This window comes from Nipponia nippon, unplaced genomic scaffold, assembly GCF_047370975.1.
Source record: "Nipponia nippon isolate SJK-2023a ecotype South Korea unplaced genomic scaffold, ASM4737097v1 scaffold_4, whole genome shotgun sequence".
NCBI classification, from domain to species: domain Eukaryota; kingdom Metazoa; phylum Chordata; class Aves; order Pelecaniformes; family Threskiornithidae; genus Nipponia; species Nipponia nippon.
In genome coordinates, this window is record NW_028262358.1 from 19694256 (window position 1) to 19764261 (window position 70006).

Below are 70006 nucleotides of genomic sequence, written 5' to 3' on the forward strand. Positions count from 1 at the left end.
CTGCGAGGAGGATCGCTTGTGCTGGGAATAAACCCCCTTAGCCATGCGTGGAAGCGACTCTCTCCCCTTGCATAGCACATAATAGTATGATTGTGAACAGTGTTTCATGGTCACAAGGGAGTGAGCTAATTGCAGATATAGCTCTTGGAGAAGTAATTGCCTTGTACTTTTTTTTTCTCTCTCTGGCTCATTTCTTTCCTTTCCTGTGTGAGGCCTGAAGCGTGTTTCCCGCGAGAGGAGTAGGGGAGGTCAGCGGCAGACTCCACGCTGCCTTCCAGCTGAAGCAAGAGGCTTTCAATCTGTGACATAAAGCTGTTGAAAAATCATTATTCCCTTCTATGAAGCAACCAAAAAGCACATATTCAGCGGCAGTTCCCGCAAACACTAACGTGCCCTGGGATTTGAGGGCTGCCGCGGAGGAGGGCCTGCCAGCTGCGGCAGGCAGCCCGAACGTTTCTGGAGGGAGAAAGCAGTGCTGCTGCCTCAGGGCAGCTCCCCCGGCCCTGCCAGCGCTGCCCTGGCCGCCCGCCCGGCCGAGGCTGCCCCACCTCCCGCCCGGGGGAAGGGGGCGAGTTTATTTTCAGGAGTAGGCTGCCACAGGCGGGTGTAACCCGTGCCCGGGGAGCCGAGGCCGAGGCCCCGGGAGCACGGCAAGGCGGGAAGCGGGAGCTGCGAGGCACCTCACGGGCTCCAGCGGCCACCGCCGTCAGGCGAGTAGGCCACGGCGGGCGCGGCCTCCCGCTCCCAGCCGCCCGGCTGGGTCAGGGGGGCCCCGTCCTCCTGCCCGCCGGGGACAGGGCCGCCCTCGGGGCCGCCGCCGGCCTGAAGCGACCCCCGGGCCGCAGCGACCCCCGCCACCAGCCGTTGGCGATGGGGCGGGGCCGCGGGGGCGGCCGTTGGAGAGGGACGTGGGCGGGGCAAGCGGGCGGGACCGGAAGTTCCGGGTCGGAGGGAACAGGAAGTCGGGACGTGGCCGCCGCAGCGGAGCAGGAGGGCGGGCGGGAGGGAGGTGGCGGAGGAGGAGGATGGCGGCGGTGCTGAGCTCGGACCGGCTGGAGGTCTCGGTGGACGGGCTGACGCTGAGCCCCAACGCTGAGGTGCCGGGGCAGGGGGAGCCCGCTGCGGGGCGGAGCCGAGCGGGCCCCGGCTCCCCGGGCGAGGCGGAGGCCGGCGGCGAGGCAGTGGCGGCGGCGGAGGAGGCGGTGCTGAGCCCGGAGCGGCGCTGGGGCTTCGCGCTGGAGGAGCTGTACGGCCTGGCGCTGCGCTTCTTCAAAGGTGAGGCCGCCCGGCGACGCGGCCCGCACACCCCCGCCGGCACCGGGGCGGCGAGGTGGGGGCCGCCGCGTCCCGGGAGGTGCCGGGCGGCGGCATCGCCCGTCTCTCCGCCGAGCCGGCTCCGGGGCGCAGGCGGAGCCCTGGATCCCCCGAGAGCCGCGGGGGGCGGCGCCGTAGCGGGGCGGGCGGCAGCGGCGGCGCCGCCCGCGTCCCCCGGGGGTCGGTGTGCCGGGCGCGGCGGCGGGCATCGTGTCACGGTCGTCGGTGGCGGCTTGTGGGGATGCCCTTCTTCTGCTGGGAGAGGCGAGCCGGGGTGGGGGACCGGGAGGAGAGGCGGGAGGCTGCCCCGGGCTGCGGTGTGCCCGCTCCGCAGGGCCGGGAAGGCTTTCCGAGGGCTTGCACCACCCGACCTAAAAACGGAGGCGGGGGGGGGGGGGGGGGAAATCCTTGCTTGTGGCATGCAAAGAAAAACCTTGTAAACGAGGCGAAGAGCTCTGTCTTTGAGTGTTGTCGAGGCTGCTGACAGCCCGGGTACTGGCGTGAGATGTGCCGTCTCCCCAGGATGCTAACTTCAAGTCTGGCTTTGCCGCTTCGTGAGCCGTCGTGACTCCAGCTGGCAGCTGTGCGAGGGAGCCATGAAATACCCAGGGTGCAGACCTGGAGCGCTTGTCTTGGGATCCCCTGTAGCCAGGTTTGCTTCTGCAGGAAGCCGCAGGTACCTTGCCACGCTTGCTTTCCTCAAGAGGAGGAAATCAACTGTGTGGTTTTTGAGAAAGAGCTGCGTTTACTGTAGTGTTACAGACTTTGAGCACATTGCAGCGATGTGTTGCTCTGCTGGTTTTCAGGCGGCTGCTGCTTCACGTGGGGCACAGAGCAGGGAGTCTAGCAACGTGCCTGCCCTGGGGAGGATACAACTCTGTACTTGGAAAGGTCAGTCTTGTGGTGGTCAGTTGTTAGATGACCCCTCAGGAAAGCTGCCTTTTCTGAGGGCAAGCATGCTGGAAGGTGAAAACTGTGCTAGAAGAACAAAGTTGTCTGTTTTCTTTACTTTGGCTGACTTGCACCCTGATAGTTGTTAGGAGCATGTAGCGGTCTGAGCAGTTTTCTTGAGCCCTGGTTCTTTGACCCTGTTCTGATGCCCTTCCACGAAGCAATTTTTTTGTTAGCATGCTCACATACAGAGATTTTTTTTTAGCTGTAAGAACCATAAGGGATCATAAGGGTCTTGATTTTTTTTTTTTTTCTCTCTTTTTCCTGCATCAGAAACTGCTGCAACTGGGTGTCAGGTTGGAAGCATTGTGATTTCTGTCTCTGCCCTTTCTGTAAAACAAGCTGTTTGAAAGAGTTCTAGTTTGGTTTAATGAGTGTTTGTTCTTAAAACATGATGCAGAAAGAAATGTCTCTGCAGTAGCAAATTCCTTGTCTCGGTCAACCGTGGTCTCATTTTGTCTTGGGTTTAATATTCTACTGGAACCTGTATTTACAGTGTAAAAAAATTACACACTATGAGCTTATCTACATTATTGATAACCTACCTCTATGTCTCATGTTTCAATGAAGTTTATAATCTACACTTGGATGGTGAAAAGTCAGTGGAGTGTTACTTGTGTCTAGATTCCAGTTTCTTGTGTTGTGTTGTCTCAACAGTGGGTTTGTTGTTGCCTTCCTTTTATTGAAAGCTTAATTTCAATACGTTTCAACTTACTGCTGCTCTTTTTTTTAACCTTCTGCAATTTCTTGTAACTCATGGTTTTGCTCATAAGAGGAAATTTTTCCACATTGTATGGAGTTGTCAGACTTTCCAAATGAAGAATGACTTTCCTCTGTCCTTATGGCTGGGGTAAGTCACATGAAGTCATTGCCTGTATTTTCATCTGTAGTTTTTTGCTGAAAGTGACATAACACGAGGATTTTTATTTATAGATGTGATGGTGAGTTACAGGAGCTTAGAATACTTGGAATACTGATTCTGCCTGCTTGTTCTATATCTGTGTGGCTCCGAAAATAATTGGTCTTGTTTCCAAATGATTTTCGTGCATCCACTGTCAAAACAACTGTGGGAGTGGGCATGCTTGTTCAGCAGCCTTGTAGATGCCAAGGAACAAATACGGATTCCTTCTTTACTTCAAGAAGCAACATATGAGGGATCTGAAGGTTGGCCCATGTTAATAGGTCAAAGTTGAGATCTTGTTTCTGATCATTCTTCTAAAACCCACTGATTTGGAAAAGGGGGGGTATCTTTGAAAAACTTCCTTTCTTAAAGCTAGTTGATAGCCATGCCTCGGTGTACGATATTACCTACTCACACAGCTACCGTGGAACAAACAGGTGACCCAGGGCAGCACTTGTTTGGGAGGACGATGGTATCTGGATTAACTGTGGTTATTGGGATGGAAGGAGCTCGGGTCAGGATGCTAGAGGAGTCCCCGGGTGAGGTCGAAGGGTAAGCACTGATCGCGAGTTAAGCAGCTTCCTTTCAGCTTCAGTGTGCAGGCTGAGTTGTCTGGTTGTAACTCATCATGTACTTTCTTCCTAGAAAAGTTGAATCTGATCAAAATAGTTCAGATTTGCTGATTTCAATAGCTGCTAACACTTGTCTGTGGTGGCGTATTGCATGTAACAGAATTGCTCGAAGACAAGACAGGGTGGGAGTACGTATAAACAATGTGAAAAACATAACTGAAACTAGGCTAGGATATTAAAGAGACTCAAAAGCTACTTTATTCTGTCTCTGATAAAGACAGAAGCAGATCTAAAATGCTTGACCCTGGGTCACTTCAACTGTCAGGCCTTAGGCTGCGCAGGAGATGTGCGCTAGCTTTTTTTAGCATCCATAATGGCTTGTGAAGGAAGCTTTTCAGAATAATAGAGGCATAGAAAATAGATGGTTAATAGTGTTCCAGTCCATTTTTCTGTGAGAAACAAGAGCCTTCCTTACAATATGCGCTCTTTCCCTTACTGCTCTGTCGCGCCTGGTTCAGGTCGACTAGCATTTTGGCTGTCATTAAGAAGCTGCTCCGCTGTGCTGGATCCAGTGTACAGGGGAGAACAGAGTCATGTTACTGAAATGGGTGTGTTTCTTTGTCTCTTGGACTGTCTGTAATTGTGTGCCCGGGGCAGCTGGCAGAGTAGAAGTGTCTCTGATGGCTTATTTTGCTCGTTGAGATGGTACGAGCTATGCCAGCGAAGGCAACTTGTTTAAGGTGTCAGCTGTGTCCTGCAGTGGAGGGGGGTAGCTTGCACAGCTCTGCCAGCGAGTCTTTTCCAGTATCAACCTGGTTTTGTGGCTTTCCGTATCCTGTCATTGAAATGCCATTGCACCCAACCTTCAATATGTGACAGTCCCTGAAGTGTTCGTGCACTGTCTAAAGTGATTTGCAGTGCAGCACATCTGAGTAGACAGTATGCAAACCATATCATTTTGGTATGTAAAAACTCTCCTGGTATGTTAAGTACTCTAATTTTGTTTGGCTGCTCCAAGTTATTTCCTCTTATCCTAAAAAGAATGCATCTTCAACCTCAGCCATACATCATTCCAAATTAATTGTTTGACCTCATCTCTTTTTTTTTTTTTGAGGGCTAATTTGATGGCATGATTGTAGTTCATAAGTTAAGTAGGCTCTTGTTTTCAAGAATATGAAAACCCCTATAACGTGTCTATGTTTGCTGTGAAGTTGAGCTTTGATCATGTTTAATTGGAAGGGTCAGTTGGTAACTCTTCTGTTGATGCAGAACATCTTCAGGAGAGGAGAATTACGAGCCTAAGAGTGTGTACTGGGATCTGCAGGCAGCAATTCAGTTCTTGTGCTTTTCAGTTTTGGTCTTGCTCATTAAAACTTTGCAAATGAATAGCATTAACATATGTGACTTCTGCTTTTAAAAGCTACGAGGTGAAAAATCGCAGTTGACAAACTGTTTTCTAGCTTCTAGATGACTCAACTGAATGCTATCCCACAGCAATTAGGCATTTAGAGTGAGTGCAGTAGGTGAAGTTGAAGTGGAAGCTGCAGCATGTTGTGCCATATTTCTTGCAGGAAAAAACCAATCTGAAGTTACATGGGAGTAAGTGTCTTGCATGATGCAGTCTCCTCTTAAGCATATTTCTTAAACTCCCTTGAGTCTGAATTGGCAGTTTTATACCAATTCATGTCAATGGTAGAGTAATATGTAGTGACATAAGCCTCCGTTACCTGCTTTTCATTGCCACTTAGAGCTTCATCTTTCCGTTGTGTTTGGATGCCAACACAAACAGAGGTCTTCAAACATACAGTTAATTACCTGTAGCGCAAAGAGCGTCATTAGTGTTTTAAGTACTGGTTTTCTGGAGTATTCAGCTGAGTTGCCCTCAATGGATCTCAGTTTTGCGGGCATCTAAACAAAGTAGCCACTGTCCAGGAGAGCGGTAGCATGAAGAGCTGATATTAAGTGTGCAGGGATTTCCTTTCCAGGGGTGACAACGCAGTAACGCAGTGTTATGGTTTCATGGCACACATCAACGAGGCCTGAGCTTGCAGTAAGTGGGAGCCAGTCTTTCTCTGTGTTCTGGGTGAGCTACTTCATGTCGTTAGCAAAGTATGTGTGTATATCTATGTGTGTGTACGCGCATATATGGGCCCTTACTGCAGAATGCCTAAAGCCTCGTAGGTGCATAGCCTGCCTTGTTCATGTAACCATCCCCATAATCACTACTTGAGTTTGACCTGTTAGTGGCTGCTGCTTAAGTGTAGCGTTTAGTTGACTTGGGAAACTGCCATTTCAGGCGAATGATGGTTTGAAGTATTGTCAGGAGAGAAGTTTCCTAATCTTCTGTAAGAAAGCTGAGCCTTTCTCTGGCCCTTTAGGGTCAGGCATACCAGTGGGATAGGGAGGGTTGTATAGTTGCTGTATTACTGCCGTGTGCATCCTTTGGATTTCTCAGTGTGTTCCCTAGAGCTCTTTGATGTTCTTCAGCTTCTTGACCACTGTATTAGATGTGTGAGTAATACCTACTTAAACGGTACATTCATGGATGCTTGAATAAATTTGGCACTTCTACTTGTCCAGACTCACTAATGCTCTTTTTTTGGCATATTCGACTCTGCAGATGGCTTCAGGTCCTCTGGTTCAGTTTAACGGCAACAATTCCAAATCTTTGGCATAATTATACAGTGTGGTTCATGCTGAAGAATTCAACTGAAAAATAGCTAGTACACAGCTTCGCTCTTTTGACTGGCTCCAAATACTTTGCTGAGAGTTTGCTTCTAATCTGCATTATCTACAAGTCACTGAATGCCTGTCTCATATTTTTCTCATCTGTCTGTTTTCTTCTCTTATTTAGCTTGTTTGTTCTTCTTCCCTTGGGTCACCATTCCTTGTAAATGCAGATTTTGGATTCTTTTGATAGTTAAGGCTTAAGGTCTGACTTTTCTGTTCTGTGATAATGCAGGTGTGCTGTGTATAGCATGGGAAATGAGGGGTTTTTTTCCCCTTTTAGCCCTCTTCAGAAGTGAGTTCAAATACCGATGATGTTAGCTGGCTTAGATAGCAGTCTAGTACAGCAAATAGCTATGTTTTTTGGCAGACAACTGTAGGTGTACAGGTTGTGCAAGGTAAACTATGCCATAGGGATCCCATTGAGAAGTGTACTACGCTTAGAAGCCTGGCAAAATTTCAGTGGAGTGCCCTTATCAATTGACTGGCTTTTAAGCACGCTGCCCTGGGATATTTAAGTATGATTTCAAAGTGCCTGCTGTTTATTGAGGCTAATGGAAGTGCTTGCTACTTAGTAAGCAAACTCTGAGTTAAATGAGAAGTGTGAAGAATTGAGGAAAAGCCAAACGACTCTTTGGGTGACCTGAGAGCAGGAGACCTGAGACCCAGGGAGGGAGCTTCCCAGGATGCGGCGATATGCATCTCTTAAGGGTGACAGACTTGTTGAGGTGGGAAGGGACCTCTGGGGATTGTCAAGTTCAGCCCTTGCTGTTCAGAGCAGGCTTCTTGGGACTGTGTCTGTTTGGGTTTTGAGTATCTCCAAGGGTGAAGACTTCAAAACCTCTTTGGGCAACCTGTTCCAGTGCTTGATCATTCTCACAGTAAAAAAAAAAAAAGCCACTTTGTATGCTTAAGTGGAATTTCCTATATTTCAGTTTACATCGGCTGCCTCTTGTCCTTTCGCTGGGTAGACTCTGGTTCAGTTTTTACATCCCCACCTTTTCCACCTCACCAGCTATTTTTGGAAATAGATATTTTTGTGGGCAAAGCCTTCTGTTTTTTGAAGCTGGAAGAGGTATTTGCTGTAAGGTTGTGTGACACTGGGAGAAGAGAAAATACTTGAGATTCTGGAAGGTCCAGTGGGCCCCTAGAAATGGATAATAAGTGATTAAATATTTTTCTGGCTTCAAAATTAATAGCATGTGTGTAATGGTTCCTTGTGATGTCTTAACTAAGTCCAGTAATGTACTGAACTTACTCCATCAAAAACATAGCTTCTTGCTGTGACCTGCAAACACTTTCCCTCTGGGGTTGTTTCCAATTTTCAGAAGTATTTGCTCTGCATTTCTCAATAAGCCATAGTAGAGGTATTTCCCCTCCTGTCTTGTTCCAAGATTTGCTTCTTTTCCTGTTAGTAACTCCGTTTACAAGTGTCAGCTGAGCAATCTTGCAATATGCAAATGTCTGCCCTAAAATTTGGGTGTGAATTGGACTGTTCAGTTTGGGGCTGTGAACAACTTGCTCCAAAGTGACCTTTCCTGTAAAAGGAGAGCTGGAAACTAGTGGCAGCTCTGCCTGTAGTTCCTGACTACGTGGAGAGCAGTTATTAGTACACTCATGTGCAATGTCTGTTGTTTACATCCGATAATCCGATAATGGCTTCCTCATTTCAGCCTTTCCAGAAGGAGATGATGCTTATTTATTTGTTTTCCTGTTCAGGAAAAAGGTCTTTTCTTAATGGGCAGTGTAATTACATATAGCGGGGCCTGTTTCTTTGATCTGTTTTGACAGTTTAAATGTGCTGAGGTAAGTCCTAGCTGACTAATTCATATATCATTTTAAATCGATGCAAGTCTCTTCTTACCCCTAAGCGTGTGGCGGGGTCTAATCGGGACCACTTCGGAAGGTGTTGGTGTGGAGCCATTGGAGTTCTGATTATGTTCAGGCTTACGTTGCCTGCGTCTTACAGCCAGAGCTCTCTGTACACATTGGTGCTGATGGAGTCATCTCTAAGACTTTTCATTGTGAGGGGTTATTCCAGCTGCCTTGGCAAAGTGCAGCAATCAAATTGCCTCAAGGAAAATTTTCCCTTAATTCTAATTTTTCCTCTCTGTGGTTTTCCTTACCTTAAACCTTGCTTGTTCTGCCTTCATCGATATGAAGAGCATGAAAGGAGAGCAATCTATGAAGTTAACAGCACATCTTTCTTTGTGGAAAATCCTTCCTATCCACTCTACAATAGACTTGGCAGACACGTTTGAATTCAAGTTAAGGTTTTAAATATTTCAGAGATATAGATCCATATGGTATGATGTTCAACTAATTAACATAAATATTTATGTGATAACTTACTAGCTAAGATTCACTCTACATGGTACGATGAAAAACACTTCATAATTAAGTCTTAGCAGCTGAAGTTAGATGTGTTTCTTCTGAACAGATCTATATTTTATTTGAATAGAACTGAGTTAATTTGTCTAACCTTTCGTGACTTATCTTTCTTGTTCCTTTTTTACAGAGAAATCGTAATAGTGGTTATACAAAATGCTCTTTGCTGTCCTGTGCTTAATCAATTAATCACAACAGTGAAATTTTCTTTTCTTCTACAGAAAAAGATGGCAAAGCCTTTCATCCAACATATGAAGAAAAACTCAAACTTGTGGCGCTGCACAAGCAGGTTCTGCTGGGACCTTACAACCCTGACACTTGCCCTGAAGTTGGATTCTTTGATGTGCTGGGGAATGATAGAAGGTAAAAGGGCTGGTGCTCTTGTTGATCTTAACTCTGCTTTCCCTGTCTGAAGAAAACATCGTGCAATTTCTGCAATAAGACAACAAGTATGTGGGTTGCGTCATTGTGTGTGTATGGTAGTGGATAGTGAGAGTGGCCTCTTCAAATACATCTTAGAAATCCGAGTTACAGTTCAGTAAAGGAGCTAACAGAAGATTATTGGGTTTTTTCAACGACATTAGGAAAAGCTGCTGTGCCAACAGCCCAATTTCTCATAGCAGTTTAAGACTTGGTTAGCTGTGCATTAAGGTGCAGGCCCATGTTTCATCCTAACTCCACACCAGGGCTACAGCATGCCAAGCCTTTTGCCAATGGTAGCAGCGTTCATCATCGCTTTTGTTAATATCAAAGCTAACTTTTGAAATCAGACACCTGATGCATTCGAACTCTAAGTAAATTCTTGTGAGATCTGGGCAGTCTCAGGCCTGTCGCTTGTAGTGCTTGCAGTTCAGGCTGCATTTCTGCTGTTCATTGTTGCTATTTCTAGTGTGAAGGCCATGTGCCACACAGCACTGGCTTCTTGGAGCTCGACCTAGGGCACTGCTTTTGCCCAGACAGAGGTAGCCTTCCTTTAGGAAGAACCAGGCTGTTGCATTCAACTAACTCAAGCGCTGTAATCGATGGTTGTTACTATGTTTGTTCATCTGAGAAAACATATGCTTTTTTTTTCACAAATGAGAGTGCAAGAGGGGTAAAAAATATTTAATGTTCACTTGCATCTAGGAAGTTTTTGAATGTAGTTCAGAATTCAAAGTAAGGTTGATGGTATATATGAGATTTCATATAAGCACTGTTATGTCTGTCTGAAAGGGTTCTTCTGGTGCAGGCAGAAGAGAGCACTGAAACCTGCAGGTTTAAGATCTGTCTTTGAATGGGAGAAAATTGTTGGTTCTCTGAAACTGCATATGATAAAGTTTGGTCCCTGATCTCCCAACTTTTTTTTTTTTCTTTGCTGGGTTCTGAGAGTTCACTACTGACTGGAAAAGAGTTCAGTCTTCTGTTATTTCAGCTGATTTCTCTCTCTGTCAGGAAGGAATGGGCTGCCCTTGGAAACATGTCAAAGCAGAAAGCTATGACAGAATTTGTTAAGCTCCTGAATAGGTGCTGCCACTTGTTTTCAACCTATGTCACTTCCCACAAGATAGAGAAGGAAGAACAAGAAAAGAAAAGGTAATGTTTGAGTCCTTTGGTGTTGGAGTATTTTGAGTGTATAACTCTTGACCTGTGGACAGTGTCACAGCTAGCTTAGGTTGAAGTCGTCTTGGCAAGAGAAATGCTTGAAGTTTTAGGTGGTTGTGGTACCATTTGATCTCTTTAAGCCTTTTTACTTTGCCAGTAATGAACAATTGTTTCTGAGGTGAAGACACCTAGAATATAAGGAGTTTTTTAAATTTTGCTGATACTGTCATCTGTTTAAGAAATGCACACTTCACAAAATGTCTGCCCTGATATGTCTGTGGACTAAATGTATACAGAACATGAAACTGTCAGGTGCTTTAAACTCCCTCTTCTAGTATGGGTTAGCAACTTGACAAAGGCTATCGTCTACTATCGTTTACATATCATGTGATTATTAAACTGTAGTATCCATGTAATCATTGAACATATGTTAAAGCTTGGAAGATGTGTTTAAGGTTTCCAGACAATTTTTCCTATTGCTCTCTGCTAAGGATAGTATAGTAATAGGTTAGAATGAATATCAAATTACAATACAGAATTTATACTTACGATGCTGCACAGTGCAGTAAAACTAAACATTAATATGTTTTCTTCTTGTGTCCAATAAGACACTTCTGCAAATTGAAGTGGGAGGAGATGATACCAAACAAAAAGCCTTATTGGGCAGGCAAAAGGCAGGTTACAGCATGTTGAAAATAACTCATCCTAGGATTGTAGAAAGGCTGAAATATCTTATTGAGTGGATGTTGCAGAAGAGAAGAGGAAGAACGAAGGCGGCGTGAAGAGGAGGAGCGTGAGCGTTTACAAAAAGAAGAAGAAAAACGTAGGCGAGAAGAAGAGGAAAGGCTGAGAAGAGAAGAAGAGGAGAGGAGGAGAATAGAGGAGGAACGACTTCGGATGGAACAACAGAAGTGAGTAGTTGAAACAAACAATACTTCAAAGGAAACAACTGCCTTACACTTGAGACAATTGTATCTGTCTGTTTAAATAGCTATGCTAGAATTGAGTACCTGAAGTTCAGAGCACTCGAGTCTGGCAGTGACATTTGCATCCTTAGTTAAGAGGGACACAGTTTTTAGAGAATAATTATCCTAACGTGTTGTTGTACGCAGCCTTCTCAGATGAATGTGCCAAGAAGCTTTGTTTAAAGAGAAGCTCTGGAAGTTTTTGGGTTTGAGGGCTGCACCTCATGAAAACTTGTGGCTCTGCTGCTTAAATGATTAATGTTGCACTCAGCTGAGCAGAGTTAAGTGTCCAACTGGAAGCATTGGTTGAACTGTGACTTGGAAGTTTATATCCTTTCACAGGAAGTGGAGCCTTGAAAAAGGGTAACTGCAGTTCATCGGTGTCTTCTGAATGCATGGCTGAAATTTTCTTTGTAGTCTAAGACTACCTACTTAAAGATGCTCCCTTTCTAGGAACTGTGAAGTGTCTGCAAATCTCATTTCTACGCTGGCAATCATTGGATCTTAGCACCTTTCTAAAAGGAGTTCACGTTCAAATGCAGTTAACCTCCGTTTGTAGCCCGAATTAAGTTGTTTACTTAGAGTATACAGCTCTAGTTACATTTCGTTGTTCCCATCACATCCATGTGCTGAAAACATGGATCCAGCATTGCACACATAATATGTAAGAGAATAGTAGATCATCAAAGCTGTTCCACATCAGTCAGCAATCATTTTCCTTAACAAAAATATCTTTGCAGGAGGTGTCTCTGAAGTAGATCCTGTGCTTGCTATGTAGTGGTTTTGAGAAGGGAGCAAATAATTAATCCACAAGTTTTACTGTTTGTTTAGCACTGTGGGAGCCAGAGAAGTGTAAAATGCAGACATAAATGAACAGAGAATACAACAGAAAAATGTTGCACAGTGCTAAGTAACAAGAAGTGTGGTATGCCTTGCAGTTAAGAGATTATTTTACATGAATGGCAGTTGCGTATTAAGTGGTTGTAACAGGCTACAGAGATAAAGAATTTAGACAGAAAAGGAATATGGATACATGTATACAGGCCAAGTGTGTCTAAAGTGGTCACAGTTCTGCTGAAATAGTAAATCTTACCTTTTAGGATACAAATGAGCCTAATACTGGAGCTTTTAGAGGATGATTTTGGGGGAAGGAAGAAGGGCAGGAAGCAAAGAATTATTCCTGCATTTGTGTGATACTTCTTTCTTCCCCTGAATCATCGATAGCTGGTCACTGATAGACGTAATGTGAGACAAAACAAACTTTGTATCTCGTTAGTTTTTTACTATATAGCTTCAGTTAGCCTTCTGGAGAGAGGAGGAAAACTGAACCTGTGCTTAAGTAACTCCTGTGTTCCTCCTCAAGTTTCAGCAGTTGAGTTTATTGGAGACACAGATGCCCTATTTGGCAGCATTTTTGCTGTTCCTGAATTAGGCCACAGTCAGTCGTGCTTTTCATATCTGTTTGCATACTGTCCTGGGAAATTAAGATAGTAATGTGGTGTGGTTTTTTTAGATTTACCAAAAAGCATTGGCGTGCTGTACCACAGCGGGTTTGTTCCTATCAATATTTGTAGAAGGGCTGCTAGAAGGATGGTTTCTGCAGGTTTTCTGGAGGAACCAAATGTGGGTTTTTTCCCTTGTTTGTTTGAGAAATGTAGTCATGCAATTTTTCTAGCACTACCTCTCTATCAGACTACAGATTGAGAATTATATAAGAGGTCTTGTTTTGTTTTGTTTTTTTTTTTAACATTAGATGTTTTCAAACATTGGGTAGAAATTGTTGCTCCCTTCTTTATATTGTGAGCATATTTTTAGGCAGAATTCACATTTCCATTACCTCTGGGCTCTGCTCTATTATGCAGATTTGTTTTAATTGGTTTTTGCAGGAATTGAATTAACTGTCTTTGAGGCCACTTAGATCACTTAAGTACAGGGATTTCCCCAGTACCCTGAGCTGCTTGTAATCTTCCCACTCTCCTCCCACCAATCTAGGCAACAGATAATGGCAGCACTGAACTCCCAGACTGCAATTCAGTTCCAGCAGTATGCAGCCCAGCAGTATCCGGGCAACTACGAACAGCAGCAGATCCTAATTCGGCAGCTCCAGGAACAGCATTATCAACAATACATGCAGCAGTTGTATCAAGTCCAGCTTGCACAGCAGCAGGTATGGCTGACCAGATGAGACACTTAGATTTTGCATCCCAGGCTGTCTTTGGGAGATGTTAACTTGTCTACCCTTACCCCCTTGAAAAGCTAATTGCTACAAGGAGAGATAGTGTTTAGCGACTAATGCTGCTTCAGATTCAAAGCCCCTTTATTTAATCTTTTTGAGTAGCTTTCTGAAGCAGCTGTTAGTTAAGAAAATTCTAAGCAGTCTTTAATTACTTTGTTCCATACAATTCTTGGATACCAAATGTGAAGCGCTCTGCTGCAGCATCTATTGTGTGTCTAATTTAATGGGGGTACATACCAGTGCATCTGAGCACAAACCAACCTATTCAAGTGACTCTCCATGTAGGTATTGCTCCTGAAGACCTGTGCAGAGCAGCAGGCTTTGGTCAGCCATGTGTTTCCAGCTGAACGTGCATGTAGCACTGTCACATCACTACTGGGTTTGAGATTGTTCCTCCCTGTCAACTTGAGCACTGCTGACTTCTCTCTCCTTTTGCACCTATTGTCTGACATCAGTATCTAATTCATTTGCTTGCCTGCAATAGACTGCTTGTGGTTTGGGTGGGAAGACAGACTTTCATATTTCTGGTAGCAATGGGTGGCAGTAGTACCTTACTTCTTTGCAAGGGTTTTGTGCCTGGGCTTGAAAAGCTACTTCTCTGTTTAGGGAAATCTTGAATCTCTGGCAAATGTGCTATATTCACATATCAAGCTATTTTAAAGGTCAAAGATGTCCACCTGTAACAGATGTAAGCCAGACTTCAGGTTCTAGTGTGTCTGATCTCTCTGGGTAGGACCTGACTCTTAAATGGCCTAAAACTGCTAGCCTGAGGTCTATTGTTCTTGAGCTAGAGACCTAAAATACAGTAACTAATTTCCTGTGAAGTCATCTGTATTTGGACAAGACTGATGCCCTCAGCAAAAAACTGTCCAAGGAAGGAACCCACATGGCCCACGTGAACCTCATAAGTTCAGTAAGGCCAAGTGCAAGGTCCCGCACCTGGGTAGGGACAACCACCCAGTATCAATATAGACTGTGGGATGAATGGATTGAGAGCAGCCCTACAGAGCTGGACTTGGGGATAGTGGTGGATGAAAAACTGGATATGAGCTGGCAATGTGCAGTTGCAGCCCAGAAAATCAATCATATCCTGGGCTGCGTAAAAAGTGTGGCCAGAAGGCTGAGGGAGGTAACTCTCCCCTTCTACTCAGCTCTCATGAGACCCCACCTGGAGTCCTGTATCCAGCTCTGGGGTCCCCAGTACGAGACAGACATGGACCTGTTGGAGCAGGTCCAGAGGAGGGCCACAAAAATGATCAGAGGGCTGGAACCCCTCTCCTATGAGGAAAGACTGAGAGCTGGGGTGGAGAAGCTGGAGCCTGGAGAAGAGAAGGCTCCAGGGAGACCTTATTGCAGCCTTTCAATACTTAAAAGGGGCTTATAAGCAAGACGGAGGAAGACTTTTGACCAGGGCTTGTAGTGACAGGACAAAGGGCAATGGCTTTAAACTGAAAGAGGGTAGGTGTAGACTGGACATAAGGAAGTTTTGTACAGTGAGGGTGGTGAGACACTGGACCAGGTTGCCCAGAGAAGTTATGGATGCCCCATCATTGGAAGTGTTCAAGGTCAGGTTGGACAGAGCTTTGAGCAACCTGACCCAGTAAAAGATGTCTTTGCCCATGGCAGGGGTGTTGGACCAAATGATCTTTAAAGGTCCCTTCCAACCCAAAGCATGATTCGGTGGAGTTGAAGTGGTAAAGGAAAGTCAGAGGCTTCCTGCCTTGTAATAGCAACTCTTGAAGCTTAATGCTACCTTGATACCAATGCTTTGGTGTCATAGTGGTAAGCAAAAGCTATAGCCTCATTAGTCTTGTCATAGAATGATAGACTCGTTAAGGTTGGAAAAGACTTTTAAGGTCATCAAGTCCAACCGTAAGCCTAGCACTGCCAAGTCCACCACTAAACCATGTCCCTAAGCACCACATCTACCCGTCTTTTAAATACCTCCAGGGATGGTGACTCAACCGCTTCCCTGGGCAGCCTGTGCCAGTGCTTGTTAACCCTTTCAGTGAATAAATTTTTCCTCATATCCAACCTAAACCTCTCCTGGTGCAACTTGAGGCTGTTTCCTCTCATTCTTGATGCCTTCTGTAATTGATATTACTCCCTGGAGACTGAGGTGTCTGAGATGCTGCTGCCAATTTTCTTCAATGCTATCAGCACTGGTCCTTTCAATCACGGCTGTTTGCTTTTGACATACAGAAGGCTAGTGCCCTCCAAGACCCAGGGCAAAACAGCCTTTTCTTTCTAGTGGCTTGCAAAATACTAAGCCTGCCAGGCAATGAAGCTTATCTTTCAAATCTCTACTTGGACAACTTTTGTAGAGAAGAAGCGTATAACAGAGCTAAAATTATCTAATTCTACTTTGGACTTCTTATTAAATACACCTGAAAAGACTCATGTAGCCTCCACAACACTTCTGAGGAATACTTTCATTTTGGGTGCCTGTAACTCAGCTGCCTTGGGATCTGTTAGTACAGTTAAAAAGTGCTGATCTGTTGTGGTTGCTTACAGATCAGCTTCTGATACAATTAATTTTGGAAAGGCTATATGCAATAGTTTTCTAGAAGAGTTCTCACCACTCTGCATTGAATCACTGCATAGAACTTCTTTAGTAGAAGGTGGATCTGGGCAGCATCTGTACAATTGCTCAAATTTGAAATCTAACTAATATTTGAATATATTGTCTTCGTACTCCTTCAGGGTACCTGATGAACTATATTCCATTCGTTCATCAAAATCGTGTGCTTATTAGGTTATTCTTCAAAGAATCGTACTGTCAGTTATACCTTTGCCCTGCCCCAACAAAAAAGTGTATGTAATTGCTCTGTACTGATAACTAGGGGCAGGGGAATAAGCTGTGAAGCTGAAGGAATAATGCATCCTGCTTAAATCCAAAAGGATGGCTGTTACTTTATATAATCTCTTTTCAGGTGTATTTAATCCTTTGCACAGGGACAGCATGATAAATTCTATCTAAAGAGTTTCAAAGTACATAAGTCATGTTCTAAAAGCAGCGCCTCTGAGACTTAATAACGCTTCTCCCAGACTACTCACAGTCCTTGTGGCTCTTACGCTTCCTGCTTTCATATTAAATAACTGTCTTTGTTGGGTATCATGAATTTGATAGAGAACCCTGTTGAGCAAGTTAACTCACAAATTGGCAAAGTACTTAATAGACCTTAAATAATTCCAGTTCTTTAGACCTGGATGAGCTCAGGCTAGAACCCTTTCAGCCCACCGGTAAAAACAGGAAACAAGTTGTCACTTTCAATTTTGAAAGAAATGTTATAGCAGTTACTGGAATGCAGAACTTCCATGGTTAAGTGCAAGAGTTTATTGTGCATGCCCTAATTAACTTGAAAGTCAAGTCTCTTTCTTCAGGTTGTATCCACCGGCCTAGAACAAAGTGACTTCACTTCTCCTGCTACTAAGTACATGTAACTCTCGCTGGTTAACGTGTGCTGCTTCTGGTCTTTGTGTCAAGCCTCCTCGTGGGGTGCAGGGGGAGATTTTTTCTTCAAAGTGTCTTTATACCTTCTGCTGGAAGAGGGAGACATCTTGGGACGTTTTGGTTTTACTTGACTTAATTTCTGTCATTTTTAGGCAGCCTTACAAAAACAGCAGGAGGCGGTTGTGGCAGCGACAGGGACGCCGCTGGCTACTGCATCGAAGGTGAATGCACCTGCCCCAGGGGACACCCCATCTGTTAATGGGCAGGCCAGTGCACATGCAGACAGCCTTGAAAAAGAGCTGGATCCAGAGGCTTTGGAAGAAGCACTGGAGAATGGACCAAAAGGTAGGACTAGCTAGATTCCTTAATTAAAAATAAATAGTGAAAGCCTTTCTTAGGATTGAGATGTCTTAAGTATGGTTACTATGGCTCTTTGCTTGGCTTCATTGGGCTATGCAAGAGCTAGGTTTGATTCCTGGGTCCAGTTTCTCTCAAGGGAGAACAATATTGCACAGGCAAAACTCAGCTTTGGCACGTGGGAAAGAGGAAGCAACAAAAGCATTCAAGCAAAGTAGATGGGATCCAGAACCTCCTTTCACTCTTGACTTGAAGGAAAGGAGCATGAAAGTTCTAGCAGAAAGCTGTTCTGTGCAGAAACTTGTTCAAACTTACTTGAACTCGGGTCAAAACTGAGTGTTGATTTAGCCTTGCAGATTAAAATAAAGCCAAATCCTTCTTACTCTCTCTGAATGCTGTGGCTTAGCCCTGTCCTATGTGCAGTCCGGACTGCTGTCCCCTCACATTTCCCACCTTCTTCAAACAGCTTCTAGGAAGCTGTGGAAGTGGAGCAGGAAAAGTAGCCTCCCAGCAGCTCTCTCCTCACTGGTATTTTTGGGCGTTACCTCTGTACTTTCATCCACAGTCAGTAGTCTTCAAAAGACTTGCTTGGATCCCAGTATGGAGCCAGCACTAGCATGGTCCCTGTCTGCATAGTGAGGTGTTCAGTAATTTTAGTCAATATTTGACAACTTCTAGACAAATCACAACCTCTGGGTCTGTCACATTAAAGATCTTTACAATAAAGGGTCTGTGCAATGTAACCCCGTCACCCATAGCAATGCGTCTGTCTTCTGAGTCTTCTCTGCATAAGCACTGTCAGTTTAAATGTGGCAGATGGGCATACTGGTAGCATTTGTGTGCATGCTTATACCTAAACTTGCACTGCGTTTCGTGCAACTTTTAATCTGAGAAAAGATGTTTCTTCAGGAAAAAAACCCAAGTAAATTATTTAGAAGCAACTCTGATGCTAGTGGTCCTCAAGTGCCCCTAAAGCACACTTAAGCATGCAACATAAATAACTGAAACAAAAGTTTAACTGGGGTATTTTCCCTCTCTTCAGATTCTGTTCCAGTAATAGCTGCCCCATCGATGTGGACACGACCCCAGATAAAAGACTTCAAGGAAAAAATCCGGCAGGATGCAGACTCTGTGATCACAGTGGGCCGAGGAGAAGTGGTTACAGTTAGAGTACCAACTCATGAAGAGGGGTCTTACCTCTTTTGGGAGTTTGCTACAGACAATTATGACATTGGGTTTGGGGTGTATTTTGAATGGACAGACTCCCCTAATACTGCGGTCAGCGTGCATGTCAGTGAATCCAGTGATGATGAGGATGAAGAAGAAGGTAAGCATGCTTATTTATATAAACTGCCAGTCCTACAGAGCTTGCCATGGGGAAAAGCCCAATGATTGTCTTGTGTAATCTCTTAGTTCCCCCAGTTTCCATGTAGCTGGAATCTTGTCTTCAATTTTGAATAGGAAGTGCAATTCTGAAAGTAACTTCAGTCACCTCATTTGGTCACGATAGGTTAAAGCAGTCAAGGGTGGGGAAATCCTTTTCCTAAGTTTTACTTACTCCTTGGTGTGCCCTCTTGTCCAATTCAGCCATTCAGTAAGCTAGATTGAAACCCGTACCATAATGGAGCATAGTGGATCTGCACACTGAAAGCCTTAAGAAAAATCCTGCCCTGCTGTTCATGAACTTTTTCTAGGGAGGAAATTTCCTTGAGGCTTCAACAAAATGGCTTAAAAGAGCAATTCCTGATAGTGGCCAGGATGCAGATCACAGCCTTTACCTACAGGGGAGTTTAGCTTACCATCAGAAAAAAATGTTTTTAAATGAGCGTGTGATCTGCTTAGAAGGAACTGCTCTGACATAGGAAGCTGTGGCCTTCTGGATATTACTACTAAGTAATCGGTAGTAGTAAATATGTCAGATCAGTAGCAGTCAATGTGGGGTAATGTCTTAAAGAAAACTAGAGCTTGGCATCTCTACAAACTGACCCAGCTGTGCTGGGGAGATGGGTATGGTGGGTTTTAATATAGAATTGTGAAATTCATGATAAAGTGAGCATGCTTACTGTTCCTCCTGCTTTTGAATGCCTTAGCCATACTCTTGGTATGAACCCCTTCAACCCAACTGATTTTTTAACTAACAAAGAGTGCCTTGTCTAGTACAGCTCAGTCTAACTTTCTCTTGTAAAGCATCCACCCATGTTAACTGACCCTTTTTTTCCTTGCAGAAAATACTAGCAGTGAAGAAAAAGCCAAAAAGAATGCCAACAAGCCTCAGCTAGATGAAATAGTGCCTGTGTACAGACGAGACTGTCATGAAGAAGTTTATGCTGGCAGCCACCAGTACCCAGGGAGAGGAGTTTATCTCCTTAAATTTGACAACTCCTACTCTCTATGGAGGTCAAAAACAGTTTACTACAGAGTTTATTATACTAGATAAAGGTGTGGCTGTGTCTGAGGCTGGGCTGTGCAGAAGATGTCATTTTATTTGGAATATTCTTCAAGCATAATGGATCCTTTTGAGTCTGTGTTTTATCCTGTCTGTATCTGTATGATTTGTGTGAACTTTAGCAAGTAGACACTGGGATCTTCCTGCTCCATGACACTAATGCATATTGCATTGGGCTTAACACAGGATCTCCCTAGCCCTTTTGGGTATTGGAGTTAACCAATGGAAGTCATTGGCTCCAGTGCTAAGGTCACATCAGTTGCATTTGTTAAAGCCTCATGAAAAAGGGGGAGGGAGTTGCTGGCTCACTGGCTGGGTGATCTGATGTTTTCAGGTCTGGATGCTTTGAATAACTTGTTAATGGTTAATTTAAAGGTCCCATAAATAACTGGTAGATTTGGATGCAGTTTGCTGTGTAGCAAGTTTCTCTTAACTGTAATTGAATGTCAGATTTTTACACCATTAAAACTTGAAACTTTAAGTTGATGCAGTTTAGAAACAAGTTGTCTCGCTTCTGTCCTCATCAAAGAAGAAACATTCAGTTCCTTAAACCAGTGTAGTGGCTAAGACAAGGATGAACAGCATCCTGACAGTATAGAAAATAACCTCTTCTGAAGATGTAAACTGAAAGACAATTAGAAGTATATGTAACAAGAAGAACCTTAATCTCTCTGCCCCGCTGCTAACCCTAGAATAAAAAAAGTCATTTTTGGGGCAATTGACTTTGAACCAGGGCACAAGCTATTTCTAAGTTTGGTGGGTTTTTAATGGGGTAGACTTTAAAAAAAAATATATATATATCTAGAAACCTGAAACCAGTTTCCTGCACACCGTTCTGGTTTGTCTGTTTTTGTAAAACCTGAATAAGCATGTTGTGCCTCTGAAGAACAGTAAGTCACTTTGATAAAGTATAGGAGTTAATGTTGCACTAATTATGGAAATCACTGCCAGTCCATTTTAATTTGAACTGGTGATACTTGGGTGCAGACTTTCTGCTTTAATCTGTAACTGTCCGCAGAAAGGCAGAGCGCACATACAGATACTTAATAACGTAGCTTTAATCTCAATTTCATATGGTTTGGTTGGGGCATTTCATATTTTGTATTGTGGAAAAACGCAGGTGGCTACTTGACTTGAGGCTGCAGTAGGAATCCGCTCTTCTTTGAGCCCTGCACCCCAGGGGTGATGTGTTGCAGTGGCGACTTACGTAAGTGCTCTCTGTGTGGGTAATGCACTTTGTTACTGAAAGAAAATGGTTACTTTGAGTCTCTCGGATCAGTTCTTGCAGTAAGACTTCCATTGATTAGCTGCAGCATGTACAGTTCCACGGCAAATGATGTTGAGTTTGCGGGATTTGTTTGAATAATCAGTTTGTACATACATGATACTTTACTTTTCTCGTATACCAACCATGGAGATACTTCTCCTAGAGTGCTTAACTTGTCATCTTGCGTTTGGTTCAGCAACACCGTACCAGCTTATAGCTAGTTAGTGCTGCTTTATCCAAAAACACTGTACAATGTTCTGCTCTTCTGTACATACAGTATATAAACCATGAATTTAGAAAGTACCTTGCTTTTAAAGAAAACTGTATTTAATGTAAAAAAAAAAAAAACTTTTAAAAAGGCAGGCACTAATATATTTCTTCCGGTCTTCAATTTAAATTTTTTTTTGTCCATACAAAAATGTTATGACTTTTTCCTCTAAGAATATCTGTTCTTGGGAGCGGTGTTTGTCGCTTTAAATGGCAGCACTTACTGTCATGTGGTGGATGTTAGAACTTTTACGTTTTCAGACTTTTTTTATTGCCTCTGGCTGTTGATTAGTACAGTACAAGTGCGATTTCAAGATACCTTGAGATAGTATTTAATCCTAATTAAAATACATTTATCTGTAATGCTGTTGGCTTTTTATTAATTTGGAAACGTTGGCATTGCTCTGTATGGCTCTTCAACTAAGATGAGCTTGTCATCTTCCCTCTTATTTTTAAAGATTCAGTACTGTGCTAACGCTGTGGTTTTAGCAGCCGAATCACTTGGGCCAAAGGCTCCGCACAAGAAGTGTTACTAGCTCGCTGGATGAGGCCATCTGTCAATACTAGAAGAGCCCAGCTTGAACAGCATCGCCGCTTTGGTTTTTGAAAGTGATCTTCTGTAGCAGAAATGGTTGGATGTGGGCAGCCAAAAGTTAGGAGCCATTTTCTGCCTAGGAGAAAGGTGCCTGCCTTTGCTCCTGAGGCTTAATGAACCCAGCCCCAAGGGGCAGGAGGGGCTGGATGTGTTGTCCTGAAAAGCCCTTGGCCCAAAGGGCAAGAGACAGGCAGGACCATGTGCGGTTTAGGCTGAACAAGAAGAAAAGCATGAACCTAGAGGCAAAGAGGCTAGTTATGCTAAGGTTTCTGTTGGCCAAAATCACCCTTTGCTGCTTACCTGCTACTAGGCAGTAGCTTATCCTGGAGCTGAGGCTTTGAACCTCCTGAAGCGGGCTTTGCACTAGTTTGATCTGTGGTCCAGGTCTCGTTGGCCCCGTCTGCCCCCATAGACAGCGGCCTCTCAAGCTGCTGCTTCCAGATCTCGCCTGGGGAGCAGAAGTCTCCTCAGTGAGAACAACGCAAGTGCTGTGCTGCTAGAACCAAGATGCCGAGAAGTTCAATGTACCATATAGTCTAGGTATGCTACAAACTAGTTTCACATGAAATGTGCAAGTGCATTGAAAACCAAAGTAATTACAGCAGCAAGCCTACCCCAACTGGACCTATTTTCCCTGTCTCATGCATGTATAAATTCCCCTTTCTCCAATTAAAAGTGAAGCACTGTACTCCTCGCAGCTCACTTAAGGCAGCCCTCTTCCACAAGAGACTTATTGTAAACACTTTCTGAAATGAACTGAGTCACTGGCAGTAAATCCAGGTGATGCAACATAAACAGGTTGAAAAAGCTCAGTTCCAAATATACTGGTCCTTTGAGAACTGCTAAATAATCTGAGGGACAAACCGTTGTTGGAAATGATGACGTTTTCGGAAGCACCGTTGATGCGGATGTTGCTTGTGCAGCCTCTTCTTCGAGGCAGTTGCGTGGGAGATACGAAGGCAAGGTCTTCCTCGACTCCGCTGTCCCAGAAGGATAAGCAGTGCAATTGAAACAACTTGCTAATTAAGCCACTGGGCTGCTGTATGAAATGATCCTTGCCTGTCCTCTTTGCTGTCCTTCTCCACCCCTTGGCTTTTAGCACTTTCTGCCTTGTACTTGGCTTTTTAAGTCACAGATGAAATGCTGTGTGATTTAGAGCAGCTGGATGCAACCTTTGAGGTAACTGTAATGAGCAGGGTCATAAAATCAGTTGTCTGCTGTCAGAGGAGGTCCAAGGGATAGTTTAGCCACTTAACCTCCTCCTATTTATGCAGTTCCTTTAGAAATTGTAAGAGTAGGCTGCATAGACCAGTTGAGGTACAAAGAAGCGAAGTAGCCATCCTTCACCCAAGTGCTAGCCACTTCTGCAGACTGAGTAACAGCTCAGGGCGGTAGTTAGCCGTATTAATCTAAAATAGCAAGGTGAAGGCTGCCTTCTGACTGCTCGATGCTCTCTTCTTTCTGGCACCAGATCCTGTGCTCCCCGTCCTCTTCTTTCCACCCCCCGCTACATCTGCAGTGAAAAGACTGCAAGGGGAAGCTGGAAGAAGCCCGCTTGAGATCTCTAATCCCTCCCAGCCTGTTTGACTCCTGGTCCTGGCCTCTGGCTTCAGGTCCTGTAGCTCCTGCCCTTCCTTCAGCTCCTCTGCCACGTTTGGCTGCCTCATCCACACGCTATGGGGACTGGGCCAGCACCTTCCGTACACCTGGTGCTGTTCAAAGGTGCCAGCCAGAGCCCAGCTCAAAGTCCTGCTCGCCGTACGGGGAGGCAGCGTACAAGAGGGAAAGCTTTTGGGGTTGGGTGTCTGCTTTGCCACGTGCTGGTGGGAAGAGACTTGTCGCGGAGATGCACGAGTCCTTGCGGTAATGTCGGTCCCATGCTCTGCGAGAGCAGCTTGCTTGCTTTGGGCTCAGGTGTGGCAGTGGTGTTTGCCCTGAGCTGGTTTGATAGGGCAGGTTACAAATGTGAGCTATGTGATTTTTGGGTCCATTGCTTAAAAAACAAAACTAACCTCACACCGCAGCTACATCCAGCACCACGTACTGGAAGATTAAGCAAAGCATGAAAGAGTATCCCAAAATCTTTCCTCAAATACCACTTGTTTGAGACCTGCCAGTTGGACATCAAAGGCCTTTTAAAGGTGTGAGTTTCATTGGTACAGTGTCGCAGTGGCTTCAAGAAGTATACGAAAATATTTGGATTAGTATTCATATAGATATTGCAATGCAATGTAGATACTGCATATGCAAAGTTATTGTTCAGGATCCTAAAACTAAGAAAATCACAAGGAATGAGGAAAAAGGAGGTGACACGTGTTCTCTCTACCAAGTTCTGCTCCTGGCCTTCACCATTTTCATCTTGTACCATCTTCATCATACAGAGCCACGATGAAGCTGATGAGAAACCTGCTGCTTTTCATCGAGAGGCTCAACACTGGCACACTTAGCTGGTGGCCAGATTTGGAGAAGCAATCCCTTATTTCAGCCTACACTTCTCTGGAGTTTAGTGTTTTCCTCGGTGTTGGACTTCAGGTGTTGTGCCCCCTCTTTTGTTTTAAGGGAGCGGCTGCTCGGTGAGGGTCGTTGTTCTTGCTAAACCTAGCGACTGGTCCCTGCCAGGGCCCAGGAGGAGGTTTGGTGTTACCCTCACAGCGTGTTTGAGCAAAAAATACCCCTCGGCTGTGCTCGCCTGACGGAGTAGCTGGTCTGAATGAAAAAAGCTGATTCCCTTGGCCTGGCCAGTTCACCGTTCCCCTTCCCCAGGGCTATGTGAGCTCCTGTGCCACCCCGCCAGGCCAGCTCGCGGCTCCTCTCCCACCGCGGCTGCGTCCCCGCCACAGCAGGGATACGCTGGGGAAGCATGAACGGGGCTGCCGGCCTCTCGTCTGCCCGGGGAAGTTCAAACAAGGGTTCTCCCTTGAGGAGCTGTGGGCAGGAGGGCTGCCGCTGCTCACCCAGCAAAACAAACGCTTGGCTTTCTGCCACCATTTTGTTAGTAAAACGCCTGTACAGCCATTAAGCTACGGCACAGGATGCAGGGGACAGAGTTTAGTGGGAACAGGCTCTGCAGCACGGACTGAGGGGCAGCTCTGTCCCTGCAGCCGTGGGGACCCCAGCAAAACCTCCCTCCACCTCAGGGCCAGGCACAGGCCCTCGTTTGGCTGCGGCTGCTCCTTAATCTGGCTTAGTCCTGGCCTTCAAACCCTTCCTACACCCCATGAGCAGTCAGGCATGTCCCAGGCTCACTTTCTAGACCCACCTGGACAGACCTCATGCACCACCTTGCTAGGGAAAAGTAACTCCTGAAATTACCACAAACTCCAGTATTTATTGCATATTGCAGCATTGTGCTGAGAAAAGCTCCGGCTCATGCACCTTCCCACGAGCCCGGCCTCGGAGCTGCGGGGCTGAGACCGTGCAACTCGCTACACCCCCTGAGCCAGGCGAGGGGCAGCGAGGGCTCTGTCCCCCCCGGCCATGTCTCCCTGCCCTGCAGGGCTGGTCCCCGCCAAGGCAGGGGCAGTTCAGCTTTACAGGAGACCAACCCTGTTCCTCCTCATCTCCAGGTTTTTGTATCCGATGAAGCAAACCAAGCCAGCCGCAGGCTCAACCTTGTGTCTCTGCCGGTGCTCTGCAGGTGCTCAGAGCTGAAGGGCGGCTCCACGCCGGGGAAGAAAAAGGGATTTCCAAGCTAATATAAGCCACACAAAGACTTTCTGCCCTTTGCAGGTCAGCTGCAGTTTGTGTTGGAGGGCTTCAACAGTCACTTACTGACTCGAATCCGATTTCTCAGGCCCTTATCTTCCATACATGCTGTAAAACACCAGAAAGTTATTTGCAGCCTGCATTGGGATAGTCAAACAAGACTGCAGAGCAAGCGCAGAGCAACTAGCTGAGCTCTACGTGGTTCTTGTAAAATCTGGTTATGGTTTGAAGAGAACAGAGATTTTTCCTGTCTAAAAAAAAATGTCATTAAGCCTCGGCTTGTTTCAGACACTCAGGGAAGTGACTTCAGTGCATGCCTAGTGATGGGAAGAACAAGGCGGGAAATGTTTGAATGCTGGTTTCAGCCATGCCCATTGCCAAGCTCAGCTGCCCCCAGCCAGCCCCCTGGGGCTGGGCTTTGCCCCAGCACAGCAGAGCACCAGGAGCACCTCCAGCACCCCGGCACGGCCCCGGCACAGAAACCACCCCCTGCCCCAGCCAGTTACACCCCACAAATGCCCGCCTTCGGCCCGGTGCATACCTCGGTGGGGAGCAGGGACCCTCAAACCTGCACCAAGCCAAGGCGAGGCAAGCTGGGTGGCATGGGGTAACACCAAGAAAAAACACCATCCTTTTGCAGGCACGCCGCTGCCAGTCAGAGATTAAGCTGCGCCAAATAAATTCATGCAGGTTGCTCAACCTGGCTTGGTTATTTTCTCCCGGATGAGTAACGCTGTTTTCCTAGAGCCTGTCAACAGTACTTTTCTTTGGCAAAGGCTTTCCCTGGGATGCTCGTGCCAAAACTAATTTTTACAGGTAGTCTTTTGTAGCCAGCCCACCGGTGCTGGATAAACAGGGGGCTGGGGCAGCGAGCTCCCCCTCCCAGCAGAAGGGACCCCACAAAGAGCCGCTTTCTGCTCCTCACGAAACCAGCCAGCCTGCTGGGAGATGGGCCAGCTTTCCCTCACCAGCCTCGCTGGTGGGGCTTGCAGCAGCCACGAAGCAAATTAAAACCACAGGGGAGTGGGGAGCCGCCTGCACGCCCAGCCCAGCCAGGGCTGGCTGGCTCGGTGGGTGCCAGCCCAGCAAGCCACGTCTGCACCAGAGCAGCCTGGTCTGGCCCCGGCTGTAAGAGGAGGCCCTTCCCCAGCTCCAAGGGAAGGGCAAAGGCAAAAAACAGCAGAAAAAAGAGAAATAGTGGAAGGCTCTGGCTGTTGGCTTGCTGGATTTCTGTGCTTTTGTGGGCTAGTGTGTAACTTAGGGCTGGGGTCAGGCTGCGGGAGAGATGGGGCTCGCTCTCACCGTGGTGCATGGTCCGGAGCCAAAGGGATGATGCCTGCCGGTGCCCGATGATGCCTGGTCATGCCACCTCCCTCCCGGTGTCTGCGTGCCCCCAGGGCTTTCCAAGAGCCCCGGCACCACCATCCCTGCTCAGATTCAGCCAGTGTGAGGGTCTCGGAGCCTGCGTCACACGGGAGGTCAGGGCACAACCTCATGCATGGAGAAAGCGGCAGGGGAGGGAAAACGCACCACAACTGGAAGTGGTGTAGAAAAACCTCCTCTTGCACAGAGGAGCTGCTTTGCCCATCAGTAGGAGCATTTCTCTCAACCAGGCTTGGAAAAACCTTGCTCCTGGCTGTGACCCTGCAGTTGTTTTTGGGGAGGGGAGCCACAACCCAGTGGCTGGGTTCCTGTTGGGCAGCCATCATCAGTATTTGCCATCTCCACATCGTTAGCAGCCCAAGTCCCTAATGAACTTACCCAGGCAGGCTGGGTAATGCACACGGGGCTGTGGATGCACACACCATGCCAGCACACCCCTTGAGACACGAGGATAACGTGGCTAAAGCAGCCCCGCACCGTCACGGAGGGCAGCGGGCCACCTCATGCCCACCCACCTCCCCGCCCTGGGCAGATGCAGCAGAGCAGCCGGGCTCTCCAGCCTGTTTTTGGATCATCACAACACCACGATTTGGCTCCAGATGACAAGGTCAGCCATGTCTGCCGCTGGGGGTTGGGTTTCAGCCACCACCAACATTTGAAGATACATGTGCAAAAAACCAACCCACCCTAAACCAGCAAGTAACCTGCCTGGCGTGAAACTGTCCTCCAAAGGCAACAGCAACGCTGTCACGGATGACTGGTTAGGTCACTTACTTAAAGAATCACCGTTAAAGATATTTGCAAATAGTAATTTTAATAGAAATTTATAAAAGTCTGATTTAACAAAGTTCAATGGCAAGGTTCACTCTATTACTTATTAAATGAATGGAATATATATAAAGGAGAAAAGAAAAAAAAAAGAAAATAGCATCAGTTTAAGGTCTATTCACAGTTAAAGAGAGAATCACAGGAATTTAGCAGCAATTGATCATTGGTTAATTTTTTAGCATCTACAAAGTGATCAGATAGGATTTACTACAGTATTTGAATCAATTCATGCACACACAATATGCATACAAAGGTATCTGTTAAAAATTCCCCTCGAGTTCAGCGAAACACTCACTTCAAATGAGTGTCTCAATGGGTGAAGGTTGAGCCTGAAGGAGTGGGGGGGCTGGAGTTCAGCCCAGGTCCTGTTGCCAAACGTAAGGGTTCGCAAACTCTGAGAGGCGTCCCACTCAGAGGGAGACACTGGCACAGCCTCCTGCAGTCCAGGAGAGCTCAAAGGGTCTCACCTGGTACCGCTGTTTTATAGGGTCATGAGATGATTGACTTTAGGCACCAGTAAATTTCCATCCAGTCATCATAATCTGGGTCGGTAATTACTGGAGTTCTCAAGAATTCCAGTGATGCTGGTACAGATCCACCCATACCAATCCACCTGAGTTACAATTTGGATAAGATAAGTTGCAAGACTGTCAGAGGGCAACTGATTATTCCTTGTACAGTCAGTGCTACTCCTACCATAACCATGCAGGAGTTCCTGGTATGGTCAAGGGACTCTTAACCACCAAACTCATTGCACAAAGGCCAAGTCTTGATGGGAATTACTGAGATCGTAAAGCTGTCCAGGAGGGGGCGGGGGGGGAAGATGCACCACCACAAACACCCACCATGCTCTCAGGGCAGTCCCTACCAGCACTCCCATCCCCAGCACCAGTACCACCACTGCTTGCATGAAGCTGGTGAAGGGTCTGGAGCACAAGTCTTATGAGGAGCGGCTGAGGGAGCTGGGGTTGTTTAGTCTGGAGAAGAGGAGGCTGAGGGAAGACCTTATCGCTCTCTACAACTACCTGAAAGGAGGTTGTAGCAAGGTGGGGGTCGGTCTCTTCTCCCAAATAAAAAGCGATAGGACAAGAGGAAATGGCCTCAAGCTGCGCCAGAAGAAGTTTAGGTTGGATATTAGGAAAAACTTCTTCACTGAAAGGGTAGTGAGGCACTGGAACAGGCTGCCCAGGGAAGGGGTTGAGTCCCCATCCCTGGAGTATTTAAAAGCCGTGTAGATGTGGTGCTTAGGGACATGGTTTAGTGGTGGCGTTGGCAGTGCTAGGGTAACGGTTGGACTCAATGATCTTTTGAAGTCTTTTCCAACCTAAACGATTCTATGACTCTGTGCTTCTATCCCTGCCTGCAGAAGTGGGGAGAGGGATGCTTCAGCCGACAAGGCACAAAGCAGATGCAGGACCTCATCCTCTAGGCAGCAGCCAGACTGAGTCGTCCTTGCAAAACAAACCCTACCACCCTTGGTTCTCGTGGCCTTTCATACCTTAACACTAGACAGAGCTTAAATTCAATTAAAATCACCATCAGGTGAACTTTCTGTTACCATTAGGACATCAGTGCATAGCTCTGTATGGCTATGGGGGTTCAGCCCAGGAGCAGGCAACCCTGGGGAAGCAGGCGGCTGTATGGGCTGTATGCCCTGGGGCCAGCTCCATGGGTTTGCTGCCCATTTTCCTTGCTGGAAAGGGCTGGGAGGCAGCCGAGCTCCCACAGCTCTGCCTGGGATGCAGGCCCCCAGAGCAGCCAGGGCATGTGGTGGGGACAGGACAGCGTGTCCCCCGGGGCTGCTGCTGACGTGAACGTGTGCTTCTGCATGCGTGCAGGGGACCCTCCAGACAAGGGATCACAGGGCTTTCCCTTAAATGCTTTCCATTAGTCGCAGTGCTGCTTACACGCACACAGGAGCACCTAATGCCAGCCATGCCGGGCACCCTGCTCCTTCCCCAGGGCCTGTGAGGGAGCACTGGCAGCATCGAGCTGCTTGTATGCCCGGCTCTGCGTCGCTCTGGTATGGGCGCCCATCAGAAGATGTGCCAGATGCTGGCAGAAGAAGACCTGGGAGGAATCTTCAGGGAGAGCCTGTGCAAGGCTCCCACCGCACAAATCCTGCTGCTCCCAACAGCCGCGCGCGTTGGCTCCCGAGCCGAGCCCGGCAGCCCGCGTCCCGCCTGGCACGGCCACGCTCAGGCAGCGGGAGCCAGAGCCCAGCATGCCTCATCAGAGCGGCTGCAGGCACTGCTGTTTTTTTACACCAGGAAAAAAAAAAAAAAAGAGGGAAAACCATACCGGCACTGCAAGGAGCACGCTGAGGCACGGCCAGAGCCCCCGGTGTGCCCAAGTGTGGTGACAGCAGCAGCCCCCACTGCTGCTGTGTCCCCAGCCAGAAACATTTGGCGGGCTGGATCTGGCCCAGCAGCACCATTGGTGTGGCAAGAAACCCCCAGCTCCGGCGGAGGCTTCGCAGCTGCCCAGACACCAGCATTGTACAGGGAGTGGCTGGGATCATACCATTAGATGGGGCTATAGTTAAAGAATTAGGATTTGTAAATTATATTTTGGACTCCAGTCAGGACTTATCCAGGGGCAGCAGGTAAGTATGGGCCATCCCTGCCTTGGTCTCCTCGTCTGCTGTGGGGGGGTGAATGCTTCTGGGACGCGGAGATATGGCAGGAGGGACAGGAGTCCCACAGAGCCTGTGGGAAGCTGTAGATGGGAGAAGTTACCAAATTGCCGGTGTTCACTCCTGTTGTTCCAAAGTTTATCCATCCTAATTCCCCTGTAATACCCTCCATTTTTCCATGGTGCAATACATGGAGCATAGAAATGGGAAAGACCCGTGGCAAAGGCAGATGCCTGGTACTCAGCCTCCTGTGGGCTCCTTTTGGCTTACGGAAAGACTCAGCCTCAACGATTTCTGACCTAAACCAGCCAGCTGTCAAAGCTGCAGATACAAGCTAAATGCTTAGGGGGGAAAAAAATAATCCAGCTGAAGACTTTGAAGCTCCAAAATGATACTAAGCCTAGCGATGCCTGGGCTCGTCAGCATGTCTCCACTGATGGGGAGATGAGACAGAGCAGAGATTGCCCAGGGTTTGCCAAGCCGCAGCAAGACCCCTTTGCCAGGAGGCCATCCCGTCTCTCTTTCCACACAAGCTCAGGAGGCTTCCCAGTGCACGAAGCAGCGCCAGAGGCAGAGGAGCTGGGCTGGCCCTCGCCGCAGCACCATTAGCATCTTTCCTACCACAGTACAGTAACTACTGGATTATAAGCCATAAAACCAAACTGCTCCATGTCATCAGGCTGCCAAACACATCCCGCTTGATATTCCCTGCTTTCCATAAATATTTTATTTTATTCCCAAGCAGGTTCCCAGTGAGTTGTAACATTTTACCCACAAGGAAGTGGGCAGGTTGCACCCCACGGACTGTGCCGAGGCTGCAGCTTGGTGCCACGTTCCTGGCTTCATGCAATGGGACTGACATATGCTCCCATCTTTTCCCAGCCCAGAGCCACACTTACCTGATTGCTGTCAATGCAAGCACAGCTGCTGGCCTCCTCCCTGCACAGACACATTCTGCGTAGCACAAATCCACTTCCTAGCGCTGCAAATTACTACCTAACAAGCGGTTTAGTTCCAGCCCTTTCCCTCTTCAAGGACACGAGTGCTCAGGAATAGCTGCTGGCTTTCTGCTCCCATGGTTGTATCTTCTGGGCAAAAGAAAAATAAATTCCTTTCTTTCATTAAAATTGACAAGGCAAAGCCATAGATTTCAGATATATTTGTCCCACACCCCCCATCCCATCCCATCCCACCTTATCCCGTCCCTGAGCCAGAGCTGTCAGCAGCAGCTGCAGTAAAGGCAATAGAGGCACATGGCAAGCACGATGCCTGGGGCCCAGGGCACAGGCAAGGAGGGGGCATTTGCAGAGGGAAAATTAAGTCCCTCCCTTACCTTAAGCAATAAGAAAGAAATTTTCTTTAAAGGCTGCCTTAGCAGCAGGGGAACTTGCTCTTACCCTGCTTAAGTGACTGCTGAACAATCTCAGGAAGCTGCTGCCCTCCCAGCGGCGGCTGGCGCTGCAGCGCATGGAAATAAACCTCACGTTTCCCCAGGAATTTCTCACTTAAAAAATCCCGACCCTAAAACCATATTGTCAAGGCTGAACCTTCCTTTTTTTTTATAGCAGGAGAAGGAAACTTGGCTCTAGCAGGGAGGGAGGAGAGGGGCCCTCCCAGTCCCGGGCTGCAGGGTGAGCATTTTCCCTTGGGGAGGGACATATGGAGAACTGGACCTGCACCCACGATGCGCAAGTCAACAGCCCAAGGAGAAGTGCCCAGCAGTCTTAAAGGTTAATTTGAGACATGGACGGATCCCAGTTTTCAAAGCTTTTGATTTTTTTGGCTCACTAAGGCATAGTGCTTATCATGCAAGTCAGGTCGAGAGGGGCAAGCCGCTGCCAAAAATTGGTCATGGTGGGAAAATGTCAGCCACAGCCTTTTGTTTGTGTCTCCAGACTCACTGCACCTACCTGGGCACTTGGGGGGGGGGGGGGTTTCTAGAGCCCCAGCTAGTCCAGAAAGCTATTTTAAGATTTTATTTATATATTTTTTTAATTGACCATTTAATCCCAAACAAAGGAAACCAGAAGAAAAGCCACAATGTTGTCAGAAAGAGACAGGATTTTGGCAGCGCTCGCAGCATGCCACCTCCCGTTATTTGTGGGAATAAAGCCATCTAGCTGGGCTGAGAGGAAGAAGGAGTCAGGCCCTCAGCCTGCACCCAAACCCACTCCGCTCCCCCACCACCCGAAGCGGAGGACATTTTGCAGAGCAAGGGCCGCTCTGGTCTCTGGGAAAGACGGAGCAGCCTGGCCGAAAGCCGCCGTGCTTCACCAGGGACAGCCGCACCAGTGCCTAGGCATACCCAAGTGCATGGGGTATCACCCAGGCTAACACCAGCTATTAAAAAAACAGCCTTTTCCATCTTTTATAAAGTATAAATGGCCAGATATGGACCAAAACAAGGAAGCAGAAGGCTGTCCGAGCCGGCAGTGCACGCGCCCGGCTGAGGGGGGAGCGAGCAGGAAAAGAAATAGGAAGCGGAGACAAAGAATTTCCGCAACATCCCTCAAAACCCCTTCCCGCATGCAGGGAGCCAGGAACATTTACGGGACAGATGCCCAGCCCAGGCTGAGCAGGGCTGGGGCCCCGAACAGCCTCCAGGGAAACGGATTAAAGCACGGGGAAATAGGTGGAAACTCACAGCCCACATCCACAGTAAAAATTCCACCTGAGGTGTCAAGAGCCCTGGATTTGGGGATGACACACAGGCATTACACCCTAGAAAACAAGTGGACCAAGCTCTCCAGGACCTGTATCTACATCCCACCCCCAGCAGCAAAACCCCTCCCAACAGCCCTCTGAGGAGTCAGCCACCAGCAATGCCACCCATCCTCTCTGAGCCCATGAGGACCCTCATTTCAACACCCCCCCCCCTTTGCTCCAGGAGGAAAACAGAGAGGTGGGTTGCTTATCAGTTGAGAAATACCATGCACAGATAAATAACTTAGTCCCAACCCAAAGGGCAGAAAGGCTGCAGCCCAGGAGATGCTTTTTAATTGCTTGCAGCAAGCCGGGAGGAGCTGGTGGCTGCCTGGTGTGGTTCCCTGCATCCAACAGCACCAGGTGACATTTCACACGCCCCAAAAGCGCTGCTGACCGAGGCACGGGTTTCGGGCAAATCGTAGGTGGCATTTTTCCTGCTTCCATGGAAATTTTTGGATTTACCCATGCTGTTAGGAAGCAGCGCTGCCCGGCTCATTGGTTTCCTGGCCCTGCAGCCCCCGTTTGCTGTGGGCTGTGCCTGTGGCTAGTGAGCCCTGCCTGCAAAGGCAAGGCCTGGCATCATGAATATTTGACCCTTACATGTCACAAAGGTGTGTTGCCAGAGCATCTTTTTGAAAGCCTGTTTAGTAAGTATAAAAAATTGTGCCTGGGTTTTTTCTTATATTAAATTTATGCTCATTTTATGGGCTATTTGTTTTGCATTTCTTCTGATTTGTGTGGCTGGCAACCCCCTGCTGGCTGCCTAATTAAAGATTTCATTGGGGTTTGTTAAATAAGCCTCTTCCTATCAGACTTTATAATATTTTTTTTTTAGTTTATTCCTGTTATTCACCAGCTTCCCACTAACCAGGTTTGTTTACTCGGGGCCCTTACGTTTCGCTGGTGGCCGAATGCATTGAACACTGATGGGATGTTGGGAGCGTCTCTCACGTGCAGGGTGGGACCAGCTGCCATCGTCAAAAACAGCGGGACACAGTACGAAACTTTGACATGGAATTATGCCTTTTTTTTTTTCCCACTGATCTGTTTGATGGTAGATGGTTAATGCCTGTAGACAGAAGCGCCTCGTTAGACAGCTCATTTGTTAAGCATGCTCGTACGTGTGGTTTCTCCTGTCCCCATACATGTGACAAGGGAAGCTGATGAATCTACGGGAATTATTTAAATCACCCACATCCCACACCTAAGACTTAAATATCCTGACAGGCAAAGAAGCGTTAATACCTACAACTTCTTGGCATTATTCCAGCGTCGCTACTGTACACCAAAATATTAATAAGCTTTAGGGCAATAATGGTTAACGTTTTAGCTAGTTAAAACAGTGGGGTGGGTTTTTTTAAGCATTAATTTGTCAGGAAGATGACAAGATTATATGCATCATCAGCAAACTAGCTTATTAAAGGTGCCATCCTGCAAATACTTGGCCATGGTTTACTGTAATAGCATAAAGCAAGGAGATTGCTCTTGACGGCAACTTACCGCAGTGTTGTAGCAGGAGGGTCTCACGTTCCCAGCTTAGCTGAGAGGGAATGAACCCTCCAGCAAGAGGGTGGGATCTTCTGTAAAAAAATCTAGGCTGAAATGAGAGAAAAAACATTTCACCTGCTTGGTTTTGTTCAACCTATTGGCCAGGACGTGCCCACTGTGAGCTGACAAGATTTGTTGCCTTTTACATATTCCCCTTTTCCTTCACGCAAGGAACGGCAAAAAGGATCAACACATTTAAACCTCATTTCTAAGTATAAAGATGTGATTGACCCCAGATGTATGAATCCTCCCTAGCATATAGCCCCCCACGTTACCCGTAAGGCCCCCGGCCATGCATAAAAGTGAGACAAGAAGAGACGAACCATGACTGAAAGTCCTCTCCAAGGCTTTACCCAGTGACCAAAGGATACCTCAAAGTTTCGGCTGTAAGAGTAACCTCTAAGGGTTTATTTTAAACCTTTATTATTGTAATACATAATGCCCTGATACTGGGTTTGCACAGCTTTTCAGCAACCACATTGCACTCTGCTTATATGCTGTGCACCCAAGGAATAGATTTGTTTTTGAAGAAGCAGATGCTGCATCTTTAGTGTTCAGTGAAAAGGCTCCGAGGTCCTTGGGGAAAAGAAATCCGGAAACATGAACTTTCAGATGCAATTTTCTCTGCTGCATTCCCCTTTCACGTGTGCGAGGAAGAGGAGCAGCTCAACATAGCAGCTATGTGAAGACTCGGCAGGTGCTGCAACTTGGATGCCCATCATGCGGAGAGGACCTAACTCTGCTACTGGTCCCAGTGGCACCGGATGGGAGGAAACAGGGTGCAGATGATCACTTTCCTGCTTCGTCACTTGCGGGGGAAGTTGGGCATTTACTGTTTTGAAATAAAACTGAAAATTGCCCTTTCCACTCCCCTTCTGAGTTGCCAGGGCCATCAGCAGGGCCTCTGGTGCTCTCCACAGGCGCGCTGGGGCTGGGATGGGAAGGAGATGGGCTGCCCCAGCGCCAGCCGGGCGCCCTTGCTGCTCCATCTCTCCCCAAGATTCGCGTTGTCAGGAGGGTCTGGCACAGGGCAACACCTGCCACCAGACAGCCACTGACTGCAAAGGCTTGACGAGGGCGACAAAAATGCTCCTCACACACGAGGAACACTGAGTCTCCAAGGATGAGCCCCTAGCCTGCACTGCAGCTCATGTCTTGTGGCTGGGCTCTCCATGGGGCGCCGCAACGTGGTGACAGAGTGATCATCCCAGGAGGGCAAATCTGAATAAACAGTGGTTTTGTCTGCATGACTGCAGAGCTGGGTCCCAGGAATTCTGTCCAGGACCACATGATATGCACCCAAACCACCCCCACCCACCTCCTGAATTCTCATGTGGCCCCATTGCTGCTGCCCTCCCCTCTGTGCCCAGCATCCCACCTCCTCCCAAAGCATCCTCACTAGATTCCTCTGTTCACATCCATGTGCCCAGCCACGCCTGCCCTACCTAGCGGCTGCCATCGGCGCTGGGATGCTGGGATGTGGGATGCTGGGATGATTGACTGCCTGGTTTTGCTGAGAGCTGTTCAGTACCCAGGAGGAAAAAAGAGGGGGGACTGAGTCCTGGCGAAAAATATGACAGCAGCAAAGTGTTGTTATAGCCACAACACCTGGTTATTAAGGAGAGGCAGGAAGAGGTAACATCTTTTATAGGACCAATTTATAGTGTTGGGGAAACAGGCTTCGAGGCACAGGCACCCTCTCGCAGGAGAATGTATGTGTTTCCTCTCGAGCAACATCCATTAAAGGGATGTATTTGGACCGGATGGTGAGGAGCAGCAGCACAAAATCCTAAAATAGACACGACAATGCTTCTTTCTGTCTGGCTCAGCTCGTGCAGGAGTTTCTGCTGCTCCTCTAGCAACTTGCCCAAGGAGAGATGTTTTCCTCCAGCCCCGTACCTGCCTCCATCCCAAAGCTGGACCGGCGCGGTGGGATCAGGCTGCAGAGCTGTCCCTGATGTCCAGCTCAGTGCTCTGCTGTCATTTCTGGAAGCTTTATACAAACAATATCCCCCTCGCAAGGCTGCCATGCTTCTCATCTCCCCTCATCAGCCTTTGCATTGCATGTGTAATGCAATGTGAATGCATGTTCAAGGGATGACCATAGCAGGAAATTTCACAGCCCAAGGGGCAGGAAAATGCCCAGGGAAAACCCAAATTGCAAGGCAGGGAAATTAGGGGGGATGGGAGGGGGAGGTGATAGATGCTAAAGTCTGACTTAGGAAGTCAGGCAGACAACTGAGCGAGCAAACGAAGATGGAAGAAAATGAAAAACCATTTTCATCTCCTCTCCAAAATCCTGTTCTTTTATATAGCCAGCTTCTGCCACAGGAGGGAAAGTGGGATGGGGAAGGGGCTGGGAAGGCAGGCGATAAACAGCACAGTGCAACTGGAGGTCTCTAAAGGGGACCGCAGACTGCTGGGGTGACATCCAGCTTTCCTTTCCTTGTCTCACTGAGCTATGTAGTTTATTCCATGTTTTTATTTAAACTCCAGTCCAGTATCTGTGATTCCTGGCCCATCCCTTGCAGCTGCCATTGATCCCTGCCCATCAGGACCTGCCACCCCCGACCCAGCACACAGCAACACCTCAGCCGTGCTCCCACATGAAAGACTTGGCACGGTCCCCGCCACGCTTCGGCAAGCCAAATATTCTTTCCTTTCCTTTGATTTGTTTCAGACATACCAGCCATAAACCTCAGCCTCTGGCCTCTTGTTTTCATTTGATGAGACCGGCTCAGAGGAAGGAAGGGATCCAGCTTTCATGGTGCTGGGCAGCCTCAGCACATCTGCTTGGTTTCGCCCCCCGCTACCCAAAATCACCTCTCCATCCCTTCACCTCCTCTTTTGCAACCCCGGTTGCTGGTTTCTTTGGTTGAACAACCAGCACTGGGTGCTCTGGTAAAGCTGCAATGGCCTTCGCCATCGCACCGTGCCTGGCATCACGGCAGCTGGAGCCCAGCCAGGCGGGTGCTGGGATGGCTGCTGCCCTCAGGAGCACTGCCAAAGGGGCGAGCTCCCATGAAAAACTCCACCCAGGCTCGAGGTATTCCGCACTTCTGGAAATGGAGCCCTGTGGTCTGCTAAATCACTTTTTTTCCTGCGTGAAAGCACCCTATTACCTCTCTGAACTGACTCGGTGCCCCGGGCAGCTTTCCTCCCAGATGAGTCCTTTACCCTCAATTCTTTTTGTCTTATTGCTAAAAGAACAGAAAACTGCCCAAAATGCCCCCGTGCCCACCAAATAGCCGACCTCAAGTCCTCGCTAAATTCCTCGGTATCGCTGCTCCCAGAATAGATGCGTAACAGGCAGGAGCAATTTTTGACTATTTCAGCAAAAAGTAATTGATTGAAGAGGTTGGGGTTTTTTTCTTTTCCTTCTTATTCTACTTGTAAAATGTTTATTCTTTTCTAAAACGCAGAGATGCGGGAACAAATTGAAGCTGAGAGCGCTGTTGCCTCCTTCGATGGCGTCCACATTCGGTCCCTTATGCCCAGTGAAGCTGCACAGCCTCATTGACTGGATCCAGGGGCACTCTTCCGCGTGGACGTAGGACTAAGGAGAAACCGTTTAATATGATGGGAAGTTGAAGCATTTACGCAAAACAGCTTCCACCATTGTCACCACGGCTGATGATCTTTGATTTTTTCAGTGGCCTGGTGACCGTCACTCCCGCCGGCATCCTGTGAAACACAGACTCTTTGCCTGGCACAGCGCTCAGATGATTTTTGCTACGAGCATCCCGTTGTGGTGACCATTGTGCTGCTGCTGAAAGGAAATTTTTCCTTATGAAGCACGCGGATTAAAGCAGTTCTGCTCAGTGATGGATTTATTCTGGAACAGCTTGAAAAGGGCACCCCTGCCCTTCCATTTTCTTCCACGAAATACTCAGAACTTAACAGCGCTGTTGCACGGATGCTCTGCTCTCCAGATAGCCATTGGCTATAATTTTGACAACTGTCTTTCTTGTACCTACATACATGTCATTTGTGCAGTTAAAGCAGCTTAAAGAGGAACCTGAGGGGTTATTTTAACAACTGTTTGCATAGATAAAGGCAGTGGGGTGATTAACCTGGCAAAGGGAAGGCTGACCTCTTAGCTGGAGCACAGGGCTGGGATCTTCCTGCTCTGCTCCTCACCCCTCAGATGAAACAGAGCAAGCCACGTCATCTTAACTGTGTCCAGCCCAGGTAGAGTGGTATTTATAGTCTCCCCAATTAACTAGAGCACACTTACACATTAATTAGCTCTTGCTTTGTGCCTAGAAAACCCTGTTACATTAATAACACTTACGAAATCCCTCTGTCAGTGGGACATTTCCCCGCTGCTGCTGCCCGTGGGTGAGGGCAAAGGTGTCTGGATGGATGTGAAAATGGGACCAAGAGCCAAGATGGCTCATCTCAGTCTTAGGGCTGCATTTCTACCACAGAGATGCTGTGTAACCTTGGAGAATAATAACAACAACAGATAATAATAAGCCTTTCACACAGGGAAGTTATGAAAAATTGAGCTGCTTCTGTAAGAAATAAATATAAAGGAGACTAGCTCAAAGGAGAGTTAAAGCAGTCAGCTCAGATGTGACACAGCCCGGTAACCCCCAAGCTTCCAGCCTATTCTTTCAGCATTTCTGCAGTGGCTCTAAAGCATCCTTTTAGCCCTTTCCATCTCTGCAGCTGGAGCCAGCTCCACACGCGCTCAAATATCCTGGGAGGTAGCATCCCTGCAATCCAGCCAGCAGCTCGAGAACAGCTGTTAACGCCGAATTTGCAGGCTGGCGTCGCAAACGCAGAAGGTTTGCGAGGGCATCATTGGCTGTTAGGGAGGAGAGAAAATCATCCTCTTCTCCCTCCTTTTCTCTTCTGCCTGTCTGAAATGAGGTCTAGATACTGAACATCTGCTTAACATACCAGTTAAGCAGGGACACGCTCTCCTCATTGTTTATGGCGGAGCCATGGTCGCAGAAAGCCTAGTTTTGATGTATAGCCTGGAGACACGCACGTGGCTCTGGCTTCCCAGATGGAGCCGCAGTGGGGCAGGAAAAGGAAAGAAGCTGTAAGAAATATAGGGATGTGGGGTACAGCACAGCATCCATAGAATAACTGAAACCACCCGGCAGCGTTTGTCTTCCAGTCGCATCCACAGAGCGGGGTGGCTGCTGCCTGCCCCAGCTGGGGTTAGCCTCTGTCTTCCGAAATCAAAGCCCGGCACCACTGAGGTACAAGGAGATTCACCAGTCACAGCAGAGAGATGGTAACAGACAGCAGCGCTGATGTTATTTAGCAAAATGTAGTGATAAATAGAGAGTAAACGGCCCATTGCATGCTAATTTCCCATGACAATCAATTAACTGTAGTTAAAAAATATATTTTTAATGTCATAATCTTCAACTGTCACTGGCTGATTGCCGTCATAAAGTGGAGCCAAAATCCTCAGCCAAAGATGCTGGTTCCTCATAAAAAAAAAAAAAAAAAAAAAAAAAAAAATTTCGGCTGCTGCTGTCGGCACCACGCAGCCCTGTACCCAACAGAGACGCAGAAACCAGCACAGGTGACGCCGAGGACAGGTCTCATGCCAAAAGAACATTATGACACTTTATTAAATAAAATATGCTCATTTAGCTGCCTTTAAATAAGGTGGGTGTATTTCCCCCTGTTTGAATCCCTTCAGCAATGTAATAATATCATTATTAACATCTAGACTAGCACTTAAAGCAGCAGGGAGCTCAGCAACATTGCTGAAAGCAGATTTCCATCAGCAAGAGCGCACTCCTCTCCGAGCTGCCCAGGAGAGACCTTCGCTACAGCCCTGCCTGAATTCCTGCTCTGCCAGCGGCGGAGCATCTCTTCCAGCTTTCACAGGACCTGCAATAGGAGGAGGGTGCATTTTGGGGGCTAAACTCCTCATCTCCAGGGTAAATCTCACATAGTGGTTGGTGGCTCTTTGGAGCATTTGCAAACATAACAGTCCTCCCAGTACTGCTGCAAAGGCATAAAAGCAGCATCCTCGTTTTTAGGAGAGAAAAGGGAAGTCTAGAAGTGATGGAACCTGCCCAAAGCTATTGACAAAGTCATTCTCAGGGCAAGACCGGGAAGGGAAAAGCCTGCTCCCAGGCTCACAGGGCGAGTTTGGGTGTCTGCCTCCCTGCCGCTGACCACATCTCAGGGCAGCTCTTCCCTGGTCCTCATCTTCTGCTCCACCCTGTGTTTGTTGTACTTGGTTCTGGGTTTATTTGATACAGAAACACTTCCAACACGCTCCTCTTCAACCTGTGAAGCACTAGCCATAACTGTGGCATTGTATAAGTATCGATGGGTAAAGGCTTGTTTAATTTTATCTTGCTGCCTGCACACCAAAGCTATAGCTCAGCATCTTACCAAGTTTCACCCAGGAGCTAAGGTTTGGCACCATGGTCCAGCAGCTCCCAGCACCCATGGGATCTAGCAGCAGGCACCATGTGAACCTTCACAGTATTAAAAGCGGCAGCATCTCAGGACCAAAATATCATAATTAAACCAACCAGAGAAGCGATTAGTGCCAGGCTACATCCTGAGGATGACAGTAGCACCGTGGCGCTAAATAAAGGCAGTTCTACACAGTGCCAAATACCTTACTGTGGACCTTGTCTGCTCCCTCTTTACCTTGCTTAAAGCAAGCTCCAGACGACATCCAGTATTTCTCCCTCCTGGCAGAGCCTGCCTAAGCTGTTCTCGGGAAGAAGAGCAGTATGGATGCGGTGGGGAGAGAGGTATAAAGAAAAATGAGAAACGCTGATGTAAACCAGGATTTTAGAGCTCAGTGTTCACAAACATGGTCTGCACCATCCCTCCCACGCTATTTCCCAGTACCCGGTAGGTGACGTTTTGATACCATGCAAGCTGCAGGTGGGCTTGCCTTGGTCACCTGCAGTTGTTGCAGGCGTGAGACCTCCACGGGCTGCAGGAGCAGCCATCCCCCAGGCACTTGGCAAGAGGGTGCCAGGGTGGGCGCTGGGAGGATTAGGGCAACCATTTGCTGTGACCTTGGAGCCCTGGGGCAAACCTGACTGCAGACAGGCTCTCAGCAAGGCAGGAACCAGGGCAGGACCATGTTCAGCTGGACCTCACAGCCAGCACACGCATCTTACATCGAGGGTGATCTCTAGTTTTTGCTGGTACCACCTTAGCACGCCTTAGCCAGGCTGGCTGGGGATGAGGCTCTTCCGCTGGTCAAGTATTGAGAAGGTCATTTTAGCTTGGTGTTGTACTTTTCTGGAAGCCCAGCACTAAAAGACTTTTCCTACCAATTTTAACCATTTTTCATGTGACAAAGACCCTTTAAACTACCAGCACTGCTTTCCCCTCACGTGTGTGGGGCAAGGATATGGAAACAGAGGGAGAAGTGACATCTACTTGCACAAGCTCCAGCCTGGGGCCAGATACCCATATTCCTGAAGCTAGAAGAGGAAAGCACAGGTAGTTCTCCTGGTCCCCAGCTGGAGCCATCTTCATCAATCATCTGGCAGTAAAAACCACAACCACCTGAGAAAACCTTTGCTGGCATGAGGAGAAACCAAATCTTTGCGTGACACCAAATCAACCCAGGAGCCTGCCAAAATTGGACACTTGCTCTGCCACCAGCTGTGCTGTAGCCCATTCCCCACCTCCCTCGTACCGTGTCTCTGCAAGCTGGAACCTGAGGCACACGCCTTGACTGCGAGCTGCTCTGCAGAGCACGTGCTGGGATCTCGGTGGGATGGCAGGCCGTTAGAGAAACGCAATGAGCCTTCTAGTAGCTAATGAAAGATAGCCAAGAAAGAGGTCGTCATTGGGACTGTGTTGCATCTGCCTCAAAACTGCAAAGGCAGCTCCCGGAGGAGTTGAGGAGAGAGCAGGTACATGCGTGAGAGGCAGAGAAATCAGAGTTCCCTGTGTTGCAGCACGTCACAGCCCCTAAAGAAAGTACCTGGGCTGGCCCCTGGTGGCTGTGGCCTGGGTAATAGCAATGAGCTCCACCGTTTTGTTAGTCCCATTTTAATAGCTGTACATCTGTAAAAAGGTCTCTTCTTTCTTAACTTTTACTGTTTCACAAAAAAAAAAAAAAATACAGAAAAGGCTACGTTAACAAGTAAACCTAAGGCAACCTACCTTTATCAGCCCTCCAGAGAAAAAAAAAAAGTGTGTGTGTGTGTATATATATATATATATATATATATATATATAAAGCTAGCAGCAGCCTTCCATCATAGTACTCGATTCCTCTCATCTTGTAATTTTGGTATGAGGTTGGGGAGATGCTTTTTCATATGCTTAAATATATATTTATAATAAAGAATATATTATTATTTAAGCATATAAAAAACATCTGCCCAACCTCATATGCTTAAATAATAACGTATTCTTATATTTTATATATTCACACATATATAATTGTATAAAAATAATATATTATTCATATTTACAATAAATATATGCTCACGTAATGTATCATTTATATATAATATATAATTAATAATGTATTCTTTATTATAATATACTTATAGTAAAGAATGTATATTACTATTTAAGCGTATAAAAAAGCATCTGCCCAGCCTCATACCAAAGTCAGAAGGTGAGGGGAATCGGGTACTCTGAGAGAAGGCTGCTGCCAGCTTTGGAGGACGTGGCCTTAGCCAGCCAAGTTGCTGCAGCAGCTGTGGTACCTGCAGCAATGAGCTGTATCTTCCCAGCCACACAAAAGGCCAGGAAGCCACGGGATGTGGTGGCAGGAGAGGGAGGTGGGGGAGTCTGTGCGTGGGGACAGATGTACCCGCTGCTTCTTTCGGATAGGGTGTGCAGCGCTATTTCTGTTTTATGGTGGGTAGGGAGCAGTAAGGCTAAGGATGTGGCAGAGAGGGGCAGGGTGATGTAGCAGGGAAGGGAAGAAGCTTTATAGCAAGAACGTAATTATGCCTTTCTTATTTGTAGAAAGAGCACACAAGTCATATTGACACAGAGCCTAGGACAGAGTTTGAGTGCCCCAGATTTCCCCATATTTGGGGACACAAGCTCACTGCTTTCAATGCCAGGAGCGCGTGCCCTGCCTGCTCAGCAGCTGGGCAGCAGGGAGGCCAGAGCAGCTTCAGCAACAAGGTGCCAAGGTCAACAGCCCCCCGGTATTAGCATCATATTTTACAGGATCTCCTGTAGTTCAGGTACCTGGGACCAGGGGGACGAATTCAGTGCCGGCAGCAGCAGTCAGCGGAACCAGAGCAGCCCTTCGTCAGCATGGCAGGGAACAGATGTGTTTCTATGGAGCTGTTACGCCCCGGCTCCACGATGCTCATGGGTGCACTATAACCGCTATCTGCACCTGTAGCCAGATTTTTTACATTACAGATAGCCGCTGCTCTGTGGTGCGCTCTGCTAGCAATAGCCACCACAGCTTCAAAATAGATTACTGCACTGTTGTGAACTTGAATGCTACCCTATTAGTGTTTATTTTATTAATTTATTGAATAAACACTAGCGAGGTTAGATACTGTCTGTGGCTTTGGCTTCTTTTTTCCACAGCATTCAAAGCAATTACTTTCATGAAAGCAAATGGTCCATTTAGTTGGAGAATCTATAAGGCAGAAATGAGATCAGATTCCTGAACAGATGTGCCCTCCTCTAGAGGGATTCGGTGTCTGCGAGGCTTCAAGCTGACATCAGACAGAAAACATCTCCTAACTTCACTAGGTCTGAGCTGCGCAGCGTAGCTGGCGCTTATATCAAAGAACCGGCTCCATAACTTCAAAACAAGGACAAGTACCCATCAATTTAAAGCATTTCGTGTACCAGGGAATGGAAGGGAGGAAGGACGCCTTTGTCATGGGGATGGAGGTGGCTCCACCAAGAAAACCTACCCCCAATTCACTAAAAGAAAATGAGTCCCTCTTCCTCAACAACTCAGGCAAAGAAGAACACTTTTGCTCATTTTTTTGCACACGTAGACCTGAAGAGAAGGGGCTGGAGGGAGCCAACAACCACTATTGCAGGTCCATACATCATGTAACGCTTTCCTTTGGCTGGTGCTATGTGTCTTGGGAAACACCTGAGCTCCCCACCCAGCCCAGTCTCAGGTCAAGTCAGCAGCAAGGCACAACTCCCTGGTGTCAGCTCAGCGACCGCTACGAGAGTTAGCACTGCTAACCACGGCTCAGATCGCACCCTGGGAATGCAGCAAAGCCCTGCTGACACAACCGGCCTCAACTCTGCCAGTTATGGCAAGATGGGGTGAGCATCCATCACGGTATCTCTCAAACCAACACCCTGGACTTCCCCCACTGCTCATGTCTGGCTGGTGAAGTCCCAGCTTTCATCCTGTGTTCCTGGGAGAGTGGCACAGGGATTACTCTGGCAACCCCTGCGCTCCGTACGCCTGCCCACGCACCCGGGCCAGCCCGGCTGTAGAGGTCCCCCCTCCTCTGTGCGTTTTCTCTGGCCCATGCTCACAGATGAAAGGAGGCACAAAGAAAAAGCCATCATCCACTCGCCCGTGGAGACAGCCCCTCCGGGCAAAGCATGCTGGCAAGCCAGCACACGGAAGCTTGCGTCGCTGCTGCCAACTCCCTGCCCGCACCGCAACTAAGCTGAAGCCTGAGGTCTCAGGGCTATGCATGCCTCAGCCTGGCAACCCTCCCGTGCCCCGAATTAGCAGGCACGGAGACTGTTTGAAGTCACTCCAGCCTTTAGATGTAGGGACACACAGCTCCTCAGCGGTAACCGGTCCCAGGGATGCGCCCAGCTGGGACGCCCATCCTGCCATCCACAATTCCTGCTCGTGCTCCTCACGGCCGGCATCCATGCCCATGTGTTCACCTGGCAGCCTTCCCACCCACAGGCTGCTTGACAGGGTCTCAGCCGCCAGGCAATGATGCATTTAGACAGGAGGCCTGAGCAGGACTGTAAATATCATTTCTTTGGCCTTCCTCCTCCTCCAGTACAGGGGAAAGAATGCAGCATCTCTCACCTGATGACTGCTACTTCATGTCAGCCTGTCTTCTCCTCAAAGCAGTCCACAAGGTAAAGGCAGACGAGATAATTACACTCCTCACCAACTTCAGCAGACTCTAAGGAAAACTCAAAAGTAGTTGAACTTGCAAAATCTCTTGCAAAATCTAGGTTGGCAGGAGAGGGGATCAGCTAGCCTAATTATTCATGAGCAGAGGGTGGTGGGGGCAAAACCAAGGATTAACATTTATAGCTGAGGCATATGGAATTAGCTCGCAATCACTGCAGGATGTACATGCAATGGACGTTTTCCAGCTGGGTTTTACTTGGGACACTTCCATGCAACAGCATCTACATAAACACAACCATAATGCAATGAGAAGGTGAGGATAGGCTCTTGTCAGGGTAGAGGGATGAGAACGCTCAGTCCTAACACTGGCAGGAGACACAAGTGGTTTCCAGAGCCATAGGGATGTTTTCTTCTTTTTCAGGTTTGTTTGTTTTTGTTTTTTTTTTTCTGAAATCTCTCTGACTTCACAGAAGCTTCTAGTAACATAAAGCACTCCTGCTGCTAGAGACCCTGCTGTGCGTAATGGCGTGCCTACACGAGGAGATGAGGGGGATGCTGTTGGCAGGGGACAATACCGCAAAGAATACGTGCGCGCGTCTCAAAGTGCAAGCTACACCTAAGCTTACAAATGTGTTATCAAGAGAAATGGACAGAAATCTAGGCTTATTTCCCACTTATTTCCCGTCCCACTATGATGCTGACTTGGAGACCCATGCCATACCTGCCTTTGACCCCGGCCTCATCTTTTGGGGGATTTTACCCAAGCATCTGGATCTTCAGTGTTACTGCTGCAAAGGGACAACAAGCATCACCATCGAGGAAAAAGCAGAAAGCTTCTGTCTAGGTGTGCTGCAAGCGAGAGCATTCCTAAGCCTCAGCATTTTGCAGCCATTTCTCACAATTAGACAATACTCTTCATTTTGAATAAATCATTTCTTGTATATTTATTTAGTTGTGATCATGTAACAAGTAATATTCCCAGGGAGGACAGGCAGGAGGCAAGCAAAAAGCCCCTCACACTTACAGCTATAATTCATGCTGTCCTTCCCCATTTATTCAGAAGCATTCTGTCACTGCCAGGCATACACAGAGAATTCTTGGACAAAGAAAAGGTGGTACCCATCTCCTACAAGGACCAGATTTGTTGTTGTTGGGGTTTTTTTTGTGATTTTTTTTTATTATTATTATTTAAAATTTTATTAAAATCCCCATGCAGGGGCCAGATAGATGGGAAGGGGTGGTATGAATCAGAAAAAAACAAACCAAAACAAAACAGATACAAAGGCTGTCTCTGGGACAACACCCAGAAACCAAATTTCTATGTAGAAAGTCCCTCTGAAATAGGTCACAATTTCTGTGCAGTGAGAAGTGAGGAAGTCTGCTACAAGAGCAAGAGAAGAAAAAGCCATGTCCTTACCTGCGTGTCCCTCCTCGATCCCATTCGTAGCCCCTGAAATGTCACCAACTCGTCTCATCTGGAGTAGATACTTGGCCACACACCAGAACTCCTCTGGTCCAACTTTATTCTCATCCAGGTAGCAGGGGAGGGATGCATTTTGAGTAACAGTTGTCCAAAAATATGAGATCAGGCAATACGGGGGGGGGGGGTGGTGTCTGCTCCTCCAACCAGGCAATCACTGCTTGAAATATAACCCTCAAAGCAGGGCTCATGCTATGCTGGGAGACCCTTCCAAAACATATGTAAAAAGTAATAAATTCTTACAGTTTGTGGGTTTTTTTTGAGAGCAATTTCATGCCTTAATCAACTATGTGACAGTAGCTCTCCCAAACAGAAACCACACAGTCCCTTCGCATTCCCTAGAAAGGTTTTTGGTGCACACACTGTCTTTTATAGCAAGTCTTTAGCCTCTGCTACATGCACTGCTAAGCATCATATCTTTTAAATTCAGAAAGACAATATGAACTGGATTAGGTACGATCTGATGAAATTCAGTAGCTTACATTAAGCAGATCAGCCTATGCCATCATAACGGTCCCTTTTTAATTCTGCTATTGATAGATGTAGTGTTTTTCACACACGGAGCTAGGTTTTTTTTGACATCGTATTATCCAGGTCAGAAGATAACAAAGCCTCCTCAGATTTAAAAACAAACAAACAAACAAACAAACAAAAAACCCAAAAAACATAATCAGTGGCTTTTTGTTCAGCAAAATACTTGTCTGTTTGTAGGCAAACCTGCCATAAACAAGTCTGCAACATCCACTTAGTGCAAAAAAAATCTCATCACTGAGGATTCCCATACACGGTGATGGGAATAATACACAAGTAAAAGCTGAGCAAACAGCTCCCCAATATCAACAGGGTGATCTGGACCAGGGAAAAAAAAAAAAACAAAACCAAAAAACTTTCCTGACGCTAGAATTCCTCCTCTGAATTCAAGCCTTTGAAGTCAAGTTATATGAAAAGGATTTTTAACTCCTTACTCATTATGAAGCCCAAGAAAAGTTGCATGTGTTTGCTTGCTATAGTAAGAAACAAAATTGCAGTAAACAATGCAATCAACATCTTTGATCTGAACACTCCCTGTACTTCACTAAACCTTGAATTTAAAATTAAGCTCCAGAAGATAAACTGAAGTAACCCATCACGGAGTCTCAAGAGAGGCAAGTGTGGCAGGAAAAGCTGGTATTAGAATGGTAGCAGAAGCATATGTTTCGATTAAGCGTATTGTGAAACTGAACCTAAACTGTATAGTGCTAGGGAAATGGGTAGTCCTACTCTCTTGCCTGCTCTACGGCTTCAGATCAAGCAGATATACCAAGTCAAATTATTTGGCTAATTGGCCAAAAACGGTGGCACATGAAGCATGTGCGTGAGAGACGCTGGTTTCAGCCACATAAAAAAGTGGATTCAAGCCACTAAGTGGTCACAAATCCCCATGGAAGTCAGAGGGCAAGAATGCATGTCCTGGGACAGTAATCCCAAATTACAAAATGCATCCCAAAAATCCCTCAGTGTGAGAGACTGTTAGTGAGCAGTTATTTTAGCAGAAATAGTTGCATTTACTCTCCTTCTTGAACAAGATGGCATTACTGATTTCAAGTAGGTGCTACAACCTGCCATAGAGCAGGCATTAATGCATCTGGTCCCTGGACAGTGGCATCACTTAGTAGCTAATGCCAGATGGGATAAAGGGCTGGATGAACCCAGCTCAGCGATGCATCGCTTAAACATAAACATATATTCAGCAAGTTACTTTTCTAAACCAAAACTGAAATGCTGGGTTTAAGCTCCATGTTAATCAAGCTCTCAAGAACTACCAGTTGAATTTGATACAGCCACACAGAAGAGACTGATCTCAAGTCTGGGGTTATTTCCCAGAACATTTCATTTTTGGCTCTGGTAGGCAAGCTTGCTTTTTGTGTTGCTAATACAAAGCATCCAACTTAAGAAAAAATAAGGTTTTGTATTTACTCTTGAGAAAGAAGTGAGTAAATACAGCTGTTAACATACAAATCTAAAACAAAGATCTAAAAACCAGCTTATCACATACACGTTAAAGGACTTCACAAAGTTATTCAGAAATTGAAATGCAGACATATGTGCAACAATATGCTTTAAACAGATGTCAGCCTTTCAACGTGTTCGTCACTAGCAAGCAAGGAGCCACGTCACATCCATCCCTCCACCCAGTACAGCTAAACTCCTCCCCAGCAGGACCTCCACATGACCACAACTTGTTTCTAGTATTCAAAATCTCAGCTGAAACTGAATTGCCCAGGCAATAGCAGAATTGCTATGGGGAAAAAAAGAGGTAAACTATTTTAGGAACTGAAGTTCAGCCTACTTTTTTTTTTTTTAAAAAGGTGAAAGAGGAACCTGAAGTCATTTCTTCCACAGAATGAGAATGGTTTAAATCAGTATTACTTCTGTTGTGCATATAAACCGTAATATTTTTTTTTTGCAGAGAATGCAGCATATGTGACTTAAGCAGATTTCTTTTTCTGTCACTGTTAAATTAGCCCACATTCAAATTTGATGGTATTCCCCTTCCCCACAACTCCCAAACACCACAAGTTAATTGGAATTTACATTTTTAAATATTACAATGTATTCGATACATGGCAACTGTAAATACTAAAAATCTTGTAAGACTTTAAACAGTGCTTGCAAAACTGGCTGAGGAAAAAAGTGTGCTTCCCTGGGAAAAAAACCAAAACGAAACAAAAACCAAAACCAAACCCTTAAGTTATTTTAAATCCATTAATATTTGTTTGTCAATAGTTTCCTCAAAAATCACCTCACCCAACAAGCAGGCATATACAGTTCCAAGAGGACCACCCCTCGTTTTATCAAAAGAACATTTAGGGCACCCAAGAGCAATAAAATGTTCTAGCTGACCTAGAGGACGATAACCCACCAACTCCCCGCGTGACTCCGTTCCCACCTGCCGGCTCCAGAGGAAGCAGCCCAGGCAACGGAGAGCAAGGCAAGAAGCTGCAACGCCTATTTGGGAAATGCCTGCAGACTTTGGACTGCTGCTTCTTAGGTGATGCCCAAACCTGCATACGCAGACAGCTAACGGGGCCACCAGCAGCTATCGCTCACTCCAAACAGCACGACGGACACGTGGCAACACGTGAAATGGGGAAATTGCATTGATCAGAACACAATTCTTCAGTTATTTTTAAGCCACACCACTGCACGTAACTGGATCAGAGCCATTTTGTTTGCCCCTCTTCTTCATCCCAGAGAGGAACCCGTAATCCCAAAGTGACCGAAGGAAAGGAGCGCCAGCATCACAGTATCTGCAGCTTAAAACTTAACTCTAAATAATTTGCTGTATCCTACCTTCTCTAATGATCCATGTGTGCCCTAACTGTGGATCCTGAGTGCTCCATAGTCCTCCTGTCCCTCCACCACTTTTCAAAAACGCTTTTGTAGGAATGCTACTACACAAGCAAAAAAGTTGATTAAACAGGAACTGTAGATGGTCTTGCTCCTCCTCCGCAGCAGCTTTTGTATTAACACCAATCCCCACCTTTTTGTTTTGCTCTTTCTGTACTGCAGAGCACGTCTTCGAGAGACTCCCAGGTACAAGTGAACTGTCAACTCTGGATGAGTTATGCCGACAATATTTAGACAGATAGCTTCTAAAACCTGCTGGAAAAATATAACCCCAAATAACTAAACTCTCAGCATCAAAAAAAAAAAAAAAAAGCAGCATCATCTTTTGTATTCCCTTTCTTCCATTAACAGTGTACAGCATCAACTAGAAGATCCATCCAAAACTGGACCGGCACACCTGACCATTCTGGCAAAATATTATTTTTAAAGAAGCAGTTCTTATTTAAAAGCAATTAAATCATCAGCTTTCTTTTCATGCTGCTGCACATTAAAGACAAAAATGTAGTATACTCGGGCAGGGGGGTGAAAAAGCTAGAGATTAAGTAATCTGTTCAGCAATACAGTAGAAGTATCTGTTAATGAAAATCCATTATACTTGAAAAAACGAATGAGGAGCAGAGAGGTGGTGCCCTAAGATTCCTCAGGAATAAAAAACAAGAGAGCACTCTGTATCAATACACAGACAGCTAATCCCTAGCAGGATTCACCTGGCGTCTCTAGGACCACAACCGTCATAACCAACACTCTCAAAGAGGCAAAAGTTTATCCCCAAGCTGTAGGTGTAGCACTGCACACTTAAATGTTGTCAACTGCATACACTCCTGATCCCTTTGTCTTCCATTATGAATTCTTCTGCCTTCAACAGTTTAACTGCATTGTCGTGGTATTCCTCACCCCAATTCCCTCTTTTAAAAGAACTTGGTATTTCATTTGAGTACCAAAATCTCTAAATTTGGTTTTCTAATATACATAAGAAAGAAAAAATTAAGTTCCTTTATCAATACTTCAGTTCCACGTTACCAAAAAAAAAGAAAAATCAGCCTAATTACCTTTTTGTGTAGGTGGTTGCAGCACTGTTGACCGACGCGTGAAACAGAATTCTGAAGTACAGGGCAAAACAAGGGCATTTATAGCAAGTTTAACAGGGTTATTACCAAGTAGACAGAAGTGACACCTCAAATCAGCCAAGTCTCAGTTGATCACGTTTTATATTTCTGTTGTTCTGGATGCTCCAAGACAAGTCTTCCTTAATTTTTAGTTGATACCTATGAACTCCTTGGCATTAAAAGGATGTGATCGCATTTTGCCCAGCATTAGTTTTCTCTGTGACAAGCTACTCCATTTAAATAGACTTTACTCTGCACAACCCCGGCAGACAGCATTCATTACTAGGGCCGAGCAAGTTATGAATAATGTGATTTATTCTATAATTTTTGTCTCTCTGTTCGAGATACCAAAGCAGATAATACATCTCTATTAATCCTCTTTGGAAATCTTCAGACAAATTCACTCATGTGTTTAGAGCTCACTCAGTACCTCTCGAAAGAAGTTAGCAGCAAATAAGCTCTGTAGGGGTCTTAGCATAGAGGGGAAATCTGTTCACTGTGCCTACATATTTTCTTCTCTGTAACTCATTTTGTTATCTGCAAGAGCTATCAAAAAGCACACCATGTAACTCATTTCCAGACCGGTCCATCGGAATCCTTAACCAAGTTTCAGGTGGAAAATTAAAATAAAAGTTTTTACAGAATGTAATTTCAGCAGTAGATGTCTTCACAGGAACTGTCCTCAGCAATTGGGTGGGGAATATAAAAAAAACCCAGTAAGTTTCAAATGTGTGCTCCTGTCTAAGTACTGCTTCTATGAAGTACCGTAACTAACAGAAATGGTATAAAAGTGTCTTTTTGACTGGAGTGTACAATCTGAAACTAATCACACGTGGACTAAGCTCTCTAACATGCTAGAGGGTGTGATTGAAACAGAAAGGTAGTCAAGCAAAAAGTGAACACCTACAAACCAAGAAACCAGATAATAGAGTGCAAAAGGGTTTAAACAAAAAATAAAAAAAAACCCAAAACACACCAGAAAAAACCCAAAACCACCACACCCCACCACTTATACCGTACTAGCAAACCACGAAAATCAGAAATGCTTTCAAATTAAGCATTAAGTCAAAGAAGAAAGGAACCTAAACAGCAAGGAAACTGCTTTTTCTTAGCACTATAGCTTAGTTAGAGAGCTCGTCCAGTTCCAGACTCTACCCGGTAATATACTCACCAAACTTGCTTTCAGGCAGAGCGGACAGAAATTTTACACTCTTAAAAAACCCTCACATATACACTACACGTCAGCCAAGGTAGTATCCCCAGTGTTTGTTTCCTAGATCTGCTGTAAAGTATTTAGGTCATATATTGAAGAGAAAAAGGGAAGGGAAGGCTGATTACTTTTTAATCAAATATAACCCACGTGTAGCATTTAAAAATCAAGACTAAAAGCAGGTATCATTTAATGTATTTTAATAGCAAACTTACAGGAACAGCACAGAAGACAGACAACATTAAAAACATGTACTTGCATGTAGGACAACTCAGTTAGAAAAGTATAGTGAATGGATGGAATCTACTGTATGATAAAAATGCTACAAACACCATTTAGTTGCCATTGATAAGAAATTTACTTGTTTAAAAAAATCCAAATGCTGGCATTGTCCAGAAAAATTTGACAGGTTTATTTATAATTTTTTTTTTTTTATAAAGTTGAATTGTTCAAACTTGTTCACTGAAACATTTTTTTGACCGCATTGATGTTTTATGTCCCCTCGTTTATATTAAAAATCCACACACAAATGAAAATGGAAAAAAACTTGCCAATACCCAATTCTGTCCCCTATTTTTCCATTTGCAACCATATATTCAGGTACCTTTTAACCCCATGGAAAAAATATCTAACGTTCATTACTACCGATAACAGGAAGAAGATTTTGCTTTGAGAATGACAAACCCATCATAGTGAAGTTTAGGCACGCTCTCCACGTATGCGGCGTGCTAGCTGGATATCTTTTGGCATGATTGTGACACGTTTGGCATGGATAGCACACAGGTTGGTATCTTCAAACAGGCCAACCAAGTAGGCTTCACTTGCCTCCTAGTGAAAAAGAGAAGAGTTAAAGAGCACTTTCAGTCTCTGAGCACTAGGAAAAACATAACAATAATTCAAAGTACAATGTAACATGGCATTAAGTTTAGGCTTCTGTCTTTATTACTTGCAAACATCGAAAGTCTTAGATTCTCAAAAAATAAAAGCCTCCTTTTTCTTATAAACCACCAAATAATATCCCATGTCAAAGTGGCATACTATTGCCATTCGGTGAAGACGTCTTCCAGAACACAACTGAACCAACGTTCTGACAGGGCTCTCACAAGATAAGGGGTTATCTGATCAAAAGGTTAGTTTTTTTAGGAACCTCTCTTTTTAAAGGCTGGGTTACGCTATTTGAATGACTCGTCTGCTGCCTCTTCCAGAGGAAGAGCTATTGAGCATCAAGTGAAATTGGCAGGTGCTAGGGAAAAGAGCAGCAGGTATTCCTTCACAGCACACAGTTCGGGCACACAGCTCCTTGCCATAGGATACTGAAGAGGTGGCTTCATTCAAAAGTCAAAAATCAGCAGAAAAAACCTACTGAGAATTATTAGATGTAAGACGACATCATCTTTCACTCAGGAACTCCTGGAATCACCAAAACCAGGACAGCACTCTGAGAATTACCATCAGACACTTGTCCTAGTCCTGTACTTTCTTCCTGCCTAAGCACCCCCGTCTATCTGGGGCACACACCACAGTCCCCCCGATCACAGAAGGTGCTCACCTCACACCTGTGAGAATCACAGGGTCGGCACTTGGCAAAGACAGGGCAAAGGACAAGCCCTATCTTGGGAAAACCACAACCCTGACCACAGTGTTTTCTCCGTTACTCAACCACCGCAGACAGGATTCTGGGTTAGACAGATGCTGCGTTGGACCTAATTACGCTTCTGGCTCACGTTAAGTTAGCCGCTATCAAGCCCAGCACAGCAATGGTAACCATTTACACATTTTGGGGTTGATACAGAATTCTAACACCTAACAATCTCCTAGGAAGCATCTCGGCACGCCAACATCAGACCAGTACGTGGACCAGGACACAGCACACGGTGGGGGTGAGAAGGCAGAAACGACGGGGCTTGCTTACAGAAAGGAGGTTGAGCTCCACCGTTCTAGAAGTTCACACAAGGGAACAGCTTGTGTGAACCATTTTGTTACCAGGAACTGCAAAATCAACTTACTAAGTTCAAAGTTCCTGTTTAAAAAACACAGAGCATTTAATACAAAGAAAGAAAAATATTTACTACCGCAGATGAGGACTGTAGTATTAGTAAGTCATTCCGTATCCAGCAGGATATGGCTACCATAAGTTCCCCTAACACAGTTTTGCTAAATCACTACGTGAAAAGTTAAGACACTTCACCAAATAAGCCATGCTGGCGCGAACAACATGGCACTAAAGGGGTTATGAGGGTTTTTTTGCAAATATGCAAGCAAGAAGCACTGGGAATAGTACATGCACAAGTTCTATACCAACAACTCCTTAATCCAAAACCAGCCTTCTGAAAACATACCAACCACTGACTAAATTTTAATAAGCAGTTCCTGATAAAAAGACACCAAGGTTTAAAAACTACCACAATCACTCACAGCAGTGAGACAGAACAACAACTAAAAGCAAAAGCAGCAACTTTGCAAATGCACGCAGCCACCTTCTGAAGCTAAGCACATGCTCAAGTTTAGAGCATCTCACGGCATATGCTTTGGTCCCTATCAAGTGGAAGTCATTAACCAGAAAAAGACAATTTTGCCTGGATATCAGATACTCTACAATTGCAGACAGGTTCTGGAACAATCTTTCAACAGCTAAAAGAACAGTAAGGACCTATCTTTAATCATGAGTGTATTTCTATCACGAGAGGGAAACGTTCCTGCGACAAGGACACAGTCTTGGAGGGGACCTAACTTTGATGCAGGAATTCTGGGCAGAAAGAGCAATCAATATTTTGCCCTCGATATACTCTAAATAACTTATTTAACTAATAACATATTTTAAAAATTTATGTGTTTAGCATCAACTACATCATAGAAAAGCACTTTTTTCCCTAACCGTGTTTAGATGTGGCCTATCGAGCTGTTTTTCTTTCAAGAGCATTCGAGGACATCAAGACCTCCATTTGGACACACGCTTGACATGACAACGCTGTCCTCTCAGACTGCACAGCTTTCAGAGGCAAAGCCTCTAACAAAGCTCAAGGACAGGGGAAACAGATTTATGTGAAGCATCTTAATAAGATGCACTGTTCCGTCAAGTGCAATTACTTTGGGGGGTGGGGACTACAAAAAAAACCAAAAAAAAAACCAACAACAAATCACAAACAAAAAACCCCAAACAAACAAAAAGAAAAGCAACCCCCCCAGAAAACCCACATTTATAGCCTTTGTAAGGAGCTGCTGACCTGCCACTGCGTTATTTTAGCCTATGGTATCTGTAGGGCATCACCAGGTTCACTCTGAGCGAGGGAAGGCTGAGGGGCGCATCCCCCAATATCAGCGCCCCCCCCCCAGGGGCCACGCCCACCGCGGCCGCCCACCAATCAGGCGGAGCTGGGGCTAACCCTAGAAACAGCCTGGCCAATGGGGGTGGGAGGCGGAGCCCTCCCTTCCCTTCAGTCTCCAGGTTTTGGGGGTTTTGGGGGGGTTCTGGCTGTGACAGCACTCACAGCACCGACCCCCGCCAGGCAGGGGGACCCCCGGGACCCCCCGCCCCCAGACCGCCGCCCGGACAGGGGGTTCCCCTCGCGACGCTCAGCTCACCTGCAAAGCACCGATGGCAGCGCTCTGGAAGCGCAGATCTGTTTTGAAGTCCTGAGCAATTTCGCGCACCAGACGCTGGAAGGGAAGTTTGCGGATCAAAAGTTCGGTGGACTTTTGATAGCGTCTGATTTCACGGAGAGCCACGGTACCCGGCCTTTTAAAATTAAATGATTAAAAAAAAAAAAAGAATTAGTATTCAAAACACGTTCTACATCACCTTAAAAATATGGGTTCATCGTCTAAACTAAACGAAGCACCATACACGTTCTGCTTTCACTAGAAGACTCCCAGCGTTTACCATACAAAACCAGTTTCCCTGGCAAAGGGTCGCCGGTGTCTCACCATCAACCTGTGCAAACTTCCACCGGCCTCACCAGGGATCCCCCAGGCAGAGAGGCGAGGCCCTGACTTCGCCGAGAGAAGAGGCGGACAGCACAGGTTCGCTAACCGGCACTAACGCAGCTCGGTGCGGACGTGGCAAACCGCAACGCTGCCGTCGGTGAGCTGGGTCAGCTCTACCACAGGTCCCCTCCTAGCGATTAGCCTGACCGGCAAACACGATTTTAAGGGGAATCTGGTTCTTCTTCCCTACTGATGTAAGTCGCTGTCAACATTCGCAGGACTAACAGAATTTATGTTTCGTGTGACACGATCAGTACAAAGCATCTAGTGTATTTCCTTGTATTAGTTTCGGTGTCAGAATGACAAATTCCGATAAACAAGGTACTTCTGCAGACACAAAGCCCCAAATCAATACCGCATTTATTTTGGTGGAAACTTTGTATTTTCCAACTCCAACTTTATGACCTGTCTCCTAGACTATCCATTCCGCCTCACACCTACAGCAACAGACTTTTCGATCAAGTTCGCTATTTCCAAGCCGCTTCTCCTTCCCAATCCACTTTTTCCCCTAAGGAATACGTACGCCTAGCCCAAGATCGCCCTCCAAGCGGAAGCACGACCGTCACCATTCCGGAGCAAAGACTTCCCCGGGATGGAAAACGTCGTTATTAGCGGATTGTCCAAGAAAAAAAAAAAAAAAGATCCACTGCTCATCGCAGGCCGCCTCCTCCCGCGCACAAGCGCCTGCCTCTGGGACAAGCGGACGCGCGGCCGGTGGGGGAGGCCCCGCGCGTCCGTGGGCGCCTCGCGCCCTCTCGCGGCCGATCCCCGCCCCGGCGCGGCCGCCGGCGCCCGAAGAGCGGCGAGGAGGGAGCAGACCCTACAAGTAAATTAAGACACGCCGGTAACAATAAACTTCGCGGCGGCACAGCCCTGCTGCAGCATTTAAACAACCAGAAGTTAAAAAAAAAAAAAAAAAATTAAAAAAAATGGCAGAGACGCGTTCACCGTAGGGGAGGGTGTTGATTTTTTTTTTTTTTTTAGGCGCCAGTACCGGAACGCCCCGGAAAGGGGTTAATGGCAAATACCGGGGCGATGCCCGCGCTGGGTATTTATGGTTTGGTTTTGGGTTTTTTTTTGCGGCAGGCGGGGGAGCGGCCCCGGCGGTCGGCCCCGGGGGCCGGCGGAGCGCACGGCGGCAGGAGCGGCGGGGAGAAGCCCCCCCCCGGCCCCGCGGGGGCGGGGGGGGGGGGCGGGGGGTGCCGGCGGTACCGGCCCGGTGCCGCCGGTGCGCGGCGCTGCGTTACCTGTAGCGGTGCGGCTTCTTCACCCCGCCAGTAGAGGGCGCGCTCTTGCGGGCGGCTTTGGTGGCCAGCTGCTTGCGGGGCGCCTTGCCGCCGGTGGACTTGCGGGCGGTCTGCTTGGTGCGGGCCATGCTCCTGCCGACGTCGCTGCCTTACACCTGCCCGGGGGGGAAGGAGGGAGGGAAGGAGAGAGGGGACGGGGGGGTGTCCGGCCGCCCCGCTCAGCGTACGGCTGCCCCGCAGCGAGCCAGCCGCCCCCCCGGCCCCCCGCACGGCGCCCCTGCCCGCGGCCGCTGAACGGCGGGGCCAGCCGTTAGCCACGGGGCCCGCGGCCGCCTAACGCCTCCCTTCGCCAACGGGGAAAAAAAAAAAAAAAAAAAAAAAAACCAACCACACACCACAAAAAAATTAAACGTCTGCCGATCGCAGAATATTAAAATCCGTTTTTTTTGCCCACGAATTCAATAGCGAGGCGGCGGCGGCCGAAGCCGAGCGAGTCGCCCGCCCGCAGGCGCGGAGAGGCGGCTGCCGCCTCCCCGCCGCCCGGCACCTGCGAAGTGCTGGCAAATCCGGCCCGGCCAACATCGGGGGGCCGGCACTCGCCCCGCCGCTCCCCCCCGCCCCAGACCTCCTCCGACACGGCGGAGCGGCTGCGAGCGGAGCGGCAGCCCCCGCCGACCCTCCGCCCGCCCGCCCGGCCCTCGCCGCCGCCCGCCGGCGCTCCCCGACCCGCCGGCAACCGCCGGCAACCCGGCCTTTATCGCGCAAAAAGGAAAGGGTCCGGATAAAGTGCGAGAAAGCAACAAACTTTTCTTTTTTTTTTTTTTTTGGGGGGGGGTGGGGGTGGTTTTTGGGTGCCGTCTTTCTCTTTCCGTGTAACTGCTTCCCCAAAGCCGCCTCGCTCCCAAGCGCCTCTCACAGGCAAACTCATCTCCCAGACCCAGAACAAAATGGAAACAATCACGAAATGCAGCCCTAGTCCTTTTGCAAAGGAGGAAAAAATAAATTGCAAAAAATAACGCCCAAAAAATCGCAGGGAACTCCAAACCATGTGGGTGCAGATGAAGGGGGAGGCAGCGGAAAAGTTTGCACTCGAAAACCAAAAAATTGCGTTGGGTTTGGGTCGTTCCTTCGGCGAATTTCTTTCCCTTTTTATTGTTTTTTATGCAATAGGAAAAAAAATATGGTCGGTGACCAGAGAAAAGAGACAAGATGGTGAAGCTGAGCAACAACTGTGGGGAGCAGGGGAAGGAAGGCAGGAGAGTTACCCTGGGCTGGCGAGCGGCTCCTCTTTGCGGCCGCTTCCCAGCCCCGATCCGGGGGCCGCCGGGCTGAGGAGGCAGCTAAGGGGCTGGGGAGGCGGCTGGTGGGGGTTTGGAGCGGGGGCGAGGGGAGCAGAGGGGGGCAACGACCGCGCGAAGCGGGGCCGGGGGTGCCGGCGGAGGGAGCCGCTCCGGCTGCGCCGGGAAGGCGGCGCGGGGAAGGGGAAGCGGGGGGCGCCACCGCCTCCCGGGCCCCCCAAAAGTTTGTGGGGAGGGTCCGGGGGGGGCGGCGGGGGGCGGCGGGGCGCGGGGGACGGCGGGCGCGGCGCCAGACTTACCCCGTCCGCTGGGCGAGCGCGGCTGCCGTGCGGGAGGGAAGGAGGGCGGGCGGGCGGGCGGAGGGAGGGCGGGCGTGAGGAGGAGCCGGAGCCGAGGCTGCTGCTGCGGCGGCTGCTGCTGCTGCTGCTGGCGGCGGCGGCGGCGGCCGGGAGCACAATTGAAAGATGGCTGACTCGGGAGGGCCGGCCCCGCGCGCGGCTCCGCCCCGGCCCCGCCCGCCCGCCAATGGAGCACAATGGAGGGAAGGCGCGGCCCCGCCCCCGGCCCCGCCCCCTCCCTCGGCGCCGTGTGTACAAACACAAAAGGCACGCCGCGCGCGCGAGGGGGATTCCCTCCCCCGCCCCCCCCCCCCCTCCCCGCGGGCCGGGGGCGCGCGAGGCCAACGGCCGGGCCAACGACCCCCCCCCTTCCGAGCCCGGCACCCCGGGCCGCCGGCCCTCGCCTCGCCTCCCCTCCCGCCCCGCCCGGCCGGTGCCCCGCCACTCGCTCCAACCCCCACCGCAGCACAGGGCACCCCCTCACCCCCCCCCCCCGAGTCCGCCCGACTGGGTCTGGGTGGGGATTCTCGGTTTTTTGGTTTGCTTTTTCTTCTTTTTAACACAGAAGCGACGCCAACATTCTCAGGGTCAGCAGGCCCGGCGGGGCCACCCCGGCGAGGATCTGCCGCGGAAGCGCCCTTCGCCTCCTTCTGCGAAGCGGGAGCTGAGCGGCGGGAGTGGACCCCGTCCCAACTGGGGCGCGAACCGCAGGCGCCTCGGGTCACGGGGGAACCCTGAGGCCTGGGAAGGAAGAGGGGTCTCACCCCCCGCATCACCGCCGCCAAACTGCTTCAAGTTCGAAACGCAGCTATTAGAAAAGCCACTGTCAATTTAGCACTGCATCGCCAGCGGATCCCATCCAGTTGTATCAGCTGCCATGTTGTTTAACGGGAAAATTCACTCTTACTCTAGTTTCTGTTAACGTCAAAACCAAAACGCCCTATGGGAACGTAACCTCTACTACGACTGGACAGCCGCTTGCAATTTTCTTAACATTTCAACTACAGAGTGAAATTCTGCACTCGCACAAACTGGTGCCACCATCTTGTCTGTCATTTAATCATAGAATCATTTAGGTACGCGAAGGAGCCGTATTTGATTTGCAAAATCTTTATTACGGGCGATGATGCAATGCATTTCTGTGCAGAGACATCCAAGCTACCTCCAGCAGCAGCAGTAGTTGAGCCATGTGAGCAGAGCGATTCGCCTGGGGCTAACCAAGGAGGAAAAGAGCGTTATCGCGGGCAGAACACCCTGCTAAAATAGATACAGGCTGCTTTGGTCCTCAACTAAACACGACAGGCTGCACCGCACCGACTGGTGTGGACGTACCAGCCATACACCTCTGGCCCTGAGGTGAGTTTATGAGAGGTGGCAGCCAGGAAAAAGAAACTACAGAGGATTTTAAGTACACTTACAGGATAATTAGCGGAGTAATTAATCTATGGATAGTATCTTATGAGGGAACAGCACCTTACTGGACAGCCAGCGAGAGAACTCTAGGCTGTATGGTATTGTACAATGGAGTATTTGCAAATACGCTGCAAAGCCTAAAAGCCAGGCACCGAAATTGGCACCAGCTCCCGACATAACGCACGCATCCCATAATGAGCAGCTGGAAAAGTTAAAAGCCGGCAGCACTGGTTCCCAGCTGCAAGCAGCTGCCCGGAGATCAGTAATTCAGAGACTGCCCCTGTCAGCCTTAACTCCGACGGCGCTCGGACGCGAGGAGGAGGCAGCCGTGCCTTCACCGCTCCCCTGCGACTCCCCGCGCCCTCCCCGCAGCGAGGAGCCGCCCCCGCCGCGCTCACCGGCTGCGGCCCCCGGGCAGGGCGGGCCCCAGCCCCGGGGTCACCTGGGGGAACCGGAGGGGAGGAGAGGAGCGCGGCGCTCCGTCCCCCGCCGCGGGGCCGCCGCTGACGGGGCCAACCGCCCGCCCGCGCGCCCGCCCAACCTTCCCCGCTCGAGCGCCCGCCTCGCTGGCGCGGCGCCCTCTGCCGCCGGCCCGGCGCCGCCATTGGCGGGAGCGCCCTGGAATTCCGTGACGTGGCGGCGGGGGCGGGGCGGGGGCTGTCGCTGTCGCTGTCCCGGCCCCGGCGCCGCCCGCTCGGCCCCTTCCCCCGCCGCGAAGCGCAGTGTTCTCCCCCGGGAAACGGGGCACCGCGCACGCCTTTACCTCCCCCCCAGGACTCCACCGCTGCTGCCCGCCCCGCCGCCGGCACTTCTGACCGACCTGGAACCCTAACAGATAGGGCGGGCGGCACAAGGGGGGCTCTCTGTTGACCCCCTGCACTGAACCCGACGAAAAGCCCGAACAAGGAGAAACTATTCCAATATTATCAACTCTTGCACCCTTCCTTTCATCCTTGTTGACTAACGCCATTAAAAACCTGCTTTTCCAGGGCTGTGGGAACAGGTACGACCCTGGGGCAGCCCTTCCAGCTTTACCACAAACGCTACTTGTGTGCCAACAGGACACTGCGGAAAGAGCTGGCCCAACATGAAGACGACTCCAGACGTTCTTCTTTCACTGGCAGCGCTGATAAGCACTCGCTCCTCCTTTCCGAAGGCCTTTATCTCTGCAGACCACAGGGATCTTCCACCCTTCAGCGTCTGTAAGCGACCGTGAAGAAATCTAACCTAATGAGATTCCACCGGTTTAGCCGACAATAACACGCCAAGGACAACTGCAGCACTTCATCCTCACCCAGCGTAACCACCGCCGCTGCGAACGCGTCCAGATTGCGACGGGAAATAAGATTAGGATGGAAAACAGCTGGTCCAGAGCGGACGACTCAAGTGATACCGGATGGAAAAGAGGAACGTTCAAATCAGAAGTTGTCTGAGATGTTTTTAGCGCCTTTCACAGGACGTGCACAGCCATCAGCCAGCAAAGAGAGGCAGACTCCCACAGCCCATACTCATTTTGGCTGTCTGAGTAGCATACATTTTCCAAAATAACTCCCTTTCACCTTCACCTTTTTGGGAAACTCTGTCTCATCTTGCACAGGAGACTCTGCCCAAGAGAAACACAGGGCTTTTTTCATGTCAGGCTGGGTTGCAACTCACTGTATCAAGATGAAAATACTGTTTCAAAATTGTTACTGAAAAAAAAAAAATGTTGCTTTGGAGCAAAGGCTTCAAGCTCAAGTCCTTCAAATGGTTCCTAGTCAGCTTCAAATGCCAGTCTAAGGCACTGGCCCGGTTGGCCAAAGAGCTAACAGATCAACCCCAGCAACATCGCAGGCTGCATGAAGATCCACAAACAGCTGCTTCCCTCTGCAACACCACAGATTACAAGCCCCAGAACAAAACACAGCGGAGTAGATGAAGTGTGCCTTTTTTGAGGTTATCCGGACAAAGGAGAACAAGCGAGTCCACAGTATGATTGTTTTTAAGCAACATCGTAGGTATCTTTCAGAAACATTTGAAAAAGATTTTCCATTACAAGAGACATTCACAGTTTGTTTTATCACCAAACTCCAAACAGTCTCTGATTGTCCTGGTTTTGGCTGGGATAGAGTTAATTTTCTTTCTAGTGGCTGGTAACAGTGCTGTGTTTTGGATTTAGGATGAGAATAAGGTTGATAACCCAGGGATGTTTTAGTTACTGCTGAGCAGTGCTTGCACAGAGTCAAGGCCTTTCCTGCCCCTCACCCCACCCCGCCAGCGAGCAGCCTGGGGGGGCACAAGACGCTGGGAGGGGACGCGGCTGGGACAGCTGACCCCAACTGGCCAAAGGGATATCTCACACCGTATGACGTCATGCCCAGCATATAAAGCTGGGGGAAAAGCTGACCGAGGGTCCACTGCTCAGGAACTGGATGGGCATCGGTCAGCGGGTGGTGAGCAATTGCATTGTGCATCACTTGTTTTGCATACTCTTTTATCATATTATTATTTTCCCTTTCTTTTCTGTCCTATTAAATTGTCTTTATCTCAACCCATGAGTTTTACTTTTTTTTTTCTCCCGATTCTTTCCCCCATCCCACTGGGGGGAGTGAGCAAACGGCTGTGTGGTGTTTAGCTGCTTGCTGGGTTAAACCACAACACTGATCAAAGAAAAAATATTTATTTCCTATCCCCCCCCCCCCCGCCAAGAGCACAAACTAAAAATCCAAACAACTTAGTCTAGTTCCAACTCAACAAATAGAGAAAGGTCCCTTCTTATTACCCAGGGGAAGTTGGGGTTCTTATTCATTTTATGCAAAAAGCTACTCAGACATTCCAGGGAAGGAAGGAGTATAAAAGACTGGCTTTCTTGGTCTACAACACTCACTTGACTCCTACTTCCATGTATCTCCTCCTTGACCCAATTTTCCCTTCCTGTTCTCCTTCAGATCCATCTCTCTCCTCAAACCTCCAACCACCCTTTGCACTCAAGCTCTGCATCCTCACTCCTATTCCCTGTCCGAGCTCCCAGCCTGCCGGCCATTTTACGATTTCATATTCCCTACAGACCCTCCTTGATTCAATGTATTTCCTCAGGCAGTTTCATTTTTCACCACCTTTCTCCTTGACCCTATCCCCACCTTTCATCCTCTTGATTTTCACGCCAAACCGTTCCTACCTTCTCCTAGGTTTTCAGCCAGTCTCAGTCCCATACCTGCTGTGTTTCCTTCTGCAGCTCCCAGGTGTGATAGCCTTTCCTAGCCAAGTCCAATCTCCATCCTTAAAAGTCCAGCCCAGTGTTGCTTCATCCTCACTCCAGTCCTGGCTAGCCTGTCACCCAGTTTCTGGCTGTGGCTGCTGTACAGTTACAGCTTCTCCTGGAAATTAAAGTAAAATGTCAGTACAAAATGCTCACAAGTTTTTAAACTATCCTCCTCTTAAGATGTATTTCGGCAGAAGGAAAACATTTGTAACCCTAATTTTGCGTTAACAGTACATTTTGGTGTGGATTTAAATGTATTCCTAAATAATCATCTACATGAAAGATGAAAATACACTATTTCCAGCGTTTTTACTAGGAAGTTACTAGGGGTAGGAATCACTGGCACTTAGGAAGGAAAGTACATGTCATTTAAAACGTCAAAATGATTTACAATCATTTTGTCTCTGTGTAAATAGTTTTCTGTTATTATTTGTTTTGAAGTCTTCTGTGTCATGACTTTGTACACCACAGAAATTACAGCATTGTAATTGCAGCCATTGTAATGCACAGTTGTCCGATATGCTGGATTGCCTATTACCCCACACAGCGCACATCTCTATCGTTCGTATTATTTATACTCTCTGTCAATATATAGGCAAAAAATATACCGGCCAAAACTAGCAGCTGTATAGTACACTTATCTTTAGAGATTGGCACCTACTGGAAACGCAGATAAGTTGTTGTGTAATAGTAGTAGACACAGCTTTTTCCTCTCTTTCATCTATTTTCATTGGGTCTTTTAATCATCTGTTCTGCCTTTTGCAGTTCTCGAAAATACTTCACATATAGTAGACATTATGGCCTTGCTGTTTAAAGAAAACTCTTAAACACGTTTACTTTTAAGCACCTCTCAAGCTCCATGGACTTCAATGGAAGATACGTACTCTTAAATTTACACATGCTGAAGTGTCTCCCTGAAGATTGATCCCTAAGGTAAGCCCCCTGTTTAAATAATAAGGAAAGAGTACATGTGCCACATGAAAAAATTCTTGGAATTCCTGGGTTCTTTAGGAAAGCTTAAAAGAGACAGCTACTTTAAAATGCAAAATTATCAGTCCTGTCAAAGGTACTTCTTTTCACACTTTGAGCATCACATATGTGCAGGGGATTCAGAACAATCTATTTTGGAGACAAACTGCATTTTTTCTAAAATGTCATAACCCAAGAGCAGTAAATCTGTTTTGGTATTTTTTTTCCTCCAACCTCTTTTTTTTTTCAATTTGAACTGTTTCAATGAAAATTTCTCCCAAAAGGAATTTCAAGGACAAAGTTCTAAGAGAGTGAAAATAAGCCTGCAATAGCTTAGTGAATAAGATTCAGGATTCCTGGATTTTGCTTCTCTTTTTGGATTACCACTAATTTTTAGGAGGCTTGATGAGTCTGACTCAGCCTCCACCTTTGTGGTTCCTCTCCTGCAAAGACTTACCAAGCGCTTAGTTTCACTGGGTACATGCCTGCTTTTATATATGGGCTCCTGGCTCTAATTCCCTGTGTATCATCCAGGATTCTCTTATTATAATCTCATTTGTATTGCCTATTATTAACATACATGGACTTCTGGAACTCATCTCTCATCCTTCTAATGAGGTCCTACAGAACATGAGAGAGTAAACAGCATTACATAAAATAGCGCTAATTCTTTCTTTTCCATGGTCTAGCGAGTTTCTTCTGGTGGAAAGAGTGCTAGAAAAAAACCCTGTAAGACCACCCTAGAACGACATCCTGAAGCTCCGCTCGTATTCCTCTCGTTTGCTTATTTGTTTCATTTATAATAGTCTTTTACCTATGCTTAATATTTTAATATCCTTTTTATATTGAAAAAAAAAAATCAAGTCCATTGCCTTTTAAAGATGGGAAGTTAAAAATATCTTTAATTGCCTGATACACAGCTAAGAACAGTTCCAGGTACATAAGATGCATTTTAGCTGTAACCACAGTCTCAATTTTTTCTTATCAGCTTTGAAGGGCTTGTATGCAACAGTTCATCATCTTAAGGTGGAAACAGGACTTGAAATATTGCACCAAAAAAGCAGTATTCCTATTCTACTGACACTAGAAAAATCCTAAACGGAAACATAGGTAGCTTTTTAAACAGCCATGCTTTATTTTATGTTATGTTTTCATTTTGCATGATTCACGTGCTTAATATTGGATAATTATGTTCTCATTTGTTTCGATGTATGCGACGATAAAGGACAATAACAATAAAAATAGCACTACATGTTTACATGGTTACAGACCTCCCCTTGTCAAGAGCACTTCAGCTTCTTACTGACTTCTCTAAGTTTATTCCTTTTCTTCCTCCATTTCTCTGGACAGCATTATGCTATTTTTCTTAAATAGACTCTATCAGTTTGGAGTGCGCTAAAGGGTTAACTGAAACAGAAGCTAAGTCCTAGCACCAGATAGGGTACAACAGATAATTGTGAGGTTATTGCACAGCTTTGCCAAAGACCAGAAATTATATGATACGACAAGGAGTATCTGTGATTTTTAGATAAAATAGGATCAAATGTCATAATGTATTTCAGAGATATGCTGTGAAATTCAATTATAAAAATATGTCTAAGGCACTGGGTGAAAGGACTGGTGGACAAATAAAAAGAAAAGGGAGTTTATTCTCTGTAATGATAATACGAGATTTTGAAATTTACCGTGTTTGAGTTAGTTTGCATTGACAGACACATTTCAAGTGGGTTTTTGCAAGATTTTCTGCAGTGTAAGGAAGAGCAATTGTTCTGGGGAATATTTCTTCCTAAAGTTACAGTACGATAAAATTATTAAACTCATTTTAGCTCTCCTGGTTCTTCACACATGACTAAGTTATCATAACAACCTTTTCTGTCTTTTTGAAGCATTGTATTGTACTGTGGAAGGAACTGGATAGCCTGTGGGCTTCATCCTAATGGAGACTACCGTAAAATCTTTTATTTCCTAGTACTTCTGTGTTGATAGATTCATTAAAGTTGCCAAGGAGAAACAACCAGCACAAGCTCTAATTGGTTCCCAAATAAGATCCCTACTACTACAGTGATTTACTCAGAGCTCCTGTTGTAGAAGAATTTCAGCAAGCTGATTTGCCCCAAGACTCACACATGCTGGAAAATAAACCCCTGCAGGCTTGCATTAGGGAGGGGGAAAAAAAAAAGGCTCACTGTTTTCCACCACCCATTAGGCTCACATTGGCCTCATTTTGCAGTGCTGTTCTTGTAAAGGATGTCTTTTTATGCACGGATGCAGTATCTAACCCATGCTGACACTGCCTTGAAAGGCTCTATGAGCTACTGTACTTGACAGAACTAAAAAAGTAATATTATTTATTTCATTTCTTTGCTCAGTGGGGTAATCTCATGAGATATGAATCCGTTCTTCATGAGGGCCCTGGGGATAGCAGTCAGAGTGAAACTCAGACATACTTTAGAACAATGCAAACAGCACAGACCACAGTACTCGGGCTCCAACAGCAAACAGCAGACCAAAACATCAGGTATGATGACTGATATCATAATTTATTTGGAACAATATTCTGTAGACTGGTTACTTTCAAAATAGATCTGTTTCTTCCTTGTAAAAGCACAAGAGTAAGATTGTCTTCAAATGGCACCGATGCTTCACAAGCCTCATTTGTGAAAGTCAGCTGAGGAAGGGTCTCAGAAGTGAAAATATGATTCTGAGGTCTGACCCTAACACAGTTGTAAAGTGTTCTACCATATCCCATCTTTCTTAACAAGTACTCCCAAATCTCAAACCCCACTTTCTGGAGAACTAGTCTCCTGAGAGCAGAAAAGGGAAAGAGAAGATGGAGTGGCAGACAGTATATTTTAAAGCAACAGCAAAGAACATTAAGTTATTTTCAGTCTTACAAGTTTACAGAGTTTGGGGTTTTTTTTTTTTAAAGAAATGAAAGCTTCCTATTTTCCCAACGTTCTTTGTAAGTCACACACTCTGTAGACTATACTTTACTGTACCACATTTTTAGATAATTTTTCTTCATTTCTGCTCCTCCTCTTCTCAAATCCACATCTCATAAGGCATCTCAATGTGAAAACTGCAGTTGCTATTAAGAATAGTGCTTAATGTTAGTGCTGCTCATTAGTTTCCTAATGCTTAGAAACTTATGTGACACAATTCACGTTCAAGCCTTCTAAAAGAATAACTAATTTGCCCTGACTACTCATTGTTGAGTATCTACAATCCCAGCTGAGAATAAAAGGATTCACAGGTATTTACGACTTCTGAAAATCAGGCCTAGTATGCCTTTGACTACATACCCAGATGTGGGCACCCCAACTAGAGGCTATTTTAAAAAAATTCTTTAAAAATGCCCACATACCTGCTTTCATGTCACAAAGATGATGGTGTTAGAGCCATAATTACAAGTTCCTGGCTCCCAAACACACTCTGACCACACATCTCTCGTGATAGAGAAGAGAGCCGGAAGCGAGGGTGCCAAGGAGCGATGTGGCAATAGGTAGTTCCTTCTGATCAAACAGTGCCTGCCAAGCCTCGCTCCCTTTGCGAGCACTGCAAAGCCACTTTCATGGGGCCCAGCTGCTTTAAAGGAGCCCAGTGATCCTTGGTGTACGAGAAGAAGTGGTCAGGCAGCACCAGTTCTTCACAAATGATTTGTGTCTTAGCCAGTTGCTGATAAAATTCCCTCTTCAGTTTAACAAGTGACTCTTGGGAGCTTTAGCAAAAGCCCCAAATCCCTGCAGATAGATGATAACATCAAAATCTCATCTTCTGTTTTTGAATTCTAAAGAAAGAGTCAGGCAGTTGGGCTTGCAGAGACGAGCTTGATCCCCCAGTAGCTCAAAACCCACCAAAACAAACAAACAAGCAGTAGAAGGTAAATGAGAATGCACAAATTTGGCATGCGCTAACATTGCATGATGCTGGCAAACCTTATGTTCTGTGAGGACTCAACAATTTTTTTATGCTAAGTCCTGGGCACTACTTAAAGCGTACGAGTGGCGTTAAAATACAAGCCACAATCTACGCAACGGAAGGGGAGAATGTCAGTTGGGTTTAACAAGGGACTGCGGAGCACAGACCTCAAGAAAGAGGCAGAGAAGCAGCACAACTTGAAACCTCAGCAACAAAGAACCACAGGCAAGGTTGCCAGCCTGTTTCCCCTGGGCTACAAGGTTTTCAAGCACAGCTCCCATGCTGGCACTCTGTCCCACATCCAACAGAGGGGTTGCGCTTATGTAGGATAAATCCCCACTGTGAGAGGGAGTCATTTATTAGATGCTACTGAAGTTGACATTACACACTTCATTACATCTTGAAGTTACACCCTTCAGCCTAGCCCTGACCCACAATGGACAGCTAGCATTCCTAGGAGCCACTGTCATTTCCCACCTGCAAAGCACACCGTGCCCTTCTCCCGTGGTTCACTGAAGAAGGAGCTGGCCGTCTGACAGTCCTAAATTTTGGTATGTGGCTCAGAG

At 47.1% G+C, this 70006-nt stretch overlaps 2 protein-coding genes and 2 long non-coding RNA genes across 5 annotated transcripts; 2 read left to right on the forward strand and 2 right to left on the reverse strand.

Annotated features, from left to right (window-relative positions):
- Positions 1-1004: 1004 nt before the first annotated feature.
- On the forward strand, positions 1005-20378 carry ACBD3 (acyl-CoA binding domain containing 3). Of its 2 annotated transcripts, none has more exons than XM_087776659.1 (8): positions 1005-1275; positions 9075-9216; positions 10285-10425; positions 11187-11345; positions 13392-13566; positions 17242-17434; positions 18489-18773; positions 19672-20378. In XM_087776659.1, the coding sequence occupies exons 1-8, from the start codon at positions 1026-1028 to the stop codon at positions 19881-19883; spliced, it is 1557 nt and encodes a 518-aa protein (XP_087632785.1). In that variant the 5' UTR covers positions 1005-1025; the 3' UTR covers positions 19884-20378. The 2 variants fall into 2 exon arrangements, with proteins under 2 accessions (XP_087632785.1, XP_087632784.1); XM_087776658.1 differs by lacking the exon at positions 1005-1275 and adding an exon at positions 1762-2205.
- A 20119-nt stretch (positions 20379-40497) lies between these two features.
- On the reverse strand, positions 40498-46402 carry LOC148053183 (uncharacterized). Its single transcript, XR_015708203.1, has 3 exons — positions 45796-46402; positions 44001-44154; positions 40498-42883 (listed from the first exon to the last, which is right to left on the reverse strand). It is a non-coding gene; the product is annotated as an uncharacterized LOC148053183 (long non-coding RNA).
- A 6813-nt stretch (positions 46403-53215) lies between these two features.
- On the reverse strand, positions 53216-60014 carry H3-3A (H3.3 histone A). The gene is made up of 4 exons (XM_087774647.1): positions 59861-60014; positions 58264-58418; positions 56615-56768; positions 53216-53860 (listed from the first exon to the last, which is right to left on the reverse strand). The coding sequence occupies exons 2-4, from the start codon at positions 58389-58391 to the stop codon at positions 53732-53734; spliced, it is 411 nt and encodes a 136-aa protein (XP_087630773.1). The 5' UTR covers positions 58392-58418; positions 59861-60014; the 3' UTR covers positions 53216-53731.
- A 3591-nt stretch (positions 60015-63605) lies between these two features.
- Positions 63606-67340, forward strand: LOC148053184 (uncharacterized). Its single transcript, XR_015708209.1, has 3 exons — positions 63606-63744; positions 65319-65486; positions 66212-67340. It is a non-coding gene; the product is annotated as an uncharacterized LOC148053184 (long non-coding RNA).
- Positions 67341-70006: the final 2666 nt, after the last annotated feature.

What these genes read in the sequence shown, in the direction of transcription:
- ACBD3 (XM_087776658.1), top strand. Translation starts at nt 1,911, where the DNA reads ATGAAATACCCAGGGTGCAGACCTGGAGCGCTTGTCTTGGGATCCCCT. An exon ending in GTGCTGGGGAATGATAGAAG is followed by an intron (nt 9,217 to 10,284) that starts GTAAAAGGGCTG and finishes TCTCTCTGTCAG; the next exon opens with GAAGGAATGGGCTGCCCTTG. An exon ending in GAAGAACAAGAAAAGAAAAG is followed by an intron (nt 10,426 to 11,186) that starts GTAATGTTTGAG and finishes TGGATGTTGCAG; the next exon opens with AAGAGAAGAGGAAGAACGAA.
- H3-3A (XM_087774647.1), bottom strand. Translation starts at nt 58,391, where the DNA reads ATGGCCCGCACCAAGCAGACCGCCCGCAAGTCCACCGGCGGCAAGGCG. An exon ending in AAGAAGCCGCACCGCTACAG is followed by an intron (nt 56,769 to 58,263) that starts GTAACGCAGCGC and finishes TAATTTTAAAAG; the next exon opens with GCCGGGTACCGTGGCTCTCC. An exon ending in CTGCCATCGGTGCTTTGCAG is followed by an intron (nt 53,861 to 56,614) that starts GTGAGCTGAGCG and finishes CTTTTTCACTAG; the next exon opens with GAGGCAAGTGAAGCCTACTT.